Source organism: Chiloscyllium plagiosum, unplaced genomic scaffold (genome assembly GCF_037043375.1).
Source record: "Chiloscyllium plagiosum isolate Xiang-an unplaced genomic scaffold, Cpla_swu_hap1 HiC_scaffold_10, whole genome shotgun sequence".
In the NCBI taxonomy this organism is placed as follows: Eukaryota; Metazoa; Chordata; class Chondrichthyes; order Orectolobiformes; family Hemiscylliidae; genus Chiloscyllium; species Chiloscyllium plagiosum.
The window spans coordinates 65,754,400-65,826,488 of NW_028270148.1; positions in this window are offsets into that span (position 1 = coordinate 65,754,400).

A 72,089-nucleotide genomic window follows, 5' to 3' on the forward strand; every position below is an offset into this window, starting at 1 on the left:
GATTAAAATTCCTTTCTGACATTTGAGCTTTTATCTTGAATCAATCTATATGTCTCAATGTTTACTAACCTCTGTGTAAAATAGTAAAACGTATGAATAGTAATCAGTGATTTTTACTTTTAAGGATGGTATTTTTTCAAATTCTAATCTAATTGGCTGCCCAGTGTGCTTTATGGTGGAATATTTTTGGATGTCAGAAATCCCCTATAACGGACATTAAAAATTAGCAGCTATTTGTTGCTTTGAGAGACTTTCTTATGGGATGCTGTGTTCGCTTTTGCAACCACAGTGACAATACTTCAAAAGCGATTAGGCACATTAGAATGCCTTGAAAATACAATAGGCATCATCTATTTTTCTTTAGGACAATAAGCAATCTGAAATTCTTAATTATTTAATATTCTTTAACTCAGTAATTTATTTATTTTGTTTGAAGAGTGTCTATTTCTAAATGGCATAGTATATATTGTTTAGAAATATATGTTTCCAAGAATCAACAACAACTTATAGCTAAAGTAAAATGTTGAACTGAATATTCTCTTTCCCATCATGGGATTAGACTGTAAGAACAGCCGAAATAATAGCCGAAATAATAGCCAAAATAATAGCTGAAGTAAAAATAATAGAATAAATGTGTCTATTATTTAACACTTCACTAAGATACAAAATAAATCTCAGAATAGAATGTACCTATTGTGGCATGATGTAAGTGTATATACGTCATCATTCCCATTCGTGTAACTCAGACAAAAATGAAGAAATAAATAGAAGTCAATTTAGGGAAAGGATTGTGAGAGATTCCTTTTGGATGTCCCGAACTCTAACTGTGGTTTTTCCTTTTGAACAAACTTTTTTTAAAATCTATGGTATAACTAGTACCTCTCATTTAAAGTCCCACATTTCATCAGGTTTTCACCTTGTTATGCAGATAGATCGACAGTCCCTGTGCTCAGTAATGTTGAATTAGGTAGCAACTGTCAGTAAGAAAACCGAGAACATCACAGTAAGTGATGTAAGGTCATGTGACATTTAGAGTGTAGAAATTTTTAGTCCAAGAGAGTCATATAGGGATCTCTTCCTGCTCTGTATATAATGTCTATCATTCAATAAATATTTTTACTTACTAAGATCTGCTCGATATCTATTTAGCTTCACTTACAGTACAAGACTATCACTTAAGTGTGGTGGCAGCAGTAAAACAGAAAAAAAACTCTCCTTGGAGCAAATGGAATGGAACTTGGTGGCACCGAAAACTGACACAAATATTTGGGAGGAAAATGAGCAGCAGTGACAGTCAGGTTCTGATAGTACAGGAAAACAGCAGTAGAGTACAGTGAAAAGGGGAGAAAAAGCTGTATGGACAAAAAGAGTTAAAACAAAGTCTCATACACAGGTGAAAGCCAATGATTCATGGGGAAAGGAATCAGTAAATGTGAGAGAGACTGCAGTTGTAAGCCAAACCTCAAGGCAGGCATACTTTGCCTGTGAGCGAGATTGGCAAAGCAGAGTGGACAGATTCCAGTGATAGGCAAAAACTGATAGAAGGCAAGGTATACAGAACAAAGTTTTTGGACAAGTACATCCAGAAATCAGAAGAAAGACTAGATTCCTTTGTGAACAACTTACATCGCTTGTAGACAAATGTAATTACTCTTCAAGGGAATAGCTAATCTGAGACCAAATCATGGTGGTGGGTGCAGGAAAGAGGGACTAGTTGGGAATTAAGGTGTTGCGATGAGACCCTACCAGTCCACAGAGGATCTTAGTTTCTCAAAATCAGTGCACCTAGGTAGGCGGTGGCACATCTTAAAATAGGTGATTAATATAAAATCACCAGGAGCAGCATTCAACTGCAATCCAGATAGTGGCCCAGGTACGGGTTCCTGAGGATCCCAGTCCATAGAGAAAGTAAGGAGCAAACTAGGATGATGACCATGTCTGAGCCCAAATGAGAGACTCAAGATAAATTGCTTTTAGGCAACAAACAAAGATGATTGAGGTCTTGAGAAACCAATTAAATGTGAAATATAGTCTGGAAGACCACGTACCTACAGAATCCTTGAAAAAGCACTTGAAAGACACTGTATCCCTGAAAGCAACTCCAGTATGAACCCAGATAATCCTGACAAAATGCACAAAAGTATTTCTCCAGAATTTTTGCAGCACTCAAAAGTCCTTAAGAGAGAAGAATCACGACAACCGATGATAGGGAAAGAGTTTGAAGAGAGTACCCAGAATGCCAAGTTTCAGACATGCTCCATTTACTCCCAAAGGAATTTGAGGCTAATGCCTATTCACAGACGAGCAGAATAACCTGTCAGTACATCAGGGTACAGGTTGAGAGAAACTATCACACCACAGAAGGTGACAAATGTAACCCTAACATTCCTGGAATATCCTGCAGCAGTGGGCACTCCAAAAAGCAATTCTGCAGAGGAAATGCCACATAACACTCCACTAGCAGGCACTGGAAGAGGGGCTTCAATCAGTCAGCAAAGAACTGACACTATAGCCACTCCACACTAAAGTTGATGTGGAAGAAGATCAGGTCTGATCAGCTAGGCAACAACTAAAGCGGAACATGACAAATGGTTCATCTGACTGATATGACATTCCCCTATGGGGCACTTGCCCAGATGAAAAGGAATGACTTTTGATTGTCTTCACTCTTGAGAAGGAACAACAAACTGAGGACCAGTGCTACCCACTTTCCAGAAGGGCCAAGAACATGGTCAATGTTAAAGCCTTGCCATGAAGGACTTGGTACAGGTGGACCAATGAAATACATACTAGTAATGAATATAAATGTAAACATATTAATATCATGAAAATTGTAGAGAATTTAACTGAGAAAGTGCTAAATTTTAAAGATGAATATATTAAATCTCACTCCAAGGGAGTAAGATATAGTATAAGGTAACAGGCATCATAGAATAGCTGATAAAATCACAGGAAGTATTATCAGGTCATGTGACATTCAATGAATTGAAGGGGTTAACTTGAGATAGTCATTTCCTCTACTTGGTATATAATTTACATAATACAGTAAACAGTTTGGTTACCAAGACCTGCTCCATGTGGATCTCTAAGCACACTTACAAGGGTCAACACATAATGCTTCCTAAAAATGCTTTACCTTTTTATTGCTGGAGTGCCATTCAGTGGAATCCTGAGTGGGAAGAATATTTTGACTACTGTTTGGCCTGATGTCATGTTTCTTTGTTGCCCTCCATTTTGTTTGCCATTCATCTCTTTCCTGCAGGACGAATAGGATGCTCAATGTAATTTGACTTGTGTTTAGAGTCTTCTAGTCACTGGGTGCAAACTATTGATTGATTTAAAGAAAGATAGATCAAGTGTAGAAAATGATTTTGAAAATCAAAGGCCTTATATTTTGTTCTGTCCAGGAGTTAAAATCAATCATGTTTGATGCTTAATGTATTTCCCAAAACAACAAATTTATTGAATATATTCAGTGCAGATGATTTTCTTCTCATGTTTCTTTGGCACTTCAAAATTATTTTATAGACTGCAAAACATATGTAGGTGATGATCACATCCCTTTTACTTCGGATAACAGACCTAGTTCTAGATGTCACTAGAACTGTACTATCAGTTCTGTGGATAGAGACAGAGAGTGCACAGAACAAGGACGCAAACCAGTAACCAAAACCAAAGTTGTTATTTTTCTCCATCTCTGTTAGTCCCATAACAACTGACTTCATCATTTCACAAACTTGGCGTTGTTTTATGTTTAGAAAGTAACATACAGAAGCACTACACAAAATCTTAGGCTTTGAGCAATGTGAGCTATGGTGAGATGGGTGAAAGAAATGGGTGAAATGATCATCTTGATGTGGGAATTATCTCGTCACAATCTCCCTGCTTTGTTCAAGCATCAGAGAGAAACTTTTGGCATGGATCAGCAAGTTCACAATTGATGCACTTTCCTGCTTGTTAACTTGTTGACTTGTTAACAATTAACTCAGCACAGGTTGCAATCTTACCAAACTTGTAAACTCGTCATCAGGAAACCTCAAAATGGAAATCAAAATATGGTCCTGGCAGGTTCCACTCACCACTTGCTCCAAAAGACTTGGAGCAGCAGCAACTCGGGGACTCTCTATGGACTCTGCTGCACACACCACAGACATTGGCATCTGACATGTACCAGCTTCAAAGCACATACAAGGCACATCTCCAATCCACTGACAGGATATTTCTGCATTTCAATACTTCAGCTCAGGCTACACTGGTAACTGTCATTGTGGTGCTGCAGCATGGACATACTGTATGCTCAGGAATACACACTTGGCTCATAGATCAGGCTGTATCTCTGGGCTCTTCACTCACTGTCATAATGCATACTGACTCTGACTCTAACCTGGATGCTCATAATATCCTTGCATTGCATTACCTGACCTCTTTGCCCTTTCTGCCAGAGATACCAATATCATATTACTACTGTCTTGCCATGCCATTTAGCATAGACATAAAGGTTGGTATGGCCTGGAAGTGTGAGATCTTCTGCTGATTGTGAGGGAAGAAAAAGTTCTATCTGTGCACCAAACTATTCAGCAGAAGCTCCAGGATGTAGCTCACAAAGTGGAGTAAGAACTCCACTCCCTCCCACTTCTGGGACAAATGTCAGAGCCATATAGATAAATTCCAAAATTACAATGCTTGTCCAGTGTCAAACAATCTTTTAAATCTGGCACTGGTGCTAGGAATGCCCATCAATGTTAGGATCTTAGGGAGTGGCAAGTTGCTCTGGGACCAGTGTGTGGTACGATGTATTAGAAATAAGACATGATTCTTGCTATTAGGCTTAAATGACAATTAATGTGATGGGTTTGATAAGACAAGGTGAAAAATCTCTCCTGGTCTTGCAGCAAGCATCAGATTGACTTCAAGCAATCACACTTAGTCAAAAAATGGTTGCACTTCGCCACTGTCTTTAAAATAACTTTTACTTCCAACTTCTAGGGTTTTGAAGAAGTATTATTACCCAATATAACTTGTTCATGTTCAATGTGTATAACTTTGTCGCAAAGATGATAACTTCCATTTGGTTGTGTGGTATTACCAATAAGCTAAATGCATTGGATTGTAAACAAATTTAGCAGTTCATACGGCATGTGGCCCATCAGGAGCAGCAGTAAAATTATCTGCAAACACAATCTGAAAAACCTCATGCCTGAGCACATCCTCTACTCTTCAATTACCATCAAATTGGGAGACTGACTCTGGTTCTACGAAGAGTGCAGAAGCACAGGCCAGGAGCTAAAAATGAGATCTGGTGACTCAATTTGGTGAAGCTAAAACATAGGACCGTGTTCAACTCAAATGGCAAATATAGCATGCAATAGCCAAAATTAAGCAATCCCAAAATAAAAGATCAGATCAAAGCTCTGCAGTTCTAAATTTAGTTATAATGATGTTGGATAATTAAATAACTAACAGGAGGTGAAGGCTAAACAACTAGCCCCTTCCTAATTGATGGGAGATATCAGCACATCAGTGCAAAAAACAAGGCCATCTACATCCATCTTTGATTAGAAATGCCAAGTGCATAATCTATTTCAGCCTCATCCCAAGTCCCTCAGCATCACAGTTGCCAATCCTTAACCTATATTTAATAGTTATTAACTCAGTGTTGCAAGGAGTATAGGACCTGATAATATTCCAGCAATCATACTGAGGACTTGTATTCCAGAACTAATTCTCATAGCTAAGCTGTTCCAATACAATTACAACACTGGCAACTACCCAGCAATGTGGAAAATTGTCCAGGTATGATCTGACCACAAACAAAAGGACATACTCAGTCAAGCTAATTACTGCCACCTTCAGTCTTTTTTTGACCATCAACAAAGTGATGGAAGGGGTCATTAACAGTGCTATTGACAGTGCTACACTGGCACCACCCCCCACCTTTTCCTCCACTACATCGATGACTGTATCGGCGCTGCCTCATGCTCCCACGAGGAGGTTGAACAGTTCATCCTCTTTACCTTTCTTAACTGCACTGTGGTGTACCTATATCCCAAAGTCTACAGCAGTTCCAAAAGGCAGCTCATCACTATCTTCCATCGTCTCAAGGGCAGTTAGGGGTGCGCAGTATACGTTGGCCTAGCTAGCAATTCCCACATCCTATGAATAAATAAAAGATAGTATCGGCCTCACACCAATTACTATTTACTTTTTCTCAGTTTAGTCCAATCTTTCCTCTTAAGGGGTCACATTTTCATTTTTCATTTATTTTGGAGGTTGGGGCAGGTATGTTCCAGGGAGTAAATTTCAGAAGGATAAGGCTTGAATCAACAGTAACCATGAATTTCAAGAAAAAAAATTAAACATCACACAACACCAGGTTATATTCCAACAGGTTTATTTGGAAGCACTAGCTTTTGGAGTGCTGCTCCTTCATCAGGTAGCCATGGAGCAGGACCATAATACACAAAGTTTATTGCATAAGATTATAGTGTCATACAACTGAAATGATTTATTGAACAAACCTCGATTGCTGTTAAGTCTTTCAGCTTTTAGAATGGGTTGCAGGTCCACAGCTACCTAATGAAGGAGCAGCACTCCAAAAGCTAGTGCTTCCAAATAAACCTGTTGGAATATAACCTGGTGTTGTGTGAGTTTTAACTTTGTCCACCCCAGTCCAACACTGGCTCCTCCACATCTAGAAAAAAATGTCAAGGTAATAAATTGGTAATTTAAATAAGTTATTAATTACTAAAATTTGCCATTTATAAGTGACAAACAGAAGAGCTAAACAACAGAAAGGCATTTTTAGTTAAGAAGTAGAGCAACAGAAAAGACTAGGCCTCAAGCTTTGATCACTATTGAAAATATGAGGACCTGAGCTGAGCTAAAAAGTTGCCTTTAACAAACCTAGACCCTGGTGGACTCTACTGGCACATATTCTGTACTGGCCTCAGCAGAATTCAAACAGAAGTGGGATTTTGGAAACTGCTTGCTGTTCAGGCTCTACTTTACTCCTCACTGAGCCTGCTTTGTGGCTCAGGTGTTGGTGTCAGACTGGCACACTCAGTCTCAGATTCACAAACCTGACTTCCCTGGTCGACCTGTGGTCTCACTGAACTCATGTCTGCGTACCTTTTCACTGTCCTGTCCCCCTTAGTCCAGGAACTCCCCACCTACATTCGAGACACCACCCACACCATTCACCTTCTCCAAGACTTTCTTTTCCTGGCCCACATTGCCTTATCTTCACCATGGACTTCCAGTCCCTGTACACATCTATCCACCATAATAAAGGCCTCCAAACCCTCCGTTTCTTCGTCCCATACCATCTCAACCAATGCTCTTCCACTGACACCCTCATTCGTCTGGCTAAACTGGTCTTCACCCTCAACAACTTCTCCTTCCAATCCTCCCACTTCCTCCAAACCAAAGGGGCAGCCATGGGCAGCCACATTGGCCCCAGCTATGCCTGCCTCTTGGTTGGATACGTGGAATAGTCCATGTTCCACAACTACACTGGCACACCCCCACACCTTTTCCCCGGCTACAATGATGACTGTATTGGCATTACCTTGTGCTCCCACGAGGAGGTTCATCAACTTCACTAACATGTTTCAGACCAACCCCAAATTCACCTGGACAATCTTGGACACCTCCATCCCCTTTCTGGACCTCTCCATCACCGTCTTCAGTGACTGACTAAGCATGGACATGTACTACAAGCCCACCGATTCCCACAGTTCCCTAGACTACGTCTCCTTCCACCCGAACTCCTGTAAAAATGTCATCCCATATTCCCAATTCCTTGGCCTCAGCTATATCTGTTCCCAGGATGTCCAATTCCACTTTAGAAAATCCCAGGTGGCCGCCTTCTTCAAAGATCGCAATTTCCCTTCCCACATGGTCGATGATGCCCTCCAACGCATCTCCTTCGCTTCCATCATCTCCGCCCCTGAACCCCACCTCTCCAATCGGAACAAGGACAGAACCCCCTTGGTCATCACCTTCCATCCCACTAACCTCCGTATACATCACATCATCCTCCGCCACTTCCGCCACCTAAAAACAAACCCTACCACTGGGGACATAATTCCCTCCCCACCACTATTAGTGTTCCAGAGAGACCATTCCCTCTGCGACTCCCTTTTCAGATCCACATCACCCCCCTCCCCCACCAGCTCACACCCCTCTTCCTATACCTTACCCTGCCACCGCAGGAAGTGCAAAACCTGCGCTCACTCCTCCCTGCACACCTCCGTCCAAGGACTCAAAGGATCCTTCCACATCCAACAGAAATTTACCTGTACCTCCACCAATGTCATCTACTGTATCCGTTGCACCCGATGTGGTCTCCTCTATATCAGGAGACTGGATGCCAACTTGCGGTTCATTTCAGAGAACATCTCTGGGACACCCACACCAACCAACCCCACCGTCCCGTGGCTGAAAACTTTAACTCCCCCTCCCACTCCACCAAGGACATGCAGGTCCTAGGCATCCTCCATCGCCAAACGTTTACCACACGATGCCTGGAGGAAGAATGCCACATATTCTGCTTTGGGACCCTGCAACCACATGGTATCAATGTGGATTTCACTAGTTTCCTCATTTCCCCATCGCCCCACTTTATCCCAGTCTCAAGCCTCCAACTTGGCACTGCCCTCATGACCTGTCCATCACCTTTCCAATCTATGTGCTCCACCCCCCCAACCTATCACCTTCTCCCCCACCTTCATCTGCCTATCGCATTCTCAGTTACCTTCCCCCCAAACCTCACCCCCCTCCTATTTATCTCTCAGCCCCCTCATTCTCTCAAATACACTCTCACTGCATCTTCACTGTCAATGCATCCACCTCCCCCCACGCATTCACTTTCTCTCCTTATCTCAATCACCTTCACAAAAATGTTCATTCTTATTTTATTTTTAACAGACCAGAGGATTCTCATAGTAGTTTTGAGCAATCAAAACATTTGTATGTGCTTAACAATTTAGGGACAGTGTGATTTTAGAGATTTTGGCATTAAGGCTTTATAACCAAAATATTTACAAAACTGAAGAATAACTTCAATAATATAGCTCAGCACAAGAGCCTCCTTAAGCTGCTAGAATGCCCCATTTTATGTGCAGTTAAAATGAAATGTATATTGCCATATCAATCCATATCAAATGCAAAGACCACTTGGAATCACAAGCACAAACTTCTCTGCTACACTGGTAGAGATTGTTATTACCTTCGAGGATATATCCCAGTTGCTGTCTCCCCCAGTCCAAAATAAAAGTTTAGGTACTGATTATACTTTCACATATACTTATATGAACAATGGGCTGTGAGGAAGCAATGACTCATTCCTGGATGTGAACAGTCCTTTGCTGCATATGCAATTCACTTGTCATAAACATCATGAGTGTATTTTTTTATGCATTGCAACTCAAAAAGAACACATCTTACAGCAGTTTCAGGCAAGTGGAATGTAGAAAATAGTGTGCATACAGGGCAATTGAAATTTAGTTCACACCCCAGTGGATGATTAGAAGTATTTCTTTCTTTCTTTACATCTTATTTCGATTCATGCACATTCTTTGACAAAGAGAGTAAACAGATGACCTGCTCCTGGATCTCAGCCTATACTGCTGCATAACCTTCTGCTAAAGAATGTGTATGAACATCCTAGGGGATTCAACTAGATGCCCAATGTGATTAGGGACTTAAAATGTGACAGAGATGGGGTGGACCCAGGATGTGTCATATTAATATCCTAACTTGCTGTGCCAACAGAATATCAATAAGGCAAAGGATGTTTGAAGGATGAGTTACAAAATCAGTCTTCCATTTTCAGTTCAGTAAGAGTACCTATACACATTGACATTTTGTTTCTTAGTTCTTTTCAGTTTCATTACTTTTCGTTTTAAATGCGGTTGCTAAATGTTGAATTTATTATCCAACATTAAGATAATAATAACAAGTTTTCTCTGAAATTCTGCATATTATTTCACTGATTCATGATTGTTCTGTTTTATTTTCTGACAGAGTATGTCTGGTGTACACAACACTGTCTCACTGTGAAAAAACTAGTATGTAAATGCAAAAAATATGTAAGTGTTTGCATGACAGATTTTGAAGGAATATTGGTTGGGTTCGTGAAAAACTCCTGTCATATGCAGATGGAATGCAACATTGTAGGACAATTTATAATTTGAACTATTATAGTACGTTTGTAGGAACAATTCTTGGATTTCCAGTTGCATTGCTAAAACACTGGGAAAGCCATTGTTCATTCTTAATTTAAGTAAATTAGTGTTCTCTGAGATATTTTGTGGCATTATGCAAAAGCAATCTCTATTGTGTGGATAGTTAAAGGAAAAATAGAGATGTGAAGTGGAATAAAAAGGTGCCTACTGTCTCAAGGGATAGCTGAATGACTTCCACTTATATTAATGAGGCCTTGATCTGCATTGTTAGTTTTGCAAATAACTCTCTTTCCACTTCATATACATGCCATTATAGTGATAGGATCTTTGAAAAGTTGCAATAGAAACTGTAATTGATATAGTTGTTCTGGAAAGAATTGGTTGACCAACCTGATGGTCTTTTTTATTAATCCCTGACACACAACTTTTCACATATTTTCAAATTTCCCCCTGAAAGTAATGGTCTTTTTCAATTCATTGGAGTCCAGTTACTTAGATAATAGAGCAATGCAAATGAGCAACTGAATTTGTAAAATTATGTAGTGCAGGTAACTAAGAATGTGGCAAAACAGTGTTGTATGTAAAGTGATTATCAGTATAGGTGTAATGTAAGGATAAATGGTTATGTTGAATATGTACTTTATGCTTTGAAGGGCAGTTTTGGATTATGCCAAAATGTTGCATCAATGCCTTCTATATAAATAGAAAATATATTTAAGGTATTTCCTGATGTCATTCCACACATTTCAATGCCATCACAAATGCTGTGTTAAATGTCATTGTGATAACCATGCTCCTTCAAGGATGAAATGAGTAAATTGAGTTAACAATATTTTCTGAAGAAGAAATGCAATGCAAATAAAAAGTTCATGAACAAATAAAGACAAAAATCTGTAATGTATCACAAAGACATATTACACCTGATTAGGAATAATTCTGCTCAATAACCAATTCAGACTTACATTGAAATCGAACAATCTTCTGTAAGATTATACCCATTTAACAACACTCCCATATTAACATAATTTAGATCAAAGAGGATATAATTTTAAAACAGAAGGCTTAGTAAGACTCTTTAAGTCACTTATCAAAATTGTGCAAATAATTTATATGCTGTCAAAATAATAGAAGTAGTTTCCTCAACCTTAACCTTTGCATTTGAACAGCTATCTCATAAAGTTTTACATTATTACTGGTAATTTGTGTATTTTCCAAAAGATCAAGCACCACCAAACATTAAAAACTGCAAAAGCTTTCATTGCACTATGGAGCATAATTTTGGAATAGCCTTCATGAAACAATGGGAGAAATTGGTTATTTACATAGTATTATATATTATTGGAAAAATTGTTATATAACATTTCACTGTTGCAAATAATAATTTCTTTGGTACTAACTGTAATAATCATCAATTTGTTTCATTTCATGTAACCTCAGATATTTGAGAGGTTTTGTACTGGTGCTAAAAAAAAACCCCGCAGTTCTCATTATTTATGTTATTACGGTTCAGAAAAGACCTGCAAAGGATTGAAGTAACAACTTACTTCCATTAGCAGGCAACAACAGAGTTGAGCGTCAATTATCCAAACTAATTGGGACCAGAGGGTGTTCAGATAGTCAATTTGTTTGAATAGTCAAACACCAATTGGGAAAATATACACACAGCTTTTCCTATGGCTGGATAATGGTTTGTGCATGTACCTGTGCTGCACTGCAAATTTCAGGGGGTTCTGGGGAATAAACTACCTTAGGGTATGCAGGTAATCAGACAGGCTGGATAATCAATGCTCAGATAATTGATGTTCAAACTCGATACATATGTCATGAAAATAATTAAGATGCTGTGAAAGACTCTATTACCGGATTTGGGGCTGCTGCATTCAATCTTGCTGCCTAAGGGTTACATACTATACAGTATATGTTTTACTTTCATACGCTGCTTGCAGTCTGTCTTATTGTTCCATTATGTATATTCTTAACTGAAGTTATGCCAAACAATCAATAATGGACACACTTTTTTTTTCCCTTTTGGTGTGTTCATTATTTTCTGCTGCACTCATCTCAACAGAAAATACTTAACTATTAAGAGACCACTTGAACCTACCATTGAAGGAGAGCATGCACCAGATCAAAATATTAAGAAGAAATGTATGACAATGAAACTTAATGTTACCTACCATCCATCCAGACAATAATTCTGGTTATTGCAAAAGAAAATGAAGCTGACTGAACCCAAAAGCAATGACTGCATCAATCAATAGTTTGAAATATAAAATGTGTGAGCAATGGAGAGAATGAGTTATCAAGGAGGCAGCAAGTCAACACGTAACTATAGAAAGTGATCTTCAATAGTGATAGGTCTTCAATATTCTTTTTAAGCTCAAGATAATTTTTCTTTCTTTTTGGCAATAAAACAGAAGAGACTAAGATTCACTAGGAGCCACAACAGTTGACAAAGTAGTTGGCAGGTATTGCAAATGTCACCTGCTCTAGCCTGCAATGGGCCAGATGCATAGATGTTCATTGCCATGATCACCTTTATGACCATTATTAATGTGGCTCTTGGCTTACTCTGAGGTAGCAATTGTATCAGCAGGTGACAAAGTTCAATGAGTATCTCCATATTGAAGTATAGATGATACACATATTGGTCTGGACTTCACACTTGGATCAGGGTCAGGGAGCTCAATCCCTCTATAACTAGTCCACCCGGCCCCCTACCTCCCCCCCACACCTGCCCACACCTTCAACAAGCGTAGATGTTAGATCAAGCATGAGCGACCCTCCAGATAGTTGTCCTATTGGCAGTAAAATTGCAATTAAAAAATACTATGACTGGGTAGGCACCATAGTCACTGCCCAATTTTACCAACCCAATACTACCAATGCCAGAAGCTGCAATAAAACCGTGGCCAATGTTATTCACGTGGAATAGCCTGCTTGTAAACTTTAAGCTGACAGTAACCCTGCCTCTCCCTTCTCCAGCAGCCTAAACTGTTCTTCACAATCGCTGAAACTCTGTTCATTCTCTCAGCCATTCTGTGTTCCAAAGAAATTGTGTGTGTGCCTTAAGCCTTGTTGTCAGCAAAAAATCCTTCAGAGATCTTCACAACTTCACTTGTGGACTTTTGAAACTTAACACAACAATGGAAAGCATCATTTGTAAAATCTGAAATCAACTAGAAACTGAGCTGAAAACATAGAGCATCGAATAGAATAGTACAGCACAGCACAGGAATGGGTCCTTTGGCCCATGAAGTTGTGCTGAACATAATGCTGGATTTAACAAATCCCTGCTGCCTGTCCTTGGTCTATATCCCTTCAATCCTTGCATCTTCATGAGTTTATCTAAAAGTCTCTTAAATGCCCCTATCAGATCTGCCTCCATCACCACCCCTGGCAATGCATTCCAGACTCCTACCACTCTGTGTAAAAATCATGCTCCTCACATTTCATTTCAACTTTCCCCCTCTCATGTCCCCTGGTCTTAGAAGCCTCCTAGGAAATCGTTAATGATCATACTGTGCATAGGACAAAAGGTTTCTCTCTATGGCTGAATCTGTGTCCTAAAAGAAAGGATTAGTTAAAAAGCTGAGCTGTGAAATAGTCTTGCTAACATTAAACACTGCCGCATGCCAATGATATCATGATCTGACTACTTTGTTTACATCCAAAGACCATTCACTGTGTGCAAGTTACCACTCTCAACAATTTAGCATCCATCTCAATTTGACTAAAATTGCACATGTGCTATTTTTGCAATTTTAAGGGTAATTCTGTGTCGAACAATAGGAGTGCCAAATTCAATTTCTCACCCAGTTGGTCAAATTTACTAGCATCCCTTGTGAAGAGTTTGATGGCAGAGGGCATTAAGTTGGGCAATAGGATAGGGATCTAATCCATCCTTCATTGGTACTCAGTGTCTGAGAGATGCCATGCAGGAAGTCTGAGAATTGGAAGCTTTCAGAGATCCACCAGTCAGGGACATTCTCCACCTGATTGAAGTTCTTAATACAACATCAAGAAGGGGGTAGATAAGCTGACAGCCATCATCCTGCCGACCATCTTCCTGCCCCTGTGATCACCCACAAATAATTCCTCTCTTATCATAATACAGCTATGGCACCTTGGTGATCCTGGATCTTGGGCAGCTATGTAATCAGCAGCAACCACTAACTTCCCATAGCACTGCCAAGCGATGAAGAGTTGATGGGACTTCAGGCTCCTGGATCCAGGTGGAAGCGTGCCATTGTACAGTTGAGAAGTCGGTTGGCTCTTAATACCGCAGGCTTTCCCAAAGAGATGTGATATTGGGCAGTTGCCAGCTGGCAGAACTCTCATCACCTACATTATTCCAGTACGTTGAGACAAACATAGTGCTAATGCTAATGGACTAGTAATCCAGAAGCCTTGGCCATTGTCCCAGAGACACAAATTCAATATCTTTCAGCTAGCTTTGGGGAGGTTAAAATCAAGTAATTAATATTCATTTGGAATAAAATGCTAGTGACTTTAATAATAATTATTAGAATACCAGATTATCATGAAAATCTAATTTGCTTGTTGCTGCTGTTTCGGGAATGGAAGCTGTCATCCTGTTCTAGTTGACATGTGACACCAGACACTTCACAATGTGGTTAACTCTTACTTTCCTCTGAAATGACCTTCTCAAATTATTTAGTTCAAGCACATTTCTAGAAATAGCTTAAAAAATGTATGTGATGCTCACATCCCAAGAACAAATTAATAAAATACTAGAAATGCTGCATCACCTGTTGGGGTACTAAATTCAATAGGGGTTTACAGTGAAAGTGAGGCCAAATACAATGACAGGATGTTTGAAAGTACTAAGGTTTTCAGTAAACTTTTCAGATATATTGCTATTTTACAAACAAACTGCCATTTTGTTAACTGGATGAAAGGGCTTCCAAGGGATGAAATGAATGTAAAGCAGGTATCTTCATATTTTAACTACCCAGTTAGCCTGATCTCAGGCTAAGTACTTCCATGTACATTGGGCTTATTACAGAACTGGGCAAGCTGCAACCAGCAGAGAAACAAAGAGTAGAGTCCAGTCCAGACATTGGGAATCCTGTCTAAATTCCGTCAGCTGGTCAGGATACTCAGTAAAAGGAGTTCAGGTAGGCACAACCTGAATCCCTCGAGGACAGAAATCTGTGCAATATCCTGCAACAAGTCGGCCTGTGTCGGCATTTTGGTTAAAGGAGACGTTGGTTCATGGAGTTGGGAAGTAAAATGTCATACTGGCACAACATGGAGTGCTCTTCAAAGCATGAGAGAATATGTTTAGATCTCCAAAACAGTATCTTTTTTTTTTCCCTTTCTCTATATAATGACATAGAAAAAAAATATGGTAGGTATAAACCATGATGTATAAAGCTGTAATAGTATCTAAGGTAGAACAGACAACAGATAACTTAGTGACCTAAGCATGGGAAATAAACACACACTGTTTTGCCAGGACTACCCAGCTAATATGGTGAGAAGGATCTGCACTCATATTTCAGAAAAGAAATGTGTTGACTGCCATGTTGAATAAAATAGCTCCTCTGGTCACTAATGTACATCAGAGTCATTGAAAAGTCAAAATAGTTTCTCACACACTACGGTCTGCACATGTAACCATGCTTTCCCATTTGATTTTTAAATGTGTCAGTGCTAACACCATACTCAGATAACAGTATACACTGTGACATGCATGCTCTTCCTTAACCCATATTAAAAGATGGCAGGTCTTCGACTCAGGGACTAATTCCTTTGAGAAATTGCAAGCCAGCAAGTAAATACACCAACAGCCAATACACTGAGAGTAAATCTCCTCAACCTACAAACCGAACCTCCCAAACCTATAGGGCAAATTTCTCTGTCCTCTCAAAATAAATGCCAACATTGAATTTACCTACCTAATTATTGACTCAACCTGCAAGTTTACATTAAGACAATCCTGGACTAGAACTCCCAAGTCTCTTTGCACTTTAGACTTCTGAATTTTCTCCCATTTAGAAAATAACCCATGCTTCTATTCTTCTTACCCAATTGCATGACCTCACACTTTCTCATGCTGTACTCCAACTGCCACTTCTTTGCCTACTCTCCTAACCTGTTCAAATCCTTCTGCTGTCTCCCTACCTCCTCAATGCTACCTGTCCTACTACCTACCTTTGTATTGTGTGCAAACTTAGCCAGAATGCCCTTGGTTCCTTCATCTAGATCATAAAGCAAAAATTTGTGGTTCCAACATTGAGCCTTGCGGAACACCACTGGTCACCAGCTGCCATCTTGAGAAGGACCCTTTTATCCCTACTCTCTACCAGGTTTCTATCCATGCCAGCACCTTGCCTCTAACACGTTTATCTTACTCAGTAACCTCCTGTGTGGCTCCTTGTCAAAGGCCTTCTTGAAGTCCAGGTAGATAACATCCATCGGCTTTCCTTGGTCTAATCTGCTCATTACCTCCTCAAAGCATTCTAGTGGATTTGTCAGGCATAACTTTCCCTTGATGAAACCATGAGGGGTAAAATTTAAAAGGCACCTAAGGTGCATCTTTTCCACACAGATGGAGGTGCGTGTATGGAATGAGCTGGCAGAGGAAGTGGTGGAGGCTGATACAATTATAACATTTACAAGACATCTGGATGGGTATATGAGTAGGAAAGGTTTTGAGGGATATGGGCCAACTGCTGACAAATGGGACTAGATTAGGTTGGGATATCTAATTGGCACGGATGAGTTGGACTGATGGGTCTGTTTCCGTGCTGTACATCTCAATGACTCTATGACTGTATCTGTGTCAATACCAAAACACTCTCCTTGTCCCAAAAGAAGAAGAAGAAATTCCAAACAGATCAATATAGTTGTGCATAGGAATGTATTCTCAATTCAATAATTATGCAAACAGGTAAAACAGATTTTAAAAGATTAATAATTCAAACTTCAAAGTGTTATTTTGAATGTTTGGCAACTTGTTTGGTCTTCACACATCCACCTGGAAATGTATGAATAGTTTACTGTTGCTCTTTGATGACAACTTGGTCATTTAGCTGCTGGTTGTTGCCACTCAATATCACTGCATGAACATCATCATCAGGTTTCCCTTCCTCACTCCCTTCATGTATGATTGGCATGTCATGCATTGCTCTGAGCTGGCTTCTGTTCCTTCGTAATGTAGCACAAAGATCAATAATGACTTCACAGGATCCTTTGTTGAGTCCAAGTATTTGTATTTCTGTTCCTCACCCTCACAGTTGAAGTCGTTTCTCAACTTACTCACTGCTGATCTATCATTTACTTTCTAATCTGTCTTTGAAGAAGAATGTCATGTGTCTCAGGAATATTTAGACAACTTGTTGCTGGCCAAATTAATTCAGACTTGACCTCCAAGATTAGGTTATGTTGAGGATGGTAATCCCTTCTCCATTGTTTTTGGACAAAAATGCAACAATGAAATGCTAAAAGTCTTGTTTTGTTGCTTGATGCTTGATCTTTGATTTGATAATGCTGATCATGTGGTCTGCTGGATCATTTGAGCAAGAATAGCAGGGTGAAAGCGTGATATGGCTCACTTCCCAGTTAACACATACATTATAAAATGGTTTGGCAGTAGACTGTGGTGGATTTGTGTTGTATAATGAAACAGAATTAATTAACATCTTCAGAGTAAAGGCACTCCTAAGTAACAGTGACCACAATATGATTGTAATTTACATCCAGATTGAATGAGAGAAAATTAAGTTGAAGACTTATTTATTAAACTTAAATAAAGGGTAACCATGCAGGCATGAAATCTAAGATAGATGAAATGAACTGGCATCCGAGACTAGGAGACAGATTATTAGATGGTCAGTGGTGGACTTTTTTATTCATTCATGGGATTTGCATGTCATTAGCTAGGTCATCCTTTATTGCTTATCCGTTGAGGCCTTGAGATGGTTATGGTATACTGTCATTTTGAAATGTTGCCATCCATTTGATTCAGTTAAACCCAAAATGTTATTAGGGAGAAAGTTGAAGGATTTTAACCAAGTGACACTGAAGGAACTGCGATATATTTCCAAGTCAGGGTGGCGGGTTGCTTGGAGGAGAATGTACAGGTAATGATGTTTCCATGTATGTACTGCTCCGTCCTCCTAGATGGTAAAGATTGTAGGTTTGGAAAATGCTGCTTAAGGAGCCTTGGTAAATTTCTGCATCTTGTAGAAGGTATATACTACTGCTATCAAGGAACAGTCATGGAGAGAGTGAATGCTTGGGGAAATAATGCCAATCAAATGGGCTGTTTTATGAATGGCGTCAAATTTCATGAGTCTTGTTGGAGCAGCACTTATCCAGAAAGTCGAGAATATTCCATCAAATGCCTGAATTGTGCCTTGTAAATGTGGAAAGACTTTCAGGATTCAGAAGGTGAATTACTCATTGAAGGATTGGTAACGTGTGACCTACACTTGTAGCCACAGTATTTATATAGTTAGTCTAGTTCAGTTTCTGGTTAATGATAATTCTCAGGATAATGATAGTGGAGGATACAGTGATGTCAATCCCATGGAATGTCAAGTGGTGCTGGTTAGATTCTCTCTTGCTGGAGATGATCATTGTCTGGCATTTTGTGTGCAGTGTGATTATTGCTTATCAATTGTCACCCTAAATCTGGATATTGTCCTGACCTTGCTCCACTTGGAAATGGACTGCATCAGTATCTGAAGAATCATGAATAGTGCTAAACATTGTGCAATCATCAGTGAACATCCCCACTTCTGACCTTCTGATGAAGGGATGGTTATTGATGAAGCAACAGAATACGATTGGGCCTCGGACACTATCCTGAGGAACTCCTACAGAGATGTTCTGGAGCGGAGATAACTGACTTTCAATGACCATAACCATCTTCTTTGTGCCAGGTAGGACTCCTACTGGTGGAGAGTTAGCCCACACTTCCCATTGACTCCAGTTTTGCTCGGGATCCTTTATGCCACATTTGGTCAAGGCAGTCATTTCCATCAACACTTTTGAACTGAATTAAGAGCTGAGTTGCCCTTTATGTATGGAATAGCCTTGGACAATTTTCTCCATTGTTGAGTAGATGCTATTGTTCATCTATTTTGGAACAGTTTGACTAGGTGTCAGTCAGGTTCTGGAGCACAAGGTTTCAGTACTATTGCTGAAATGTTGCTGTGGTTCTGTTCGCCGAGCTGGAAGTTTTTGTTGCAAACGTTTCGTCCCCTGTCTAGGTGACATCCTCAGTGCTTGGGAGCCTCCTGTGAAGCGCTTCTGTGGTGTTTCCTCCGGCATTTATAGTGGCCTGTCCTTGCCGCTTCCGGTTGTCAGTTTCAGCTGTCCGCTGTAGTGGCCGGTATATTGGGTCCAGGTCTATGTTTGTGGATGAGTGCCAAGCTTCTAGGAATTCCCTGGCTGTTCTTTGTTTGGCTTGCCCTATAATGGTAGTGTTGTCCCAGTCAAATTCATGTTGCTTGTCGTCTGCGTGTGTGGCTACTAGGGATAGCTGGTCGTGTCGTTTCATGGCTAGTTGATATTCGTGGATGCGGATCGTTAGCTGTCTTCCTGTTTGATCCACGAACATCAACTAGCCACAAAACGACACGATCAGCTATCCCTAGTAGCCACACACGCAGACGACAAGCAACATGCATTTGATTTGGACAACACTACCATTATAGGGCAAGCCAAACAAAGAACAGCCAGGGAATTCCTAGAAGCTTGGCACTCATCCACAAACTCCATCAACAAACACATCGACCTGGACCCAATATACCGGCCACTACAGCGGACAGCTGAAACTGACAACCGGAAGCGGCAAGGACAGGCCACTATAAATGCCGGAGGAAACACCACAGAAGCGCTTCACAGGAGGCTCCCAAGCACTGAGGATGTCACCTAGACAGGGGACGAAACGTTTGCAACAAAAACTTCCAGCTCGGCGAACAGAACCACAGCAACGAGCACCCGAGCTACAAATCTTCTCACAAACTTTGCTGAAATGTTGTCTAGGCCCATAGCCTTTGCAGTGTCTAGTACCTCCAACTACTTCCTGATATTAAGTGAAGTGAACCAAATTGGCTGAAAAATGGCAACTGTATAACAGGAACCTCTGGAGGGGCTATGTTGGATCATCCATTTGGCATTCCTGGCTGAAGATGGTGACAAATGCTTCAGCTTTTTCTTTTACACTAATATGCTGGGCTCCCCCATTTTTGATGATGGGAATCATCAGGTCAGATGATTGATCCAAATATTGAGAAACACAGGGGAAAGGTAATTAAGAGAAAAAAAAATGTATAAGAGTATGAGAAGAAGCTAGTTAGGAATGTAAAAATGGATAGCAAGAGTTTAGAAGGAATTTACAAAGCAGGCTAAATTACATGAATGTTGGTCCTCTAGAGCGTGAGAATGGGCTTGTTAATCTTATAGAATAAGGAAATGGCAGTTCAAATGAATAAATATGTGTTTTTGCTTTCTCTATAGGGAATACAAAAAACATTCCAGTAATAGTTGTGGACCAAGTGGCAGAAGGGAGCGGAATTGAGTGAAATTACAAGCACCTTGGAAGTGGTACGAAGCAAACTGATGGAACTGCAAGCTGATACAGTCTCCAGGTTCTGATGGACTTCATCCTACACGCTTAAAGGTTGATCCAACATTCCTCACAGCCACTTTCCTGCATTTTCCCCATAACACTTGATTCTTCTACTGATCAAAAATCAATCTATCCGAGCTTTAAATATACAAAGTTAAAAATCATACAACACCCGGTTATAGCTGAACAGGTTGATCTGGAAGCACAAGCTTTCGGAGCGCTGCTCCTTCATCAGGTAGCTAGTGTAGTAGGATCCTACTCCATGAGCTCCCTGATGAAGAAGTAGCACTCCGAAAGCTTGACCTTCCAAATAAACCTGTTGGAGTATAAAGGACTCTAACTCACTGTCTCCTGTATCAAGGAGTTTCAAAAACTCATGACACTTTGAGAGAAGAAATTCCTCCTCACCACAGTCTTAAACTAGCCCCCTTTTATTCTGAGACTATGCCGTCTAATCCCAGACTCTCCCATGATGGGAAACATCTTTTCAGCATTTACCCTCTCAATTCCCCTAAGAATCCAATATGTTTCAATGAGATCACCTCTCATTCTTCTGAATTCCAATGAATACAGTCCCAACCTGTTTAACCTTTGCTTGTAAGACAATCCTTCCATACTGAAAATCATCGTACTGGGTCTTGACTGAACTTCCTCCAATTATAAAATATATTTTCTTAAATAAGGGGAGCAAAACTGCTCATAGTGTTCCAAATGTGGTCGCACTTTGTACAGTTGCAGTATGAATTTGTTACTGTTATACTCCAATCCCCTTGAAATAAGGGCCAACATCCCATGAGCCTTCTTATTACTTGCTGCACCTATGTGCTAGCTTTCTGTGTTTTGGCAACAGCATTGCCAACAAGTATTGCAGCTTTATGCAGTTTTTCTCCATTTAAATAATATTCTGTTCTTCTGTTGTCCCTTCCAAAATGAACAACTTGACGTTTTTCCACAATGTACTCTATTTGTCTACGTTTTGCCCACTTAACCTACTAATATCTCTCTATAAACTGTTTGTATCCCTCACACAATCTGCCTTTCCACATTTTTTTGTGTTGCCTGCAAATTTGGCTATAGCATTTTTTAAAATTAGATTACCTACAGTGTGGAAACAGGCCCTTTGGCCCAACACGTCCACACTGACCCTCTGAAGAGTAACCTACCCAGACCCGTTTCCCTCTGACTAATGCACCTAGCACTATGGGGCAATTTACCATGGCCAATTCACCTGACCTGCACATCTTTTGGACTGTGGGAGGAAACCGGAGCACCCGGATGAAACCCACACAGACACGGGGAGAATGTGTAAACTCCACACAGGCAGTCGCCCAAGGCTGGAATCGAACCTGGGTCCCTGGTGCTGTGAGGCAGCAGTTCCAACCACTGAGCCACTGTGCCGCCCCACTTCCAAGTCATTAACATATGTTGCAAACAGTTTTGGTCCCAGCACTGAAATCTGTGAAATCTCACTGGTATCCGCTCATCAACCTCAAAAAATAGACCTGACATCCACTCGCTCATGGGTGAGGTCAACACCAGGGGGTACTGTTTTAAAATTAGGAGCCACTCTTTTAGGACTACAATGAAGCTAATTGAAGGTGGTAGAAATGATGACAAATGCAATGAGCCCCTCAGATAGTTCTTAGGGAAAATCATGCTCATACCCTTGTAGCAAAATCTTCCAAAAAGCTTGTCAATAGTTTTCTGAGGTCACTGTCTGTATGACATAAGAGGGAGTGTCTTAATTCTGAAGACAATTCTTACCTTGAGCTAATATTTTCCAGATCTTTTCTGGATGTTTCTGATCATCCATGGAAAAACTGGATGCATTAATTTTCCAAAGCCTCTCCTTGCCAATGGCAAATAAGATTTTCAGAATTCACTTCTTGGGATGATATTTTTCTTGATGTCTAAGTAAAACTGCATACATTTCTTGAATAGCTGTAACTCAGTCAAGGTAATAGTGGCTGTCTACTCCATAATTTTTTTTATTTCTCAATGAAAGTCTTTACTATTCATTAGAAGTAGAGAGTAGTTTCTGTTTGCTTCCTTTACCAGATTTCCTGTTGTCACCTTTTAAGTTTGCCTTCTCTGCTTCTGTTTTATTTTATTTTTCTTTCTGTTGCTCCTTTACTGAATTGATTCCTTTTAGAAAGTTTGGTTAGTAGATCCAGCCTTTGAGATCGAAATTGCATGCATGTAATAGTGTGCTTCAGCCACTAGATGGGGTTCATGGCAAATAAAGAGGGCTAACGTCATGGGGGCTTCCATTGTTTTGGCACTTTTTGAAAAAAGAAAATGACAAAGCCAACAAGCTCTACACAAACATAGACCTTGTTAGTCTGCAAAATTGGATTGGATTATAAGCTGCATTTTCATTCAAAAAAGCTGTATATGTATGTTATTAGTAGTGTTTGATTGGCTTTTAAAATTAACATACCAGAATAAGGCTATCCTTTCATTTCTTTTTGAAGAGAGACATTCTAACTCAACAGAACTCATATTATTAAAAAAAAAGTAGATCTTCTTGTTTAATTTATAGATCTTTACACACAAAACATGGTGTTTGATAATTGTTTGAATGTTTTGATGTCCTAGGCTGATGTCTAAATGATCTTCAATGAGTTTTCCAAATATCTACCCCCAAGATCTTGGAATCTGTTATAAACAGTCACCACTCTTAAGTATGATCAACAATCATGACATGCGCTTTGCCTCCAGCAGGGTATTTGTACCTGATATGTTAGCTTACTTAACATAAGAACTAGGTGCAGTCGATATGGTATTGAAAGATACAACAGCTGTTTATTGCAGCCGCTGATATATAGAAATATTACAGTCACAGTGACATAGGTGCTTGAGCTAATATTAACCTATTCTGTTGCAAATAGTAGGGTGGCTTCACCAAAATGTCATGTTTCAAGTGTCCCCAGTTTCAGGTGGGGTCCAGGACAGCTATACCTTCAGGTCACATGTTATGACACCACGATTATATCATGATCACATCTCTTCAAGATATACTGCATATTTACTGTGAGTCACACTAATTGCCATTCTCCTGTACTACACATTCATTACAACACTCCATTTGCAACATTTCCATTGCAGAACTCATGCTATCACAACCATTGAAGTGCTCAACGTCGACAGAACTCACTTGTTGATCTCTCATGTCTGACACATCAGTATATCTGGGGAGAGGTTACATTGAGCAAAGTTTGAAGTGGATATCTCTTGACTCCTATGAGTCAACAATTGAAATAGTAAGATTCATATACCGGCTTGTCAAAATAATGAACGTAACACAGCTCTCGGGGAAACTGGCACACTCATGCAGGATCGTCTTCCTATGATTTCACTTGTATTGCAGTGTTGGAAAATCATCCCTCTCTGACTATATAATCTATTGTTTGATTTAGCAGTTCTTGTACCCAGGTGATTGTATACTGAACTCGTTAGAATCCAGTCAAAATGATAAAACCCAGTGCCACCTCTTTGGATTATTGTAATTACAAGAGGAATTTATATCGTTAATCATCTTGCATACATTTCAACAATGAACATCATTAAGCCTCTGATGGAGATATGTACCTGATAGTCCCCTGTAAGAAGCTAGAGGGGAAAATGTTGTGGCTGCTGGCTACTTTCACAAATGCCTGTTGGATGGCTTCCAGGTCCAGCAGGGAATACGCCTTCTTGTAGGTGCTAGCAGTTGTCTGCCTCCACCAGATGTAGTGACTTTAAGCTGCAGAAACTGTTAATTAAATTGGTTGAGAAAACAAGGATCTTGAACCCTGCATCATGTGTACTGCCTCTTGCATCTCTGGTGTTTACATTGTGCATCTCCTTCCTGTTGTTAACATTACAGTCCTATCTACAGTGCTGCCAGTGCAATGGATGACAATAGCTTTCCTTGTTTAATCTGCAGTTCTACAAATCCAAATTATCTTCCATACTGATCTCATCACTTTGCAAAACCTCCAAAGTTTGGAGAAGATGTAACTGTACAACCATGCTGCTTATCAGAAGGAAATTACACACCAGCTGCTTGAGGTGAGCTTTTATTCAGATGGGACAATAACAAGTTGAAATACTAATTGGAATTGCAGCTCAAACTCACATTTGTTTCCCTAGTGTTTTTGTTTCTGGCTCCAGAAATCTGTGCTGCACAAAGGTTAAATTGGAGGCAAATAATGAACATTTCCATTAATGTCTCTGAAGAACATTAATTACCCTTTTAGGTATTCAGACATAGGCTAAATCTCTGATTTTGACATGTGCAGTTCTCATTTGTATCCAATCCTATTTTCATTAAACCCAGAACTGGTAAATCGGAACCTTTGCAAAATTGATAGATTTAATGCCTGACCCATTCCCAAACCACCCACATGCCAAAAGTGACAACCATAGCAGTGAATGGTTTTGCATCCTGAGGAAGAAACAGTTTTAAAGGTGATCTTCAGAATCAACGAGGAGCAAGTGAGGACTGCAGATGCTGGAGTTAAGAGTTGAAAGTGTGGTGCTGGAAAAGCACTGCAGGTCAGGCAGCATCCAAGGAGCAGGAGAATTGACATAATTCATCAGGAATTATGCCTGAAACACCGATTCTCCTGCTCCTCGATGCCGCCTGACCCGCTGTGCTCTTCCAGCATGGCACTCTCGATATCTAGAATCAGTCAATAAATTATTCTTATTTCAATGCAACTTTTCCTGGGGAAATCCAAATTGCATTGTTAACATATTTTTCTCTAATTTTGGATTATGTCACAAATATTTGCAATGCATTTGTCCAATCTGTATAATGGCACAGAATATAGTTTCGGGCATGAGCCCTTCTTCAGGATTCTCCTGGTCCTTGGATTCTGCCTGACCTGCTGTGCTTTTCCAGCAACACATTTTCAGCTCTGATCTCCAGCATCTGCAGTCCTCACTTTCTCCTACAGAATATAGTTTCACTTTCACTGAGCATTACAGGAAACCACTGCTTCCAAATGATTTTAAACGCTTCAGATTATATCAAAGAACTAAGAACAAAGAAAATTTACAATGTAGGAACAGACCCTTCGGCCCTCCAAGCCTGTGCCGATCCAAATCCACTGTCTAAACCTATCATGCAATACTTAGCATCTGTATCCCTCTGGTCCCCACCAGATGCATCTTAAATGAATCTACTGTCCCTGCCTCTACTACCTCTGCTGGCAACACTTTCCAGGCACCTACCATCCTTGTGTAAAGTACTTGCCACTTATATGCCCCTTAAACATTTCACCTCTCAGCTTGAACGTGTGACCTCTCGTTATTGAATCTCTCACCCTGGAAAAAAGCTTATCTCTATCTACCCTGTCTATAACTTTCATGATTTTGTAGACCCCAATCAGGTCCCTCCTCAATCTCCTATTTTCTAATGAAAACAATCCCAACCTACTCAACCTCTCTTCATAGCTAGTATCTTCCATACCAGGCAACATCCTTGTAAACCTTCTCTGCACCCTCTCCTAAGCATCCACATCCTTTTGGTAATGTGGCGACCAGAATTGTACACAGTATTCTAAATGCAGCTGAACCAAATTCTTGTACAATTTAACATGATCTGCCAGCTCTGATAGTCAATACCCTGTCCGATGAAGGCAAGCATACTATATGCCTTCTTGACCTCTCTATCTGCCTGTGCAGCCACCTTCAGGGTACAATGGACCTGAACTCCCAGATCTCTCTGCTCATAAACTTTTCCCATGGCTCGTCTGTTTACAGTATAGTTCGCTCTAGAATTAGACTTCCCAAAATGCATCACCTCACATTTGCCTGGATTGAACTTCATCTGCCACTTCTTTGCCCAACTCTCCAGTCTATCTAATATTCCCCTGTATACTTTGACAGTCCCCTATGCTTTCTGCTACTCCACCAATCTTTGTGTAACCTGTAAACTTACTGATCATACCAACAGTGCACTCTTCCAGAACTTTATGTATATTACAAACAACAGTGGCCCCAGCACTGATCCCTATGGAACACCACTGGTCCAATTCTCCATTTCGAGAATCTTGGTTCAACTACTACCCTCTGCCTCCTGTTGCTCAACTAGTTCATTATCCACCCAGCTAGAACACCCTGCACACCTGTGACTTCACTTTCTCCATTAGTTTACCATGGGGAGCCTTATCAAATGCTTTACTAAAATCCATGTATATCAACTACAGCCCTTCTTTCATCTATCAACTTGGTCACGTCAAAGAACTGTATTAAGTTGGTAAGGCACGATCTCCCCCGCACAAAACTATGTTATCTATCACTGATAAGCCCATTCTTTTCCAAATATAAAGAGATTTTATCCCTCAGTACCTTCTCCAGCAATTTTCCCACCACTAACGTCAGGCTCACTGGTCTGTAATTCCCTGGAATATCCCTCACACCCTTCTTGTACAGGGGGACATAATGAGCAAAACTCCAGTCCTCTGGCACCTCGCCTGTGTTTAAGGATGCTACAAAGATATCTGTCAGAACTCCAGCTATTTCCTCTCTCTCCTTCGTCAGCAACCTGGGATAGATCCCATCCAGTCCTGGGGATTTGTCCACCTTAATAACCTTTAGCCCAACATACCTTCCCTCCTTATGTCAACATGATCCAGAGTAAACAAACTTCTATCTCTAATCTCAGCATTCAACACCTCCCATTCCTCAGTGAACACTGATACAAAGTAATCATTGAGAATCTCACCCATTTTCTCAGGTTCGACACACAACCTTGCTTCCTTATCCTTTAGTGGACCATCCCTTTCTCTGGTTACGCTCTTGCTTCTTATATAAGAATGAAAAGCCTTGGGATTCTCCCTAATTCTGCTTACCAAAGCTATTTCATGACCCCTTTTAGCCCAAATGATTCCTCATTTAAGAATAGTCCTTTCTCCCGATATTCCTCCAAGACATGTTCTGTTCTTAGCTGCCTGGACCTTATGTACACTTCCCTTTTCCTCTTCGCCAGTCGCACAATTTCTCCTGTCATCCACGGTTCATAAATCTTGCCTTTCCTATCCTTTATTTTCAAAGGGACATGCCTATCCTGTACTATAATCAACCTATCTTTGAAAGCCTCCCACATATCAAATATGGACTTTCCTTCAAATAGCTGTGTCCAATCCACAATCCAATATCATCTTCATGAATCCTGCAACAACTCTGTTTTTTCAACTTCAGCCGTTGAGTTCACTTGACAAACTTTGGGAGTGAAAAGCCTTCTTTACCAGGCCTGCTTTCCAAGACAAGACAATCCCACAACTTACTTTTCCTTTTCTCCCTGGCTTGTGATGCTGTCCCATTCGCTTCAATTGTTTTTTTCCCTGGAGGGTATTTGGGTGTGTGACTGGGATGGGGACAGTGACCTGACATTAGATATTTGGGTTCAGTGTGTTCTCCTTATTTAAACCCATGAGAAAGGTACTGCTGCTTATTCAAGCTTTCTGCACAATCAGGGGTTAAGAATCACATAACTTGCTTTTCAAAACCATATTGATAATGGCACAGTGGTTAGCACTGCTGCCTCACAGCGCCAGAGACCCGGGTTCAATTCCCGCCTCAGACGACTGACTGTGTGGAGTTTGCACGTTCTCCCCGTGTCTGCGTGGAATTCCTGCGGGTGCTCCGGTTTCCTCCCACAGTCCAAAAAAGATGTGCAGGTCAGGTGAATTGGCCATGCTAAATTGCCCGTAGTATTAGGTAAGGGGTAAATGTAGGGGTATGGGTGAGTTGCGCTTCGGCGGGGCGGTGTGGACTTGTTGGGCCAAAGGGCCTGTTTCCACACTGTAGGTAACCTAATCTAATCTAAAAGTGAAAGGAAAAGGTTTTAGTTGTTTCTCATCCCTGTCTTTAATATTCTAAAGCAATAATCAGAATGTTTATTTTAATTCATTCACAAGATAAGACTATTTTCCCTCCACTCATGGATATGGGTGTTGTGGCATTCATTGCAACATTCAAGCTGTCATTGTGCAATGGAGATGAACTGCTCTCTTAAACCACTGCTATCCATGTGGTGTAAGTACACCCACAGTGCTATTAGATAGGGAGTTCCAAGACATTGGCCCAGTGACAGTGAAGACCAAGTGATATAATTCCAAGTCAGAATGGTCTGCAATTTGAAGGCAACTTGGAGTTTGTTAAAAAAAAAGGAGTTAAAATCTATGTATTACACTCGGAATGCAAATGTGCACTGATCAATAATAAAGCTGCGTCCATGCAATAATGGACAGCTGCATCAATGACCTTACGTACACTGGGTGATGCTATTGAAGACAGGTAAGATGCCTGTTTAAACCAGCAATATTGTTCATAACTGAAAATATATTTTTAACAGAACTGAGATAGGCTTTTCAAAGAGACGTCACCTTTTAACACGCAGTAATGCACTTGTCGAAAGAGAAAAGTAGTTAGAAATATCACTGGCTATAAAAGCAGTTAACTGAATAGGACTCCACAGCAAAATGAGCTTGGGAAAGTTATTAAGACAAAACTAACTTAAACACTATTTCTGTAATGCATCATGTATCCTTCTCTCACACCTTTTCACAACAGCTAAGACAGTCACCAAAAATACCCAATAATTAAATATGACACTAAAATATGTAGGATATCAAATATAAACCATAAAAACCATATAGGAAAGCAACATGAATCTATATAATTAAAAATGTTGTCTTCATTGTGTCTGTTGTGCAGAGGAAAGTGCGCTTGACACATATCAAAATCTGAATTGTCCACTCTACAGTTCTGATTGCCTCAAATAACTACGATGTTAATAATTAATTTAATAAGAAGTTGACAGTGAAAACTACTAATCTTAAACCGGCAGACAGAGTTAGAAACACTAATCATAAGTGAGCAGCCATCTAAATTTAACTAATTAAATTTCTTAATTATGTTTCAAAGCTAGAAACTGGAATAAGTGATTGCAGCAAAATGAACCAACCATGTCACTCAAAATTATTCTTTCACACAGTCACAGGTGATCATTTTGTCCTGGGTCTTTCTGTATAAATTACTAAAGATTAAGGCTGAGAAATTGAGGACTGCAGCTGATTTGGATGGTTAGAGCTCCAAAATGGACTATGAGCATTCACTTCTGCTCTGAGTTATCTCAGATACTATATTGGTCAGGATATTAATGTATTAGTGGGAGGTGTTTCTCCAAAATTTGGAGACGCTGTCAACCTAACATTACTATTTTAGTGTTCCATGCTCCAATTATTGCCCTCCCATAAACATACACATTTGAACATACGTTCAACAGCAGGAAAAAACTCCGCCAACATTGTTCATTGGGATTGTCAACTGGTTGCTGATTGATTTATACTGGTTGTTGCTATCATTGTACAATTTTTTTGCAAATTTATTCTAGAATTTCATGAAGCTGTTAACGTCTGCAGAGTATGGAATGGCACATGTTGAAGGACTTTGTCCTGATTTCAAGCCTCTTCCCAAACCAATTGCTTGCAGGTATGAGTTGTGACTCCATTTGAAATACAACATGACTGGGAGAATCACATCAGGGTGAGCTGCCAGCAAAGATAGCAGGACAGGACAATGAGAAAGCTGTCAGCAGGAGTATATATGTACAGGTTTGTACCTCATTGACCAATACTTTGCGAGAGAAACATCTACACTTTCAGTCAAGATGTCTTAATTGAAATCTACCGCCTACCTCTGGGTGGCATGGTGGCTCAGTGGTGAGCACAGCTGCCTCACAGCACCAGAGACTTGGGTTCAATCCCATCTTTGGGACTGTGAGGAATTTGGACATTCTCCCTGTGTCTGTGTGGGTTTGCTCCGGTGCTCTTTTCAAGGTTCAGTGAAGTGCAGGTTAGGGGGATTGGCTTTGATAAATTGCCTTGTAATGTACATGCATGTGCAGGCTAAGTGGGTTAGACATGGGGAATGTGAGGTTATGGAAATAAGGTGGGGGCTGGGTCTCGGTGTGCTGTTGTTCAGAGGGTTGGAGCAGACTCAGTTGGCCAAAAGGCCTCTTTCTTCACTGTAGGAGTTTCAAGCTGCAGCCATAATTGCACAGGATTGCCCTGTCATAAACCCTGACATTTTCTTTCTCTCTTGCCAGAGAATAGCAGGCAGAGTCAGCATCATAAGGAATGTGAGGTATTTCATTGTACAGGTGGCCATTCACTGCACATATATTAGTTTGAGGGCAATTACTAAGACTAATAAGGCAGTATGTTGGGAGCGTAACAGTGGTGCTGTGCAAAAATACTCAGCAATTTATGTAAGTTAATGCTTAATATCCTGGCAAGAGTCATTGGGTTTTGTTTATCAGGCTTCCCAAGGTAGTTTCTCCACCTGCTACTGGTGCATTAATACCAGAAACATTGGGATGGAGTGCTTAATTGAACATTAATTGCTTGAATTGAGAGCAGGATGCCTCCACTCAGAGGCAGAGGCAGGAAGGCAGTGAGGTCCTAACCTGCCACCCTCCTACTTGACTAAAAACTCCCTGCCAATAAATTCATCATGGGGTCAGCCATTACGTTCCACCCAATAATTCTGCATACTCTTAGTATCCTGTACCACATGGGCAGGTATAGTATAAAGGGTGTTTTATGACCTGTTTCAGATTGGTTTCATTTGACCCTGAACCTCAGTACATCTGTCATCTCCTTTGGTCACATACCAGACCAGAGCTATAAGCCATAACTGCACAGGATATCCTGGTCAGCCAGCAGTTATTCTGATACATGACCTTGAATCACCAGGAATGGTATGGTGCTGGTGATTTGCAGATTTGCAGCTGGCTTAGTTTCTCAAGAACCTCTGATGGAATGGCTGTCAATGTACTGGAAAGGAATAGGTTTTGCGATGTCTCCTTCAGTAAATCATCCCACCTATCCTGGGAGGTTCTTCGGAGGGTTGGTGTGGACTCAATGGGCCAAATGGCCTGCTTTTACACTGTAGAGATTCAATGATTCTATGATCTTCGTTCCCACATGACTTAAATGGCTGCATTCTCACCCATAATATTATCAAGTAGAGAAATAAAAATCAGCTTGATAAATTTATTTGAATTATTCAAGAAGCTTAAGCAGGAAGGATAGAGGGGATGCATTGTAATATGTTTGGGCTTTCAGAAAAAGTCTGAAAAGGAATCATACAGAACACAATAATAAGTTAATATGTTAAGAGCCTAGATGTTGGAGGTAGTATATTAGCATGGATAGCATATTGGCTAACAAATAGAAAACAGAGAATTGAGATAATGGTGTGGGGTGGGCGGGGTAGCATTTTCAGGATTGCAACCTATAATGAGTGGAAAGTCACAGGAGTTAGTGCTGGGGCCACAAGCATACATAATATATGTTAATGACTTGGATGAGGAAATTGAATGTACTATTTGTGGGTAACACAACAAGAAGTGAGAAAGCAAGTGCTGAAAATGACACAAAGAGGCTGCAGAGAGATATAGACATGCTAAGGGAGTAGACTTACAGAACTCTGCAGATGGAATGTAACATGTACAAATGTGAGGTTATTCAGTTAGGCTAGAAATATAGAGGAGCTGACTATTATATAAATGAAAAAGACTGCAATACAGAGGAATTTGGATGTCCTTGTGCATAAATCACCAATGCTAGCATGGATGTTCAGTGGTTAATCTGGAAGGCAAAGGGAAGGTTGGCCTTTGTTTCAAAGGGAATAGAGTACAGTAGTAGGGAGATTTTGCTGAAACTCTGTAAGGCACTAGTCAAATAACGATGTTGTGAGCATTTTGGCCCTTATCTGAGGAAAGATATGTTGGTACTGAAGGCAGCCAGAGAAGGTTCACTAGGCTGCTCCTGGATATGGAGGGGTTGTTTTCGGAGGAGAAGTTGAGTAGACTGGTCTGTACCTATTGGAATTTAGAAGAATCAGAGGTGATCTTATTGAGGTATGTAAGATTCTTCGGGGATTTGACAAGGTAGATGTGCAAAAGTTACTTCCCTCTGTGAGACAGTCTAAGACCAATTGAAATGTGGGTGGCACGGTGGCACAGTGGTTAGCACTGCTGCCTCACAGCGCCTGAGACCCAGGTTCAATTCCCGCCTCAGGCGACTGACTGTGTGGAGTTTGCACGTTCTCCCCGTGTCTGCGTGGGTTTCCTCCGGGTGCTCCGGTTTCCTCCCACAGTCCAAAGATGTGCAGGTTAGGTGAATTGGCCATGCTAAATTGCCCGCAGCCTTAGGTAAGGGGTAAATGTAGGGGCATGGGTGGGTTGCGCTTCGGCGGGTCGGTGTGGACTTGTTGGGCCGAAGGGCCTGTTTCCACACTGTAATGTAATCTAATCTAAAAACCAGAAGGCCTAATCTCAGAATAAGGAGTCATTCATTTAAGACAGAAATGAAAAGGAATTATTTTTGCATTGAGAGATGTGAATCTGTGGAATTCTTTACAGTGGAGGAGCGGTTAGGTCATTAAGTATATTTAAGAGCTGATAAGGCAGAATTTAATCACTGTGGGGGAAAGACAGAAACATGATGTTAGGGACTATCAGATGATTTATGATCTCATTGAATGGTGGAACAGACTCTTTGGGCTGAATGGCCAACTTGTGCTCCTGTGTCTTACAAGCTTATGGTCTTATTTGTCAAAACTTTCTCAGTTTAAGTCACAGGACTTTGGTGACAGCTACGGCAATGCAGTTATGTTTACTATAGGTATATACTGCAGGGCATGAGTTATAACTGGGGGGAAAGGCAATTATGATGCAATTAGGCAAGATTTAGGATGCATAGGATGGGGCAGGAAATTCCAGGGGATGGGCACAATTGAAATGTAGAGTTTATTCAAGGAACAGCTACTGTGCGTCCTTGATAACTATGTACCTGTCAGGCAGGGAGGAAGTTGTTGAGCGAGGGAGCCGTGGTTTACTAAAGAAGTTGTATCTCCTGTCAAGAGGAGAAATCTCAGGTGTTCATGTACATAGACCCCTGAAAGTTGCCACCCAGCTTCATAGGGTTGTGAAGAGGGCATACAGTGTGTTAGCTTTTATTGGTAGAGGGATTGAGTTTTGCAACTATGAGGTCATGTTGCAACTGTACAAAACTCTGGTGCACTTGGATCATTATGTGCAGTTCTGGTCATCGCATTATAGGAAGAATGTGGAAGCTTTGGAAAGGGTTCAGAGGATATTTTCTAGGATGTTGCCTAGTATGGAGGGAATAACTTATGAGGCTGTTTTTGTTAGAGAGAAGAAGGTTGGGAGGTGACTTATGTGGGATAGATAAGATAATCAGTGGATTAGATAGGGTGGACAGTGAGAACATTTTTCCTCTGATGGTGATGGCTAGCATGAGGGGACAGAGCTTTAAATTTAGGGGTGATAGATATAGGACAGATGTCAGAGGTAATTTCTTTACTCAGAGAGTAGTAGGGACAAGGAATGCCCTGCCTGCAACAGTAGTAAACTCGCCAACTTTAAGGGAATTTAAATGGTCATTGGATAGATATATGGATGAAAATGGAATAGTGTAGGTTAGATTGGCTTCAGATTGGTTCCACAGGGTGGCGCAACATCGAAGGCTGAAGGGCCTGTACTGTACTGTTATATTCTGTGTTCTATGACTTGAGCTCAAAAATCAAAGCTGACAGACTTGCTTTACCTAAAGAAGGTTGCATTGTCAAAGGTGCCATCTTTCAGGCAACACATTAACTGAGGCCCTGACTACCCTCTAGGGTGGATGTGGAAGATTCTATAGCACAGTTTAGAAGTGTTGGTGTTTGAGTTATTCCTGGTGTACTGGTTTATATTTATCCCTCAATCAACATCACAAAAATAGATTATGTGCTCTTTACCACTTTGTAGGTTGTGAGAGATTGATGTACAGATATTCACTGCCAGGTTTTCTATTTTACAACTGTGAGCACACATCCAAACTACTTCATGGGTTGTAAGGTGCTTTAAGACATTTGGTGCTCATGAAATGTGTAATACAGATGCAAGACTTCACTTTTCTTTATAATGCTGGAAGAGAAAGACTCACCTTTGAAAGATCTTTAAACTTGCCCAGAGTTCATAGAACAAAAACTAACATCCCATTCCCTGAACAGAGAATTGCTTCCAGAATAGTTACCTCACCTGTGCATTATATCACTTTTGTGATTGTGTTGCTTCCTGTGGTCATGTTAAAGGCACTGATTGAAAGATATTGATGGGCTAGTTTGACCATAAGACACACAGACAGAAAGACACAGACAAACAGCCAGCCAGACAGACACACATACACGCACGCGCACACACACGCTTCTACAGGTGGTGATCAAACAAAACAAAGTATTTGATTGATTAGAATCTTGGCAGTAGTTTTCTTAAGTTACTTTGAAACTACAGCCAGATTATCCTATTTTACCCATTTACTATTATTCAACTCAATTAATACTATATTTAAAGGAAACATAGACTTCAAGGGTCTTAATTTGGCTTTTGTTTATTTAACTTTGCAACAGACAAACAACATAACTGGATAACAACAGAACAATACTACCCTTTTATAGACAGAATGAGAGAGAAACTGAAATATTAATTCCACTCCCCTATTGTCCAGAATCAGTGGAAAGAAAGAGCTTACCCTGAATGCAGTTTATTCAGTTACATTTGAATCCTTGCATGCTGACTTCAATTTGAAAAGCCAGGAGCGAGCTTTTGTGGGTTTAAATAAAAAGGATTATTTATTCATTCATGCATCCTGTGAATCTACCAGCATATCACTCCTTCAGCATGCACCTACACTGAAGCACAGGTACAGGCAAAGTTGGTCATGCACATTTGCAAGGCACATTGTTTGTGGTCAATTTTGGTCACATGATAAAAGCTTCTTTTGTGCACTCAGTAGATTGAAGTCTGAAGTCATTGCGACACAATGAGGAATAGATACGAGTATTCACAGTTTCTTATAACACAGAACAGTACAGCACAGGCACAAGCCCTTCAGCCTACCATGCCTGTGTCAACAATGATGCCATTCCAAATTAATCCTATTTACCTGCACATAGTCTGTATCCCTCTATTGTCTGCCTGTTTTCCCACCAGCTGGTACGTATGCGTGCTTTAGAAAACTGTGCCACATGCGTGTGAAGACCTGGCCAGTATAAGTATTTATTCATACTTATCATGAATGAATTTATCTACAGATCCTTTTGTGGAGTTTTGAAAGTCCATTGATATTGAATTGTGGATAAATCCATGAACGAATAAAGGCACAGTTATGTAACGGAGCCAGACAGCTGAACCAAATCAGCCTTTCTACTTCTGTATTTCCAAACAGTAAAATGAAAACCTTGAAATATCGTCAGAATTAATCCCAATGATTCCTAACCAGAAATCTGAATAACCAAAACAGAAATCGTTGATGAAACTTAGCAGGTCTAGCAACATCTCTGTAAAGAAAGAAGAGTCAACGTTTTGAATCCAGTAACCCTTCTTCAGATAGGCATCTGAAGAATTCATTTGACTTGAAGTGTTAACTCTGATTTCTCAGATGATGCTAGATTGCTAAGTTTCTCTAGTAATTTTTGATTTTGTTTCAGATCTTCAGCATCCAGAGTTCCTTGCTTTATTTTTCAATAACTCAGTTCGCAATTTCTTAACAAGGCAATAATTTTAGTAAAACAACATTGAACAACAATGCAATGTAATTGGTCTATGCCATGAACCCAAAATCTTTATTTTCAGCCCCATTCAGACAAGAGACAAATAGACAAAAAAAGCACAGTTAATGGAAAAATAAAAGAAAATAACAATATTAGCTAGATTACTTAAGTGGTTTTCAAAATGCATTGTTCCACAGGCATAGATAATGTTTCCCTTGATTGATTTTTCTGAAGATGGTGATCAGTGTCATCTTTGCAGTTCATTCAAATAAAGGCTGTAATATTTGTAACTTAGTTTTCTATTCTCTGAACTTCCAAGAGCTACTAAGAGAGAGTAGGGAGTAAGTTTTCAAATCTTCATGTGTAGGATCAACTTTTTCCCCAAAAATACAGTTCCAAACCCAACTCAATCTCTGGCCAGGTTGATCATCTCCTCCACAAGGTCCCAGTTACCATTCAACCTCTGACATCTGCTTGAGTATTAGGTGTTTTTCAGATATGCTGGAACAAATCCAATGGTACTGACCTCCTTAGTAACCAACTCTTGCTTTCTATGTAAACATAATTCTCTTTCCTGGTGATGCAGCATCTGCAGAACCATTTTATATCAGAAACCAGCCTGCAATTAACTTCTAGGCCTGTTTTCCTTTTAAAACAAGCTGTTACCCACAGAACAAAAGTCATCTTTAGCTCACAGTTCCCAGTTCACAGCTCCAAACCAAAACTGCTGACAGATCAAAAATACCACAAGGGCTCTAACAATGTGAATTCCATCAATGAGTTTCATCTTGATATGTCTATTCAGGGGATCACACCACCCATCGCCATTCATATCAGAACTTCCCAAAAACTTGAGGTAGTCTGCACAGGAATTGTAAGAATTGCGTGATTCTAAGAATTCAGCAGCCTTTCAGTATCCATGTGAAAAGAAAGTTAGTTGTGGCAGATTTCAAACTAGTTATCATTTCTATTTTAAATTTCTATACAGGGCAGGTTTTAGTGGGCATGATCTGCTTCATTGAAAACACCACATGCCTCTGTATTTTCCTGCACTACATTATCCAATCCAGTAGTTAGAACCAGTAATGAAGCTGTGGACAATGTGATTGAATGCACTGTGAATGTAGTTTACTCAGTTACATTTGAACCCAAGTATAATGACCTGAATTATCTTTTATTTTCGTTCTGTAAATCTGTGTCAGTTCTGGGAGCTTTGTCTACTTCTTCTAAAGTGTAGAATTAAAATAATAGCGTTTGTTTCTATCTAATCACATTAGTTGTTGGAGTGAATTTGGAAGACCCACTGCAGGAGACATCCCACGGTCTGCAGTACTCACTTTACCGACATTTCAAACCTTAAAAAAAAGGTGTGCAGCAGGAATGGCACTATAAGGATTGCTGATCACCATGTTGACATCCTCTTCTTGTCTGTAGACACACAGGAAATCAAAAACACTTCCAGGACCACACTTTTGCTGCCGAGATAGCAGAGAGAAAATAAAAGCTTGATACTAAGATGTTTTATAATCAGTGAGAGGAGTCTGTGTGGAGCTAAACCCAGCATAGCAGGAGAAAGAACATCCATTGTCTACATTCTAAGCCAAAGATGCTTTGCTAGCTCATTCAGATTAAAGATTTATAAATTTGAAGTGTTTATATTATTTTAAAAGTTCAAAGATTGAGGCTTGTGACACTGTTTTGAGGGTCAAAATCCGGAATTCCCTTCCGAACAGGATTATGTGCATGTTCCTCTACTGCATGGAATGCAATGATTCAAGAAAGTGGCTCAAGGGAAATTAGGAATAGGCAACAAATTCCAGCTTTACCGTGAAGTCTATGTCTTGTGAAAGATTAAAATAACACAATCATTGGTGGGGCAGGTTTGCAGCAGTGGGTTAAATCATCTGGATCATCTGAACTTCATTATATATTCCAGTGTGCACATGAATATATAATAATTTGTAAACATAGGACCCAAACAGAAATGTACATGCCTGCATAGGACTGAACATTCTCTTTATTGTGGACTGAAAAAGATGAATTGACAGGCTTTTGCAAAGAAAGAATCCACAGATATTTTAAAATGACAAATTAAAGCCAATTGCAAAAGTCGTGCCCCTCTTTCCAGCAGATCTATTTTTTGACATTGGTGTAAAAGGTCTGGAGCAGGATTTATACAGTAAGGACACTTAAAGTTAGCAGGACCTTTGAAATCCTTGACTGTTCAAACATCCTTAACTTGCAGTGTGATAGTCATGACTTAGTTGAGCTAATATAATGCTTGAAGGACAGATAAGGTCTGTAGAACTGTCATGATCTGAAGTTTTTTAATGCCCAGCTCTTTAAACAGTAAAAAGACTGCACCTGTCAGTGAGATAATTAAAAGTTCTTTTCTCATCTCATCCTGATCCAAAGATTTGTTCATAGTGGATAGACCTTTCCTTCCAACTAGTCCATAATCCAAAACTAAACTAGTCCCACCTGCCTGTACTTGGCCCATATCTCTCCAGACATTACTTATGTACTTATCTAAAAGTCTTTTAAATGTTGTAACTGTACCCTCATCTACCTCTTCCTCTAGAAATTCATTCCTCACGCAAACCACAATCTGTGTAAAAAAATGCCCCCATGTCGATTTTAAATCTTTCTCCTCTCACTTTAGAAATATGATCCCTAGTCTTGAAATCCCCCACCTAGGGAAAAGGCACCTGCCCTTCACCTTTTCTATACATATCATGATTTTCTCAACCTCAATGAGATCATCCATCAATTCCTATGCTCCAATGGAAAATGTCCTAGCCTTTCCAGCCTCTCCTTATAACTACAATCCTCCAATCTCTGCAACATCCTGGTAAACCTTTTCTGAACCCTCTCTAGCTTAATATTCTTCCTATAACAAGACGACTGTAGCTGTACACAATATTCAGAAGAGACCTCACCAACGTCCTATACAACCTCAGCATGACATCCCAATTCCTATACTCAAAGGTCTTGGTGACTATGGAGCTATTGAGGTGGTACGAAGGACATGAGGGGTTCTCAGAGTGGATAGAGGGCATAGGTTGGCTGTGAGGTGGGACGGAGATTACAAGGGCACATTCATGTATTTGTGGGAGAGTGAGAGATGTAAGGGGTAAAGGGGTTAACAAATTGTAAAACAGCTGGAATGAAATCCTAGTGAACTGAAGTAGACCTTCTAACCAGCCCAGCTTGGGCACATAGCTGTCCCCATGAAGACCTAAACTTTGCTCCCAGGATAGGGAGGCCTGATTCCTTCATGTACCTGTCCCCAGAGTAAACAATATTCATACTGGGATACTTTTTAACAAGGCACGTCCAGCATTTTAGGACATTTTCTAAAGTGATGTCACTGCATTGCCAGTCATAGTTCAAACTGAATGTCCTACTTGGATTTTTCGATGCAGTGCTCATTGGCATAGGTTGGGAAAGAATCAAAAATTGGACTAGCAGCTACAATATTCAGCCCATGTGGCATTTTACAAATTCCTTCTTTGGAAATGGAACGAGTCTGCTTGAAGTTTGGGATATAGACCGACTTTAACCTCACACATTTAATGCATTGTCTGAGATGAGATGTCACCTTTCTTTAAAACCTTAATTTATCTCAGGAATGTGACTTGAGTGAAGTTCTGGGATTTGCATGTTAATCAATCAAAACCTGCATCCCCATTCTAAGTGTTCAAAGGCTTAACAGCAATCTAGGTTGGTTCAATACATCCCATCAGTTGTACGACACTTTGATCTTTTACTATAAATTTTGTGTCCTATGATCCTGCCCCACCAGCCACCTGATGAATAAGCAGCACTGCAAAAGCTTGTACTTCCAAAATAAACCCGTTGAAATATAACCTGGTGTTGCGTGATTTTTAACGTTGTCTACCCCAATCCACCGGTACCTTCACATCAAAACTACAATAATGGCATTATCTGTTGTTTCTAAACTGGAATTAAAACCGGTAATAGAATTGTTTCCATTTCAAGCTTAGCAAGACCAATAGTATTGGTTTCACTGGTGTTGTGTTTCACTTATTTCTATGTAAACTCTAGTTGGCATTTATCCTAACTTAGAATGGTAGCCAAAATAGTGAAAGTTCAGCATGTATTTTATAATTTGCACAATTGACAGCAGTTTTTAGTGTCTTCATCTGTGTTTGTTAACGGATACAAAGATGGCTGAAACAAACGCTTACTGTACAGACCTCTGATAGGCTGTTGTATCTATCAATTCAGGAATCTCCAGAGCAATATATAAGTTGATTTCAATGCATGGTACATATAATGTTTGTGATTATTAGGGAGATAATTATTGAATTATGGTTTGTTGTGGTTGGAAAGCAAATCTGCCATTCATAACACATCCTGTTGTTCTTAGAGTGACTTTATTCTTAAATGTTTATGATTCACAGTACTGTATTTTCAAGGCTGTCATGAAGAATTCTATAAGGTTAGAATTGTTACACTGATATGTTCAAAACATAACAAATACTCTGCTACTTCTTGAAGATTGTGAACTTGAAGATTTAGCTGAAAATGACAAGAAATTACAACCAAAAAGTCACCATTATCAATAAGTCATTGGCACAATTTTGAGTGTGGACACTGTCACAGTTGGGCCAGCACTAGGGTAATGATGATTGACCATTATACTTGTGTTGTGTGGTACAGAAGCTGTCTTGCAACTAATCAGAAAAGTATAATTCTTCACTGGATTAAATGGCAGTTCAGCATTACCAAACAACTAAAGGCAAGATGTTTGTCTGAGGCCCTTGTTTTCTTCTGTTCGTTTGTAAGTGGCTCGTTATTTTCTTGTTGGTGAAGGACAACATGTGCCTATCCTTTTGTTGAGAAATGTTAAAGTGTTAAAGTTACAATGACCTTCTGTGTCATGTTGTCCTTACAGGCTTTTTCTGCTGCTTGTGAAATGCTCAGCATGAGCACATGCTTTGTGGTTTGGCTTAAACTAGTTTTTAGATATAGATTTTTAAAGAAAGGTATTTGCACTGGTAAACTGAAAAAAAAATGGCTGCCCATTGGCAACCGAACGACTGTAGAGGGATGTTATATAGAAATGACCCTTCATCAGAATACAGAGTTCTTAGGACTAGTTAGTCTTAGGTGTTGATCAAACTGTGTTGCAAATTTCAGAATGTTTTAATTTTATCTAAGTTATAAAACAGGTTAAAGGAAATCCTTTTAAAAGCTCCAGAAGATATATTGCATTGTGTTCTTTAATTGACCTTTTTTAACATTTTAAATCATCCTTTGCACTTTATTCTGTAATATTTTAGTTGGATTTTTTTGTTCATGCTGTGTACATGTAATTTAGGCAGAAGCAAACTCTAATTATAGATTCACAGACTAATATAACATGATAGGAATCCATTCTGCCCATTATGCATGTGCTAACCCTTTGGGAGAGCTACCCAAGTCTATCAAATTTCCACTCTTCTGCCCTTTTCTCAGGGTCCTGTTTTTATTTCTTCTTCAATTATTCATTCAATCCCCCCTTGAAGGCTAGAATTGAATCAGAATGGAACAATTAAAGAAACTGACACCTTTTTAGGTCATATATTCAGCTCATGATGTTAAAACTTTTTTCCTCATGAGACCTCTAAATTTACAGCCAATCACATTAGATATGTATCTTCTGGCTATTGAGGACTTTGTCACCATTGGAATAAAAAGTGACTCTTTATTTACTCTATCAAAACCATTCATGATTTAGAGCATATCCCCTCTTATCCTTCCCTGGTCTAAGGGACCAATTCAGCTTCTCCAGTCTATCCACACAACTGGTCTTTCTTGAAAGGTACTATTCCAGTGCATGAATTGTATACCTCTGCTTAGGCTATTAAAATATTCCTAAAGTGTAGTGTCCAGAAATTAACAAACTCCCCTTCACCTTCAAACAGTTTATTTTTAACTCTTCCTTTCCATTCCTTAAGTTATCTTTCTCCTTTTCTGGGGATAAGCTTTCTACACTTATTCACTTATTTTCATAGTGACCTTGACTATATTTGCTCACATCCCAGCTCTTGTAATAAATCCATTCCATTCTCCATTTCTCTCTATTTTCTCTGTACTGACAATGAAACATTCCACACCAGCACTTCAGATATGTGTTCCAAATTTCTCACCAAGGACCATCAGCCTCCCCAATTCCACTGTGGTTAACAGGGTCTGGCAAACCATTTCCTGTAGTCTGTCTCTCATCCCTTCACCCCACCACCTAGAACTACAGTCAGAATCTCCTTGACCTCACCTTTCACTCCACCTGTCTCCACATTCAACAGATCAACCTTTATTTTTTGCATTACTGCAATATGATCCTACAACCAAACACATCTGGGGTGGCCTGGTGGTTCAGTGGTTAGCACTGCTGCCTCACAGTGCCAGGAGCCCTGGTTCAATTCCAGCCTTGGGTGACTGCGTGTTTGGAATTTGCATGTTATCCCTGTGTCTGTGTGCGTTTCTTCCGGATGGTCTGGCTTCCTCCCACAATCCAAAGATGTGCAGGTTAGGTGAATTGGCCATGTTAATTTGCCCATAGTGTTCAGGGATGTGTAGGTTAGGTACATTCGTAAGGGGTAAATATAGAGTAATAGTGTCTGGCTCTTCAGAGGATCGGTGTGGACATGTTGGACCGAATGGTCTGTTTCCACACTGTATGGATTCTATGAACATCTTCCTCTCTCGTCAGCTTTCTGAAGGGAAGCTTCAAAACATCCTGGCTCAGTCTTTACTCTTCCATTTCCACAGAACCTTTCCATATAACATCTGCCCTTTAGCTTTCTTGATTTTTACTGTCCAAAGCCTAACCAGGTGAAACAGCAACTGACTTATATTTTGTTCAATCAGCATATGATGCTCACCACTAAGAAGGTGATCTCCTCTGTAATGGCACTCAGCTCCATTCAGTATAGTTCCTTTCAGTCCACAATTTTGGCACTTGCTTCCAACTGTGTGTCAATTTAATTCTTTTCTCTAACCTCACACTAACCTTTCTAATTCAGCCTCCTGCAATGTTTCATTGATGCTCCATGCAAACTTGAGGAACAGAATCTCATCTTTCACTGAGGCACTATGAAGCATTGGCAGATCAACTTCCAGATCATAACCCCTGCCTTTCCTTTGAGCAGCAATGTTTCTGGTGGTTCCTCCATTCACTTTCACACCTCCTTGGAACATGTGTTTTGCTTCTTTACTTAGAATCATAGAATCCCTCCTGTGTGAAAACAGGCTATTCAGTCCACCAACTCCATACCAACTCTCTGAAGAGCATCCTATCCCATACCACTCCCTCTGCCCTAAGTGGAGCATCTGGTCAACAGCCAGTACCTTGTAAAATAGCTTCTTATGTGACCTAAAGAACTTCAGGATGGCTTGTGATATCATATCCTACCAGCTGCTCTCAGAACTGATTAATTAGGAAATAACTGTAATATTACTGAATCTCAGTGATGGAGCCAGTAAGTGGCAACATACAGGTTTACAGACAACAGGTCTAGAAGCACCTGCAGAGAGAAAATAGAGTGAACATTTTGAGTTCAGTAACCCTTCTTCAGAACCGTTCGATAGAACCCACAGATCTTCGTTTTATTAAGGTTTACCACCATGGTGCCTTTCAGAGGGACATGTAATCTCTCTGAATCCCATGGATTTCAGATTGTCCTGCAGCATAGTGTACAGGTCAATGATGGAGGGTTCCCAAATCATCACTGGCATTGACACTCATATATTTTAAGGTATTTCATGTGAGAGAAGTAAATTCTGGGATAAGGCATTGATCTTTCTCTAACTCATTTCCTTTTCTTTATCCTGCTACAGGTTGATCCTGTTGCTGAAGTTCTTCCAGCATGTTTGCCTCTAGTATCAGCTCCACTCTCCATTTGCATTGCTCCTCTCCTGCTTATAGCTCCAGGAATTCTAAGTGAGTGTGATCCATGTCTTACCTCAATGCCCCTTCAATAGTCAATGCTCTGAGTGTCCTCCACTGTGTTCATGGCCTATGAATAGGCTTGGCTTCTGTGTATGATGCACATTTTCTAACATTAAAATCTCAACATCCTCCCAATGCCCCTCTAACCCCTTAAAATATCTTCAAACCTTTCTGCAGTTTGCTTGAACCCTGTCAATGCTCCACAATGCTTTGTAATTTCCTCTCTACTGCTAGATAATATTCACAGAATTATGGAAGCAACTCCAAATGGCTCCCCTTCTCCTCATTAGACTGTCCTGCTCTCCACCAGATTTAAATAGGCAAAAACCTAATATCTCGTGATTCGTGGTGTACCACATGTTGAATTTGTATGATAACATTTAGGTTCGAAGAGTTATATGTAAATGTATGATAACAAGATGCTAAGCAACCTCAATTATTTTCCTGCCACAATTGTGCAACATCACCGCCATGCTTCCTCCATATTAATGGGTTAATTTGAACCATTGATCCTGATGACAGTATTGGACATAGGACCTCTCATGTGACCAACATTCCCCACCCCCTCAACTCCTCATTCCCTGCTCCCTCAGGTGGCACCAAATTCTAGCCAACTACCTAAGCACAAAAGATATCCATTCTGTCATTGTCTAAGTGACACATCTTCGATGCTAAAAAAATCAACCTGCTCAGACATGTTATGACATATATGCAGATTTGATGAGACTCAAAATAGACTTGCTAGACTTGAGGTAGTATTAGGGAACACACGTATTACATTTTTGGATCATTAATTGAAAAGAAATTGATGCAGAGAGAGGAAGAGATTGGAGTGCAGTGGTAGTGTCCTTACTTTTAAGTCAGAATGTCTGAGTCACAGTCACACTAACACTGAAGATAATTTACTTCATGACCCGACAGGGTTGAAAAAAATTATAAAACCAGAAAATGTGGTGAAACTCAGCTGGTCTGACAGCATCTGTGGGAAGGAAGCAGAGTTGATGTTTAGGGTCTGGTGACGCTTCATCAGATTAAATGATAAATCAGTATTTGATGGAGGTATGACAATGGATGTTGTTTACATGGATGCAAAGAATATTTTGGGGAGAAAAGTACCACTTAAAAGACTGATTAACAAAATTGAGGCTCGCATAATTGACTTGAGGACAAAAATCAGTGAGTCATTGTAAATTGTTATTTTTCTGGACTGATGGAGTGATAAAGGTCAGTGATAAGACTATGTCTTTTTAGATGCATATGAGTAAATGAGTGGCTGGGAAGTTTTAAATGCAGAGAAGAACTGCAATACATTTTTGTAATCTCAAACTTGAAAATGTCAGAGCCCATGAGAATGGCACCAAACAGTTGGAATGGGACATAGGTAAGCTAGCAGAATGTGCAAACAAGTGGCAGTTGCAAATTAAAACAATGAACTGTGAGCTGGTGCATTCTTTAGATTGTACATGTTTAACACAATATAAACTAAATGGCATAGTACTAAAAGATGTACTGGGACAGAAGGGCCTGGTGATTCATGAGCATAGATCTTTGAAAGAGGCATGTCATTGTGAAGGAGTGATTAGGAAGGCCTATGGGACTGTGCTTCATAAAAGGAAGTGTTAAGTACAAAAGTATCCAAGTACCAGAATGGTTCCTGGGATGAGGGATTTTAACAACAATGCTAGCTTGAAGAAGTTAAAGATTTTCTCCTCGGAGCAAAGGAGACTGAATGAAAATATTACAAACCTGTTATGAAAGGTTTGAAAAAGTGCATACAGAAAAGCTGCTCTCATAAGTTAATGATGCAGATTTAATGTTTTGAGCAAAATATGCAGGAGAGCAGATGTCTTAGACAACTTTTTTATGCAGTGAATATTAATGACCTGGAACTCATTTCTTGCAGAAGGGGTGCAAGAAGAGACAATGACTGATTTCAAAAGAAAATTGGATGAATACTTGAGGAAAATAAACTTAGAGGGCTATGGGAATAGACCAGAGGAATAGGATAGATGGGTTTACTTTACAGAGAGCTAGTTTTAATAGCTGAATGGCCTCTTTTTAAGCCATTATGACATTATAAGTCTGGCCGAGTGGGTTAATAAAGGAGAATAACATGGCAGCAGCAGTTGATCAGGTAATCTTGATCAGGTAATCTTGAACTTTGTGACAAAGAAGTCCATGAGTTTCTTGTATTTGCTGTTGGCAGTGAAGTGGACAAGGCTGATGAGAGAAGTTGAAGAAAATAGTTTGCAGGATTCAAAGGAAACTGGGAGTTATTGTTGCATTCCAGGATGATCTTAGAATAGTGAACAGTTTTAGCAAGCAAGAGTAGGACCTGGTCATGCCTTATGGCAGATCTGGCAACAGATGAATGAATGATGATCTATTGTCACTTGCACTCTACAATGAACAAAACAGTAAAATATAATGAAAAGCTACAACTGTTGATGCCATTTGAATACTTTAAGAATAAAAAGATAAAGCTGAAAGAGCCCATCTTCATTCCACTGCCTCCACCCTGAGTCCTGAACCTTGAGCTAGCTGTCCACTGTCACCTCTCCACTGTCTGCAAGTAACCCACAAGGCCAATCTTCGGTGCCATCTCTTCAGCACTGGGACCACCTCACCAATGGACAGCTGATGGCAGGTCCTGTGCTGAACGCATGCTCATTCTGCAACTAGAAGCCTGCAGTTCCTCTGCTGTTATTGCCTTGCCGATAACCAGGAGACCCTGACTCTGGGCCGACTACAACCAGGAGCTGCTGCCACCACCATGCTGATACGACCTTTCAAGTCTGCATCCATCCTACTTACGGAAAGAGAGATGAAGCCTTTATCTAGAGAATGGTCAGAGTGAGAAAGTGAAGTGGTTTTACTGGGGAGTAAGCCACTAAAACTGTGGGTACAGCCGAGTAAATGAGTAACAATAAAACTCCCCTGTTCTTCTGCAGAACAGTGTGATGGGGTAAATCACATCCACCTCAAAATGTAGCTGTATTTCTGCTTCACATCTCATCCTAAAATTAGTTCTGCCAGTCGTGTCTCAGTCCAACATTATCTAGAATTCTTGATCTTGTTGTACTGCAGATGAAAGTAAGAGAAAATTACATTTGATTTAATAACCACTTTATTATAGCTAGCTTGCCCATGATGTTTGCAAGAGAAAGCAAGATCATGTGATATTTATGCACTACTTGTGAAAATATATAATGTCTTATTAGGAAATCCCATAATTAAACTTTAACCCCTTATACTAACACAGGAGAATCTGCTGTTTTTGATCAGGCAAACACATGGCAAGGTTTGAACGTAATGGTGCTTCATATTTGTAAGTCTTATATCAAGTAAACTTACAACAATTTAACAGGCATTGGTTCCATTCATGAATTTTAAGTGTTATTAGCTGCTGTACCTAGTGTACATCTAGGTATGCAGGTCCACTGATCCCTGAAAGTGATAATGCAAGTGGTTAAGGAGGTCAAGAAGGCATATGGCATGCTTGCCTTTATTCGTAGGGGTTTTGAGTACAGATAATTTTTGAATAATGCACGTTCTGGCAGTGCGATTTGGCTATAATGATGCTGAAGACTTAGGAAACAATGTTTCAGAGAATGCTTACTTCAATTCGCATTAGCGTGATTCTAGCCTGGATCAGTTTGTATGCTTCGATCTGTGCATGAGCTGACACCTATGCCAAAATCTCCACAGCATTCTGTGCATGCATGATGTCAGCGCTAGCCTTCATGCCATTTTATGGATGTGCCAATGTTAGCTGCAAACAGAGCAGCTTTCTGTGGGAGGTATTGTACAGAGAGGAGCTTTCTTACACTTTTTAAATGTGCTGTGTTAAATTTATTTTTGTTTAATTCATAAACTTTCATTCAGCCATACTTTGTGTGAGGCTTTTGGGTGATTTTTGAGTGATAGTGATTAATATTTTTTGTTGGTCTGACTCTAACCCCACTTTTCCCATAGGCCTCATTATTTATATAAGGCGATTTTTTATTAAGCGAGGTTTCACTGGAACCCAACCACAGCATTATAAAAGAACTATGTGTATAAAATTTGGTTAGTCATATTGCAGCTGTATAGAACTTCTGTTAAGCCACATTTAGAATATTGCATTCAGTTCTGATTGCCACACAACCAAAAGGATCTGGAGGTTTTGGAGAGAGTACAGAAAAGGTTTGCCAGGATGTTGCCTGGTTTGGAGAGGGTTAGTTATGAGGAGAGATTGGACAAACTTGGGTTTGCTTTCACTTGAAATTCAGAACCTGAGCTGTGACCTGATAGAGGTTTACAAAATTATGAGAGGCAGGGATAGAGCGGATAGTTGGAGTCTTTTTTCTAGGGTAGAAATGTCAATTATTAGGGGGCATAGGTTTAAGCTAGATAAATGTAAAGTGCTGCATTTTGGGAAAGCAAATCTTAGCAGGACTTATACACTTAATGGTAAGGTCCTAAGGATTGTTGCTGAACAAAGAGACCTTGGAGTGCAGGTTCATAACTCCTTGAAAGTGGAGTCGCAGGTAGATAGGATAGTGAAGAAGGTGTTTGATATGCTTTCCTTTATTGGTCAGAGTATTAAGTACAGAAGTTGGGAGGTCATGTTATGGCTGTACAGGACATTGGTTAGACCACTTTTGGAATATTGTGTGCAATTCTGGTCTCCTTTCTATCGAAAGGATGTTGTGAAACTTGAAAGGGTTCAGAAAAGATTTGCAAGGTTATTGCCAGGGTTGGAGGATTAAAGCTATAGGGAGAGGTTGAATAGGCTGGGGCTGTTTTCCCTAGAGCGTGGGAGGCTGAGGGGTGACCTTATAGAGGTTTATAAAATCATGAGGAGCATGGATAGGATAAATAAAGTCTTTTCCCTGGGTGGGGGAGTCCAGATCTAGAAGGTATAGGTTTAGGGTGAGAGGGGAAAGATATAAAAGAGATTTTAGGGGCAACTTTTTCACACAGAGGGTGGTATGTTTAAGGAATAGGCTGCCAGAGGAAATGGTGGAGGCTGGTACAATTGCAACATTTAAAAGGCATCTGGATGGGTATATGAATAGGAAGGGTTTGGAGGGATATGGGCCGGGTGCTGGCAGGTGGGACTAGATTGGGTTGGGATATCTGGTTAGCATGGACGGGTTGGATTGAAAGGTCTGTTTCCATGCTGTACATCACTATGACTCTACGAACGGACGAAAGTTTAAAGGAAATGTGAGTTGCAAGTGTTTTTACACAGAGCGTGGTAAGTGCATCGCCAGAAAAGGTGGTAGAAGCAGATACAATAGCAACATTTAAAAGGCATCTTGATGGAAGCATGAATAGGCAGGGAATAGAGGGATCTGGACTGTGGAGAGGCAAAGGGTTTTTAGTTTACATAGGTGTCATATGTTTGGCGGAGGCTTGGTGGGCCAAAGGGCCTACTGCTTTGCTGTACTGTCCTTTGTTCTTTGGAAGCAAAATGCAAATGTTAAGTGCCACGATCTAGCAGATGGGTAGATTAGTAAAGAAATCTTTGTTTTAGAAGTGATTTAATTTATTTGTAAGATTTAATGAAATGACTCCTGTGTGATACTGATTTGATTGAACCTGGCAAGAACAAAACTGCTTGATTTAGCTGCAGCTCCATCATTAGGCAGGCCACATAGCAAAGAAAAAGATTTGACACAGATTGTCAGCACTGAGCCCTTTGGCTCCTATTTCTGATGTTATTCTACAGATACCCAGTAAATTTCTTTTCAATACATGAATTAGGTCATCTCTTCAAGAAAATGTAGTTTTCTATGAAATTTTACATTTTAAACAATTCGCTTTAATTGAATGACTCCCTACGGAACTTCTATGGGAACTGTATTGTGGAAGAAAATGAAAAAGGAAAGTAAACAACTGTGAGAAAAATAATGCAAAGTATTGAAATAAATTGATGGTGTGGGATTCCACATCAAAAGACTCAAAAATATTCTCCTCCTTCTTCCACTTAATGGAACTCCAAAATAAGGAAAGAATATGGAAAAAAAAGTAACGTCGCTTAGCTGCTGTTTACTTCGGTCATGCTGTAGATTACGGGGTCTAGCATTTAAACTTTAGGTATTCTCTGAATCTGAGCTTTTCTGATAGATACTTTAGAAATTGTTTGATGGATACCCATCAATGTCTACGGCAAATGCTCCAAGCTATTGAATGATGCTACAAACTAAAAGAACGTTTTAAGGTTTGAAAGAATTGCTAGTCTTCTTTTGATCTATCTTTCATGAATCAACCAAATTTAGAGCAGGATTCACTCTAGGGGCAGCATGTTCATTGATCTTCACTCTACCTAAAATTGCCTCTATTCACACACACATTTCAAGAGGTGATGAATAGACAGAGGGAATTGAATATAACTAGTTTATTTCAGTAAAAAGGAATCCAATTTCATTAGATTCAGAATGAAAGGGGTTAACCTTTAATGAATTCTTCAATTAACACCCAACTTCCTGATGTTCAGATTGGCAAGTGTGGGAGCTGTTATGTTGTTTTCTAAATGATATCCTCAAAAAGGTCTTGATCTTCATTTATCCAGCTGATTAAATTCCTGCTCAGAGACATATTACATTGTGTGAAAAGTGCAGTCAAGCAGTCTTCTTGAAGATTCACTCATTTATAAGACAGTTACTTTCTCATTACAGAATTATTTCAGTTTCGATCTGTGCTTCATGCATTCACTGTTTTACTTAAGTTATTAAGCACACTAATAAGGTGTATTGCAGGGTAAGGAAACAGTGTGATTTTTTTTTGTTGATCAGTCTAAGGATTTAGCCTAAAGACTGCGATCAGACTTTTTGTTTTATATTACAAGTTAACTTCTCACGTATTTTAGTCCATGTTGAATTGACTGAACTGGATGACTTAGTAGGCCCATTCAGGGGGCAGTTTAGAATCAACCACATTGCTATAAGTCTGGAGTCCCTTGTAGGGCAGACCAGGTAAAGGAATGCAGTTTTCCCTGCTTTACTGAACCAGATGGGTTTTGACAACCATCAACGGTAGTTTCATTGCACCATGAATGATATTACATCAATTCATGTAACATGTAATTAGTATTTTTTATCAGTGCTATTTTAACATCAGGCACGCAGCTGGGTGAAATGATCATTCAAACTGAATTTAATGAAAAGACGGTTAAGACTGAAATTGCACATACGTATGTGATAAATGGCATTGTGAAAAAGAGGGGCATTTTCTACACCATTACCTAAAATTTTAGGCACATTTATTTCCTCAAGGTCTTGAACTTAAGACAATTGCAAAGATATGAAGATAGAAGATGACTGAAAAAGAGTATGAAAATAGATTATAAGATAAAATGATAGATAACCAATGCTAGACATTCAAGATATATTTCATAACTTCCAGTAAAGTTTTATTCTATGAGGAAAGAAGGATTCCACAACATTGATGGACTGTGAATGCAAATGTCTATTGCTTCCTTGTGTAGTATATTGGTCAAATGAGGACATGGGCATGGCATTCCAATTGATAGCAAGCCCTGTATAATCTTTGCACAGCAGCAGTGTATCATGTCAATCTAGATCTGTCACAGTTGAGAAAATCAGTATTCATTGAGCTTATGAACTCTGTGACTTATGCTATTGACTTCTGTTTTAATATCACATACACCTGAATAGATGGTGTTGTCATGGGAACCTGCTCGGCCCAGCTCTTGCAAACATCTTTCTTGGGTACCATGACAAACCTGTTTTCAAGAACATGACACTTAACCTCCTTCAGCTTGCATTTTTCTGATATGTAGTTGATACATTTGTTGTATTTGAAGCTGCAGCTGTATGTGAGAATTTCCTGAGACATGTTAATTGGCTATATCCTGTACTCAGATTCATCTTTAAAATGAACCAGTCAAATAAGCTCCCTTTCCTTGATGTGCCGGTTGAAAATCTGCCAAAGGTTCTCCATACTGTCTACTGCAATTCTACCTTCACTGGGCAAGATATATATTAGGATTCATGTAGATCCACTCACCTTAACATTTACCTATTGGCAATACCGTAAATAGGATTTGAGCCATTTGTTCACTGTGCAAGGTTGATGCTGAACTCGGATGCAATATACATTCCTGCAAAATCATGCCTACCCTGAACAAATCATTCTTTCCTATCTACCTTGCAAACTCATGAACAGGCCTAAGGCTGCCATTTACAGTTCTGAAAAGTGGCCAGTCAGATCCAGATACTCCAGAAGGATAAGCTATCTGAATCATTAGGACAACAGGTAAAGCTAGCTGTTTCATGCTACTATGATACTACAATTTTCATGAACAGGATACTACCATCAAGCCAAACTGATGTCTGCTTATCACACAAATGACTGATATGCAATATGAATTTCACTGCTGGTGTAATGCTAGGTATGTAGAGCGCACAACCCAAAGTCTGACTGATGATGTTAGACAGCATGTTTCTTGAACTATTTGCAACAGGTAAGGCACTGAACCCAACAAATTTGTACTTACAAAACTCTAAACACAGTATCCAGCATTAGATATGATTCTGCAGTTGGGCAACATTTACTAAATAATTCTATTTATGTTAAGAATTACACTGCTCACCAATTTAAGATTTCAGTCTGGCACCATGCCGCTCAGTGGTTAGCACTGATGCCTCACAGTACCAGGGTCCCAGATTCAATTCCAGCCTCGGGCGACTGTCTATATGGAGTTTTCACATTCTCCCCGTGTCTGCGTGGGTTTCCCCTGGGTGCTCAGGTTTCCTCCCACAGTCCAAAGACGTGCAGGTCAGGTGAATTGGTCATGCTAAATTGCCCATAGTGTTAGGTGCATTAGTCAGAGGGAAATGGTTCTGGGTGGGTTACTCTTTGGAGGGTCGGTGTGGACTGGTTGGGCTGAAGGGCCTGTTTCCACACTGTAGGGAATCTAATATAATCTAATCTAATCTACAGTATGGTGCATTTGCACATACAGGAAGCTATGCATAGTAATACATAGGAACCTGGCTTTTACAGACAGAAATAACATGTGCACACACTGCAATTTTCAAATGAACAAAATAATCAATTGCCATTTCTTGGTTCATGCATCAGAACAATGCTGTGTTTAATAGTAGTTAACTTTTGGTTTAAATTTTAAAATATCTTGACAGCTATCATCAGTTAGTAATCATTTAACTGATCCATTCTTTGCAGCAATACTTCTGTCAATCAGAGGCCATTTGACAACCAATCAGCTTTCTTTTCTAATGCCGGGTGATGTATGTGTTTTCCTTCACACTGGTATTTTTGTGAAGTGTCCTCTTGAGTGCAAGACAAAAAAATTCAACCAATTGTAACTTTTTTTCGAGTACTTAAAGGATGTTAAGAAGTAGTGTGGATAAAAAGGAACCAGTAAATACGGTCAACTTTAATTTCCAAAAGGTGCAACATAAAGATTAGTGAGAAGACAATATTTTGAAGCAATATATTTGTACTGATAGAGTATTGGCAAACCAGCATAAAACTGAGCATCAAGACAAATTGATCATTTTCAGGTTCACAAACTATAACAAGTGGATTATTGCCACAAGGATCAGAGCTGGGGCCTCAACTCTTGACAATGGTTTCCCTCACAAAGAAAAAGCAGTTTCAGATTAAGGGTCTACTATTAAAGATGGAAATGGAAAGTAGTTTTCCCACTCAAAACATTTTGATCTTTGGAATTTTATGGGTGGAGAGCAGTGTCATTGAAGTCTGAGTTATATAGATTCTTTGATCTACAAGGGAGTCAAAGATAATGGATGGTGCAGACAGGGAAGTGGTATTGAGAACACAGTCCAATCAGCCATGGTCTTATTGAATGTTGGGCCAGGCTCTCAAGGGATAGAATGGCTTGATCTAGCTCTTATTTCTTATGTTCTTTTGTCCTTATGAATGTAAACAGCTTTGAATCTTGGTTTTCTGTTAAATCATAAGATGAAAATAAGTCAGTAAAGCCATTCGGTTCACTTTAACTGATGATCTAAGCAAAATAGCGTACAGCCTCCAGCTTGATAGATTGTAATGTTTTAAATGCCTCTCAGCTTTCTCCTCAAATGAAGAGAAAAAGAAAATGAATTGAAGAACTCAGCACACACATGACAGTTATTTATTATCATCATACATTTGTGTAAAAAAAACTTTTCAAAGAATGGGAAAATGAAAGATACAGTAAATGAAAAAGTGTTCTGAAGAGCATGAAATACAGATTGAAGCAAATACATAGACATTGCTTCTATCACATGATTCAGACATAAGATAATTTCCAAGCTCCATTATCATAGTGTTTGAGGAATTGCCATCAGGTGGAATGGTAATAATTCTTCTGTAGGATTGCTAGGTGGGAGTTTCTGTGATGTGGGTGAAGGTACAATGGATCAAGGGACAAATCAAGCCACAGAAGAAAAGTTGAAGATAATGTCTATTTTTTTTGTAGAATCCCTACAGTGTAGAAACAGGACATTTGGCCCAACAATTCCATACTGACCCTCTCAAGAGTAACCCATCCAGAACAACTCCCCTCCCCTATTACTCTCAATTTACCCCTGAATTACGCACCTCAGCTACACATCCCTGAACACTATGGACAATTCAGCATAGCCAATTCACCTAAACTGCACATCTTTGGACTGTGGGAGGAAACCACAGCATCCAGAGGAAACCCATGCAGGCGCAGGAAGAATGTACAATCTCCACACAGAGAGATGCCCAAGGCTGGAATCGAACCTTGGTACCTGGTGCTGTGAGGCAGCAGTGCTAACCACAGAACCACCGTGCCACTCCACAGAATCTTGCACAGATTACCTTTGGGTTCATAAGGAAATACATTAACAAAGAACACTGACCCTTCCACCCTCATTGGTTATTGTGTTTTGTCAGTGAATATTTGAGCTGATGAACTTTGCTATATTTAAATCCCAGTTTGTATGGGATTGTTGTTGTCAAGTAGTGTTACAGCAGAGGTGTGACAAAATAGCCTTTCCATTACTTATTCACAGGAGGGGCAAAACTGTATTAAGTTCTAATTCCAATTATTAGCCAGAGACCCCGAATGGAATTGTAGACAAGAAGGTGTTGAGGGGGAACAGACTGAGTTAAGCTGTTCTAACGTCTACTTGATGTCAGGCACTGACATGGTTCACATCTGCATATTGGCACGATTGTAATAAAGCAAAGGGTGTTTGCCACTTGAGAATGTACCTGAACAACGAATGAATGCCTTCAGAGGTAGAAAGAATTGAAGAAAACTGATGAGAAAGAACAAAATCAGAAAATAATAAATTATGAAATAAAAGCACCCATCTTTTGCAATACAAAATCAAAGAAATTGAGCAGTAGAATAATAGAATGTTGCGAGGTCCAGAGAGGAAAACATTGGTTATGAATCAAAGTATAAATTGCAATTTAGAGCTGGATGCATGAGTTATTCTTAACTGAGTAATGCAATCATAAACTATGTTTAGAAGGTTTAATGCTTTCTGCCAGTGGGTGTAATGGGGTTTTATATTTGAATCAAATTAAACTGCTGAACCAACCTTGAGCTATCCAATGTGAACTTACACTTTGATATAAAAATGAACAGAAGTGCTTGATCATACATACTTTTCTTTTCTAGATAAAGCTTACTGGAATGAAATTCAATAATGAGAAAGGTGATAATGATTCATACAATGCCCAAGGAATTCCTCAGAGCTTGCCTTGGTCTGCTGATGTTCCTTCATTGAAAGTGACATGGAAAGTATGAGTACACAGATCAACATCACACATCTGGCAGAGAAACACCACAAGTGGGCCACTTCAAAGAATTGTCCAGTCAACATTGTCTAGTTAGACTAATTAGAAATTGAGTCTGACTGCTTTAAATATAAAGTGCCACTTTTTTGTGAATTCTAATTACATTTAAAAGAAAATCTACTTTCACTGTATAGTGATTGTAATGAGGTCAGCCAACTCATAGAATATGAGTTCCATGATTGGAGCTGTTAACTGGACCGATTTAGGGAGCCCTGGCTGACAGATATAAACAGGAGTCAGACATTCTGTTCACTCTCAGAACTGGCTCTGAGGGGGCTGGAATAGTGGTCAACTATGATGCACGTATAAATAAACGTGACTTGGTGATGGGAGTGGGATTAATGATGTAATCATGCAAAAGTGCCTACTAGCTGAAGTCCAACTGGACTTCAAGCTGTACCTTGCCCCTAACACTATGGGCTCTTATCTTATTTAGCAGCCTCCAATGCAGCACCTTGTCAAAGACCTTTGAAGATACAAATAGATCACATCCACTGGCGAACAGTAACATTCCCTAAGATAGCACCGTAAGATTATATGGCACTAAGGAGAGTTAATCTTTGTAGTTTGATTCTTATAGCTGCAGTTATAATGACAGTTCTTTCTTGCTTCCCTTCCACTAAATGTACTGTGAAGAGCAGTTTTTGGCTGGCATGTTTGACCTGGTCAATGCTTTAAATATAGCACTGGTGCCAGGAATCCTGAAAACTCCTAATAGTGACAATGTGCCGAACAGATGATGACATAAGCAAGGTATCAGAGAGAAGTGTGAACACACACGGAGACCCTATAGAGCAGAGAAGTTGGGAAGACGTAGTCTCACATTTGTGCAATACGTAAAGTCTGCTTGCAGCTATGTGAGGCCATTTACTGAATTCAGAATGAAATATACATTTTTATTTGAAATACCCTTGTTAAGTAATATTTGAATTATGTTAATGACGGTTGGTTTGATTGAGCGAAAACTTTAAAGAGTGAAATCTTCTCCACTGGTTTTCTTCCCTGTGGGTTTTTTTTCTTTTAAACATTATCCAAAACAACACAGGTCAGAAAAACTGCCTAATGCTGTCTGATTCATTATCTAACATTCAGGACGAGATAAGTAAAAATTTCCTCTAACTAAATATCAGAATGACTAAAACCATTGTCTTGGTGAAGTGCTGCAAACTCAGGTCGCCAACTCCACCTGGCTCCCTGAAAATTGTCTGAGGCTAAAATCATACTTTTCGCAAGTTTGGTACTATATTTGACCTCTAAATGAGTTTCTGTTCATAAATTTGCTCACTTACTAAGACCATTTATTATCACCTTTCTGAAATAAATTAAAATGATCCCTGCCTTGTTCCTTCCATTGATGAAGCTATTATTTGTGACTTTGTTAACTCTAAACTTAACCATTCCAGTCAATTTTTGGCGTACCTTCCATAATTTACCCTTCAATTTGAAGAAGAGACAGGTGGTATCCATGGTGTCCTGGCTACTATTTACCCCTCAAGCAACATCACCACAACGGATTATCTGGTCGAAATCACACAGTGTAGAAATGGACTGTGAGACTGCGAGAACTAAATAAATTCAACAAAAGTTCAACAAAACTTGGTCTGACAAAACAATAGGTCTTTATTAACAAGGAAACTGCATGCAGAGTGGCTGAACTTGGAAAAAGAGAGAGAGCTGACCACAGCTGTGAGTTTCTTTCACAAGTCCATGCTTACAGAGATGAAAGCAGGAATCTTTATACTTAAAGTTTATCAATAACTATCACTAGAGGCTAGTCATCCATTAAACTGACACATTGAGTTATGATCTGTATTATTACTTCTGAGGTTTATCGTATTGACTTCCCAAAACCTTGTGCCACATATGCAAGCTCATAGCCTCGTCCTTTTTGGGGGCTCAGACGATTTTGTGGGATGTCCTTATTTAGGCTTTAATTAATATCCCAGAATGTGTGTGGAGCCAGCTGATCAAACTCTGCCGAGGTCTACCAAGGTTAAAGAATTTAAGTGGACTTAGCCTACGTCAAATCCTGCTGAGGTTACCAATGCTTTGACTTTTGTTAACTTGTGTCATGTTACAACCAAGGGTTGGCCAGTTTTCCCATCATGCAACTATCTGTTTCATACAATTCTGCAATAGCTATTTTCGGGAGTTTGTTGTACACAAATTGGTTGCCATGTTTCCTTCAGTGTACTTCCTTGTCTATGAAAGTCTTGGAGAAATCCAATGAAATCTGCTGTGTCAGTGCCAGTCTTTCTTTATTTCATAAACTTGAGGTCATCAAATTGGCCATGTCCTAAATCACACCAAAACCAAGACATTGATCAGCCCTGTGCCAAATGGACGTACACTCGTTCTCAGTTAAGTAACACTGTCAATTTAATATGTTTAAGCTTACTTTCAGTTCCATCCACGGTCTTGGTCCTCCTGATTTATGTGATCTCCATTAGCCTTACAGTGGAATGAAATTTCGCCCCTTCCAGTTTTGACTTCTTGAATGTTCCCAATTTTAATCACTGACAACTGGATATACTTTAAACTGACTTTGCTGAACCTCTCCACCACTCTTCCTTTCTTGTGGTCTTAAAGCCACTCCTTAAAATATGTCTCCAACTAAGCTTTTGTTTCATGGGCCCTAATGTTTCCTTATAAAGCTCAATATCAACTTAAATTCAATGAAGCACTTGGGACACTTTATGTAGCACCTTTAACATGATAAATACTAGCTGTTGTTACTGCTGAGGCCTAAAACATATTTCTGCTGTCATTCTTGAAAGGCAAGGATTGCTTAGAAAGAATGGAATTTGGTTAAAGAACATTTTAAAATGTGTATGTAACAGCCAGGTAGGTAATCTGAAAAGAAGCAAGACATTTACTTTGTTTTTGAGATCATCGGTAAAGGTAACTATGGAGATGCAGTGAAACTAAATTCTGTGGCACGAAGCCATTGGATGCATCATTGCACACTCAATTCTCCACACAGTCAGTTGCCACTTTAGTAAGCAAATGGAAGGCACATCTATTAGCCAAATTAATTGGGGAAAAGAAACACACACAGGGTGAGAACATTTTCAAGAATGCTTTTATTGATGGCAGCAAGCTTACACCAACACCACATCATTGAGACACAGACCCATAGAATCTTACAGCGTAGAAATAGGTCCTTCGGCCCACATGCCAATGCCAATCAACAAACACCAAATTACACAAATTCTATTTATATGCACTTGGTCCATAGCCCATTATCCCTGGCATTTAAAGATTTTTCTTAAATATGATAAGAGTACATGCCTTCACCACATTCTCAGCCAGCACATTCCATATTTTGACAACCCTCCACATGAAAACATTTTGAGAAGAGAGTGGCCATGCCATCACCAATAGGTCTTCCTGTTTTCTGCCACTGCAGATCTTATTAGTAGTGTGAACAGCTCACTAAACGTGCTATCCACGATACCCTCAGCTTTATGGATGCTTCATAGTGAGTTCATCTGCTGCTCCAGGCACAGGTCGATCAGGAGGTGTAGCTGAATACGCTTCCTGTATACATGGACACTGGACACATGGTTATCATGGACACTGGAAAGGTCCCTAATTTCCCACAGATTGCCAAAGGACCACTCCATGTGGCCCAAGTTCCCCTGACATGACGAACCTTACCAACTCCAAACAATATTATAGGAACAAGTTGCCCAATCTTAGCCACTGTTCACTAAATCAGATTTCTTACTCTCTCTCTCTCTCTCTATTCCTTACAAACAACAAACTACAAAAATCAGGACTTTTCACAGTTTCCCGACTGGTACAATTTTCTCAGCTGTTAGAATCTGGTTCCCTAGCAGCAAATGTACTTGCCACACATCACTTTCTGAAACCTAATGTTAGCTCTGGCCCTGGATTCACTGAAGACTCTCTCCATTTCTCTCCCTCTCCCACTCCGATCAATCCACTCCTCTCTGAGTGCTGCTCTGCCTGAGCTTTGCTATGACTTCAAAAGGAAGGCATCTCAGCCCATTGAGTCTCTGCCAGCTCTTTTTATTGGTCTGATTTCCCAGCATTTTTCCTCCATAATTCTGTGATTATTTATTCAAGGATAATTTAAAGCTGTGTCCATCACCACCTAGGCAGTACATTCCAAATCTAGCCACCCATTGTGTCAAGAAGATTTTATTTCTACTGCTTCTGATTCCTTTATCCAATCACATTACATCCGTGCCCTCTGAATTTACCCTTGACCCACTGGAAAAACTTCTCTTTGTTCACCTTTCACCTTTTGGGCTTCTGTGATCTAAGCCAGACTATTATAAGGTTAGATCCACAACCTGCTGAGTGAACGGCAATAGACTTTACTGGATGTAACAATATACAGAAGATGGTGAGAGAGGACATCTTACCTGGAGCCGAAAAGGCCCAACCTCCGGTTTCATCAGATCTGGCATTACTTTTTTACACATGTAACGCAGATCAAATGTGTAATTTCCTTCACTTTAATTCCCATCCCCATTAAAGTTCTGCTGCTGAATTCTCTTTTTTGTCACCCTTCACTCTTAATATCTTCAAATCACTCTTCAAATCACTTTTCCACTTAAACCTCTTCCACACTCAAACAAGCCTCTTGTGCCTTGACGGATTGATCTTAAACACCATTCTCAGATTTCTCAGTTTGTGTTAAGGATGTATATGTGCTCTTCTGCCCTTTCCCTGGGACAATAACACAGATTTAAAGCATCCTATGGTTTGTCTAAGTATTTGTTTTGGAGTTTCTTAGGCTTCTCTCCCTGGGCTATAATGACTTTTCTCACCTCATCTTCTGCTGCCAATGTTTGAAATTATGGAACTGGGCTCCACAGTGCCATTCTTGTTGAGTCCTCCACTCACATTAATGAAAATGCTTGCCATTGCCAGGAACTTGCAGTATAGATGCTGTGTGCCGTATTTAAACTTCAGCCGTGCACCAATTCCAATGCTGTCAGTCAGGAATGACACTCCAAGTCAGCTGCCACACCACGTTTTGAATGGAGATTGCTGAAAAAGGGAAATTGGCTTCAGTTTCATTGGCAGGGCCCTGGAGGTCCTGGTAGGCAGAATGCTAGCTAGGAGGGTAGCTATTTTACCTGAAGATTGCCAATGGAGGTCAGGTCACCAAAACGGGCCAGCCTACTCAGTGATGGCCACTCACGTCAGTGCCATTCCCACAGTCAGAACGAATGCCTAGCAGTGCTGCTAGGAGGTCAATGGCCTTATACACTCCACAAGAATAAGTGCCACCATCTTCTCTCTGCTATGTTCTAACTCTGTGACTGTATACACTTCACACTAGTGCTAATGGTCTACCACTCACATGCAGCACCTTCACTCAATGGCTCTCACCAAATTCATCTTCCAAAACGATTAACCCTTCCCCACCTCTGAACTTCCTACATGTTCACTGGGAACACCTTCCCTGCTTGAATGCTGTTCCTAAAAGTTTTTTTCCCAGTACTCACTGAGACTTCCAACTTTGCCTCATTGTAGGAGAAATGTTCTCACAATCAGTCAGAAAGGGCAAAGACAGAGGGTGAGTTTGTTGAAATTAATCTCTTCACATCCTATGAGGGAAACTAATTGGTTTACCAGGAGAGCGCTCTGACCACTCATAGGTAGGAATTCCAAGACCTCCATGTTCACTCAACCAAGTAAGCTTCATTGCACTGTTCTCCCATTATCACCATTGTTAACATATTCTTAATATTATTATAACCTTATCCGTTTGTTTTAACTTTTCATACTATAACTAACTTCTAACATTCATTTTGAGAGAAACAAGTTTTGTCAGGAAAGACGGGGAGGTTAATGATTCAGTTAGCACTCCCATCTTTCCCATCTTCAACTTCCTCACCCCTGCCCCATCCCTCCCCTCTCCCATACCTCCCGCTCCCCTTCCCCCACACCTGCTGGAGAATTGACCTTGGAGACAGCTTGAAACAGCACAGATTGGGATTGGCCACTGACTGGTTAGTCACACCCATGTTGCAGAAAGCCATTGAAAGCTAAGCGGAAGTCTTACCCTGTGAGCTGACAACAAGTGGGGGGAAAAACAGTAAGGAAAGTTACAATTTGGATGAAAAAAAGAGGGGCTGGAGTTGTAAATTCAAAACCTGCAGTGCTGTGTGAGGAATCGATGTGGAGAATTTGAGCAGTGTGGTGAGGAGAGGAGACACCCTGTGAGTGCCCGCTTGGTAGGGTCCATGAGGATATTGCTTGAAGCAACAAGCAGATAACTATGACTGGAGCAGTAAAGGTCAGACTGTAAGGCTTTTTTCAGTGAGGAGCTATATCATGACTGTCTGACTGGTCAGGTACCACAAGGAGAGTGCTCAAAAGGAGGAACCAACCCAACTCAGTAATGCTTTCAAAGATCTCAGCTCTTCCCTCATCAAACTGCCATTGAGCTGCTCAGAGAAGCACATGTGGTGGTCGAAACTCCTCATCTGAAATTCAAATACTCTGACCCTAGCCATGTGGCTTGCCATATTTTTTCTTTCTATCTTTAACCTATTATCACCCTCCATTACTGACCTTTTGTTTTGTCTGTCTGTTTTAAATACCAGCTTGGGGGAAAGAGGGACTTTTGGTCTAACAGTCCAGGTAGTTAGTATGAAGCTTTAAGAGTTTGTATCATTGCCATTCCTAGAATTTCTTGAGTATTTTTCCTCAGGAATAAATAGTTTATCCTGTTTTACATAACACAAATAGGGGTCAGAAATCTTCGTGATAAGCATAGCTCAGGCAGAGTAAATTGGAGTCCGGAGAAGGACTCCTGAGCTTGTTTACTTGACCTTTTCCTTTTTTTCTCTCTTGCTCTTTTTGTGTTTCTTTTCTTTTTCTTTTCATCTCCCATCCTCTGGTGGCATCGGTGATGTCAGGGATGAGAGCCAGCACAGGTTCCTGGACTCAGTGTGGACTCACATCCCAGTACTCCCAGCCTCAAAGTGAAGCCCAGTGTGATCTAGTTTGGAAGACTGTTATTCTGAACTCATTTCTCTATTTTTCTAAAGTATTGCTGGATTTTTTATTTCTTCATTTTTCTATTTTTTCCTAAGAATTTACACTAAAGAATCTGTGCCTTGTTAAAGAATGCAGCTGCTTTATTGTACGATGCCCTCAAAGGTAATGTGCATAAAGTCTGAAGCACCCTGCACCTGGGGGATGCTAGAAATACTGAAAAAATCCCATTGCTTGGACTGTAGGACTGACCTCAACATGGGGGAGAGATGAAGAGATGTGATCCTGCACAACTGTATTTGGAACATCAGTGATACACTTGTGGGTTAAGGATTTGGAAATTTTACATAGGTCCTGCAATGGATGCTTGGAATGGGCTAGTCATATAAAAATTACATGCTGCTGTCACTGCGATGATAAGTGGGATGGAATAGCCACACACTCTCTCAGAGCATAAGCTCTGTTCCAGTAGATGGCCTAGTTCTATTATAGTGCCCTGGGACATCTTAGTCTGCACCAGTATTGAGCTTCGGTCGTTTGGAGGAAATGCAATTGACGATGGCACACTTTTAAATCTTACCTGCATCCTGGGCTGAGCCTTCTGTTCCAGCTTCCTCATGTAGAGACTACTCAGGATCTGCAGGAGGGTTGATGTTGTCCCTGCATTTGGTGATGACTTTAAATCAACTCAAGTCATCTGCACAGTCTTTGTACATCTGCGAGTGTTAGTAGCATCTGCTGTTGTTAGAGCAATTCAGGATGGGTGCAATGAACCAGTGTGGGCAATGTCACAAACAAAATACTCTTCTTAGTAATATGATTCCTGAGCAGTTGTATCAAACATAAATGAAACTTTGATAGAGAGCATGATACAGTAGGATTGAAGACCTTGTAGAAGGAGGGTGTGAAATGTTTGAAATGGAACTGTGAGATATTAAAACATGTGTACATGTATGCTCACAAATCTTCTCACACAAGACATTAGACTATTATAACGATGGTAGGAGTACTATTACTTTGCACCCCATCCCTATATCTGCCATGAAAATCAACATTGCATATAAGGACAGTATCTACTGCTCTCACTTACACTTCTGTTTGAGAGGAGAATATCTCTGTATTCTTCCATAGCTGTGAAATCTTCACAATGTGTTTGCGAAGTGAAGAACATGGTTGACACTTTTAAGATCATCCGCAATCACTTCTGCTCCACAAAGCTTAATTGAATTAATTTGCCATGATCTATAGAATTGCTGTTATTGCACGTAACCAAGATTTGGAACATATGTTTTTGATCAATGTGTGAGCAAAGGAACTTAATGCCAAATATGTTTCATCATTGATTCAATGGATGCCTGATTGATCCAAATACCCCTTAAAGAGTTTCACATTACCCACAAGTACACCCACACTTGCAGACAAAGCAAAACAAATCTGCCTGCTGTGATGTGCTGGTAGGAATCTTCCATCCATTGTGCACAGCTGACATTTGATGGAAGATGAAACATTCTCCAAGTCACACACCTGATGGTGAATATCAGGCTCTGCCAAAAAAATCAAGATTCCATCCCACACTCTTCATTGTACCCTTTTGGAGAGCTGTCCCTATCAATCCTATTAACTTCAAGGCTCCCCACATTTGTGTCCAATTATTTTACATAATGATCACTGTCCTCTAGATCCCCTACCACTAGCTCAATCCCAGCTATGTCCACTGTCACAGTCACCCCATTAAAGTCAGGGTGGTGCTGGTTTACAAATATACCCTCCTGCAGCACCCTGTGTCCTCCCAAGATATAACCCCTCCGTGCCCCAGTACAATGTCTCCAATTCCCACACTTGAGTTTTCCACTTATCTCAATGCAGCCTGAACTGGCCACTGCTAAGCCTTTTGACTTCTATTGTGCAAACCAGGACCTACCTTACTTTGCAACACTCCCCCTCCCACCACACCCAGACTAACTTTTGAGGGTAGCCAAGCTGTCTATCTGATGTCTCTACAACTCCCTGACTTACTTATCTCCAATTCTCAGACTAGTTGGACTGACCATGATCCAGTCACCAAACGGGAGGGACACTGATTCCCCTTACAGTTAATGTTCTCTGTGTATAATTGCAAAGATTTGTTGCATACAATGTTTTGCTACTTGTGCAGTTGTGGCACTATCCACTCTGATTGAAGGTTTGATGCTCTTGAATTTGTTTTAGAAGCTTTGAGACTTCTTCCTTGTAGGATTGAGGAGGCTTTTCTAACTTTATAATTCTTGCTACCTCAAATTCGATGGTCACTTTACTAGCTGTAGAAATGTTAACATATTTGGATACTTTCATATGTGATTGAGGTAATGCAAGGTCAACTTGTTGCTTCCCAGCGATGATCTTGCCTTCTCTTTAAATGTGACTGCAATTCTGTTGTTGCAGCTCCTTGACAGGTTCTTGCAATACATTTTACTTTAAAAAAATGGATTGATTCTTCTCTTAGGAAATGGTTGTATTTTTAGGAACTTGCATGTCTGAGCTGAAACCTTTCTGAATTTTCAGATTCAAGTAAATAGATGATTTGTATCCTGGATTTCTTCAGTGTACTTGCATGCACAAATTAGCCAGGGATGGAAACATTGAGCAAGAAGTGAAGATTTGGCTTTGGGTGAAATTTGTGTCAATAAATAAGCACCATTTTGAAAATTGCTTTCTTCCCTCATTTTAAGGTCAAATTCAGGTTCTGGCTGCAAGGCAAAATGAAGTCTCAGGTCACCTTTTCTAGGGATCTTGTTCTATGTGGAAACGCAGCCAGTCAGTTGTAAACTTTCACTGGGATTGAAGGCTCTGTCTACCAAAAGCTACAGGCCAGTTAGAGGATGGAATCTCTATTCAACAGCAATACCACTCAAAGGCTGATGTTGCTGCTGTGGTGCCAGCCCAAAGCCTCAGACCATTGCTAGGAGTGATTGCATGAGGTGGACTCACACGATGATCATCATGGAAGAAGGGCAGTGGCAAAAGCAAAGGGAGTCATAGAGATGTATAGCACAGAAACAGACCCTTCGGTCCAACTAGTCCATAATGCACAGATATCCCAACCTAATCGAGTCCCACTTGCCAGCACCTGGCTCATATCCCTCCAAACCCTTCCTATTCATATACCCATCCAAGTGCCTTTTAAATGTTGCAATTGTACCAGCCTCCAAATCTTCCTCTGGTAGCTCATTCCATACATGCACCACCCTCTGCGTGAAAACATCTTTCCTTAGGTTTCTTTTATATCTTTCCCCCTCACTCTAAACCTATGCCCTCTAGTTTTGGACTCCCCCACCCCAGGGAAAAGACCTTGTCTATTTATCCTATCCATGTCCTTTATGATTTTATAAACTTCTATAAGGTCACCCCTCAGCCTCCGATGTTCCCTCATTACTGATGATAGTCGCTTGAACAGGTACCAAGTGCCCTTGGAAGGAAACCATACTCCCATGAGAGCCTGCAAGATTTCTGTGATGATACTGTGGCTTTAAGAGGTATGCTTGATCTTTTATAGCGAGATTGTGGATAGGTGATGCACAGTCAAACAGAAGATAAACAACTCATGAAACCTTGGGTTCTTTTAAGTTGGAACAATAGAAGCAGCCTGAAGGGGTGTGGTCAAGCTCCCACAGAACCAGAATTTTTAGATTTAGCATTCAGCTGAAGTTTGTTGGGTTGTGAATAGCTGCCACATCTCTCTTTGCTACAGCTGAAAGCTGGAGGTCTCTCTCTCTCTCCCTCTCTCTCTCTCTCAGAATTGCCTTTTGATGTTATTTTGTCCTGAATTGGAGAAGATCGAAGACAGAGGGTGGTGGTGGAGGGTTGTTTTTCAGACTGGAGGCCTGTGACCAGTGGAGTGTCACAAGGATTGGTGCTAGGTCCACTACTTTTCATCATTTATACAAATCATTTGGATGTGAGCATAAGAGATATAGTTAGTAAGTTTGCTGATGGCACCAAAATTAGAGGTGTAGTGGAGACCAAAGAAGTTTACCTCAGATTACAATGGGACCTTGATCAGATGGGCAAATGAGCTGAGAAGTGGCAGATGGAGTTTAATTTAGATAAATGTGAAGTGCTGCATTTTGGGAAAGCAAATCTTAGCAGGACTTACACACTTAATAGTAAGGTCCCAGGGAGTGTTGCTGAACAAAGGGACCTTGGAGTGCAGGTTCATAGCTCCTTGAAAGTGGAGTCGCAGGTAGATAGGATAGTGAAGAAGGCATTTGGTATGCTTTCCTCTATCGGTCAGAATATTGAGTACAGGAGTTGGGAAGTCATGTTGCAGCTGTACAGGACATTGGTTAGGCCACTGTTGGAATATTGCGTGCAATTCTGGTCTCCTTCCTATCAGAAAGATGTTGTGAAACTTAACAGGGTTCAGAAAAGGTTTATAAGGATGTTACCAGGGTTGGAGGATTTGAGCTATAGGGAGAGGTTGAATAAGCTAGGGCTGTTTTCCCTGGAGCTTCAGATGCTGGGGGGGGGTTACCTTATAGAGATTTATAAAATCATGAGGGACATGGATAGGATCAATAGAAAAAGTCTTTTCCCTGGGATCAGGGAGTTCAAAACTAGAGGGCATAGGTTTAGGGTGAGAAGGGAAAGATATAAAAGAGACCTAAGGGGCAACTGTTTCACTCAAAGGGTGGTGCGTGTATGGAAGGAGCTGCCAGAGGATGTGTTGGAGGCTGGTACAATTGTAACATTTAAAAGGCACTGGATGGGTATATGAATAAGAAGGGTTTGGAGGGATATTGGCCAGATGCTGGCAGGTGGGATTAGATTGGGTTGGGACGTCTGGTTGGCACGGATGAGTTGGACTGGAGGGTGTGTTTGCACAGGCTGTAGATTTGCTCGCTGAGCTGTAGGTTTGATATCCAGACGTTTCATTACCTGGCTAGGTAACATCATCAGTGGCGACCTCCAAGTGAAGCAAAGCTTTTGTCTCCTGCTTTCTGTTTATATGTTTGTCCTGGATGGGGTTCCTGGGGTTTGTGGTGATGTCATTTCCTGTTCATTTTCTGAGCGGTTGATAGATGGTATCTAGATCTATGTGTTTGTTTATGGCGTTGTGGTTGGAGTGCCAGGCCTCTCGGAATTCTCTGGCATGTCTTTGCTTAGCCTGTCCCAGGATAGATGTGTTGTCCAAGTCGAAATGCTGTTTTTTTTCATCCGTGTGTAGGGCTACGAGAGAGAGGGTCGTGTCTTTTTGTGGCTAGCTGGTGTTTGTGTATCCTGGTGGCTAACTTCCTTCCTGTTTGTTCTACGTAAGGTGTGTGGCAGTCCTTGCATGGGATTTTGTAGACGACGTTGGTTTTGTCCATGGGTTGTACTGGGTCTTTTAAGTTTGTTAGTTTTTGTTTGAGAGTGTTGATGGGTTTGTGTGCTACTAGGATTCCGAGGGGTCTTAGTAGTCTGGCTGTAATTTCTGAGACTTCTTTGATGTATGGTAAGGTGGTTAGGGTTTCTGGCTGTGTTTGGTCTGCTTGTCGTGGTTTGTTCCTGAGGAATCTGCGGACTGTATTTTTTGAGTATCCATTCTTCTTGAATACGTTATATAGGTGGCTCTCCTCTGTTTTCTGCAGCTAGTGGACCTATGCCTCACCACCCACTTCATCTTCAACAACATAATGTACAAACAAACCAACGGCACACCCATGGGATCTCCGCTATCAGGATTCATAGCAGAAGCGGTAATGCAAAGACTAGCACGAACAGCCCTACCAACCATCAAACCAAAAATCTGGGTCCGCTACGTAGATGACACCTTTGTCATCACGAAGCGAAACAAGATAGAAGAGACATTTAACATCATCAACAACACCCTCATAGGCATGAAGTTCACCAAGGAGGAAGAAACCGACAACAAACTCGCATTCCTGGACGTCACAGTCGAAAGAAAGGACAACAGAGAACTACAAACCTGCGTATACAGAAAACCGACAAACACTGACCAAATACTTAACTACACCAGCAACCATCCCAACACACACAAAGAAAGCTGTATCAGAACACTATTCCAATGAGCCACATCACACTGCAGCACAGACAAACTTCAGAAAACAGAGGAGAACCACCTCAACGAGCAAACCTACACCCTAAACCTCAATCTGAGCTACAAACCTTCACAAACCTTGCAAAAAAGGTCTGTTTGTTTGCTGTACATCTCCAAGACTCTATGACTCTATAACTGTATGTGGGAAAATTTACTTTCAGAATTTGCCTTTTGCCAAGAGTGTGTTTATGGGATGTTACTAAATTTGAGTAGTCAATTAGTAATAGTCACTGTATATAATATTCTGATAAGCTTTCCAATAAAGTTGTTATTCTAATTCCTTCTTTCTTTTGTTGTGTTTTAGCAGTAATGGATGAATAAGGTATGGTTAGCTTTAAATCAGGTAGTTTGACAAATTGAATTGCATCTGGAAAGCAACACCTTACATTTACCTTTAAAATAAGGAGAAATTAGGGTCTAGACTACTTTCTGAAATTTTGAAGGGGTTTGGTTTGGTCCACAACACTTCCCCACATGGAGAGTTCCCATCTGTCGCTTGATTAATTGGAAGAATGCTGAAATGTGGCCTTTAATTGGACACCAATTTCTCATTTTCCAGGTCTCACTTGGCAGTGGTCAGGAAGGCTGGCCAGAGCTGTTGCCATTAGAGACTATGGAGTAAAAACTTGACACACTCTGCAGTTGCCATTGTCCCAGCTGATTAAATGCCTTTTGCCACCAAACTCATCACAGGGAAGGAGATTCCACTTTATTCTCCCACATTCTCACTACACCACACATTCCTTGATCTGTCTTCTCTTCTGAACCATATTACTTTGCCTTGATGAGTAAGTTGCTCCTATAATTCTGTTACGTTTTGTGGAAAATATCCTGCCTGGCTCTTCTCTTCAGATTCCTAACCTTTCATTTTTAGCTGGCGTCCCCTGGTGTTTGATGTATTTACCATCATGAACAATTTGTCTGGATCAGCATTGTCAATTCCCTTCATAATCTTGAATCCTTCAAATAGGTCACCTTGAAGTGTCCTCTTTTTAAGAGAGAAACCTAACTTTCTTTGTTCCTTCATAACTTGTTCTTCTGACATTTGAAATCGTTCTGGCTTTCAAGGACAATAAAATGCATATTGAGAACATTCTGTAATGACTAGAAATAACTTGTTACGTTTTTGCACCCCTTAGGGGTTAGAAGATTCGATAAATTAGTCTCTGGGCTCGCTGAATCTTAGTGTACAGCTCTCACAGTGTGGCCTAAGACAAAACCTAACCTTATTTATTGTGAGCATAAAGCAACATAAGCATGCCTACAATACACTATAATTGTCTCAAAATTACCAAAATGAATTCTGTTTTCTAAAATAAACCATTGCACACTTCTATAGATTCTGCATACTTGAAAATTATTTCATCAACTGGAAATTTGTTCTATTTTTATCGGTTAAATAAAGTGATGGTGCTGAGAGGTAATGTAGGAGTAACAGGGGGTGTTGGTGGGGGGAAAGGTCCGGAACATCTCCTATCAGCCACTGTAAGTTGGCAGAAATTCCAGAGGCATTTTTCAAGCCTTTCCAGGACTTTCGCACAAACCTTACAGCAAATAAGCAAGAGAACTCCAATGTAATTCCACCCCCTGAGCTAGGTTCAATTTCTCAACTACCAGTAAGTTCTTCCCAAGGAATTATCCATTTCTGCTGAAAGGAAAGACATCAGGTACACACCCAAACAAGTGCAAGAATTTCATATTTCTAATGATCACAATAGTTGATATTTTAAGATCAAAGGGTGTAGTTTGTTGAACAAGGCAACTCTGGGGTTTCATAAACATATGACTTTGAAGGTGCCGATTTATATTAATATTATAGTTTACAAGGCATATGGCATCTGATGTTTCATAAAGAGAGATGCTGAGTTCAAACATGGGATGGTATGCTGGACCTTTTTAAAGCTCTGGTTAGGCCACAGTTAGAATATTGATTCAAACTCTAGCCAACATGCTTCAAGAAGGCTGGGAAAGTTTTTCCGATAGTACAGATGAGATTAACCAGAGTAGTTCCTGAGGTGAGGTAGTTTAACTCCAAACTCAGTGTGTCGAACTTGAGTTGTTCTCCAGGGAACAAAGGCAATTGAAAGGAGATTTGACAATGGGTCATAAGATTTCAACAGGTTTTGATAAGATATACAGAGAAAAGCTACATCTGGTAGCTAATATTCAAGGATTAGAGTCCCATCAAGATGTAGCATGGTGGCTCAGCGGATAACACAGCTGCCTCACAGTGCCAGGAACACAGGTTCAATTCCACACATGGGCAATTGTTGTGAAGTTTACACATTGTCTCTGTGTCTGGGTGCTCTAGTTTCGTCCTCCTGTCAAAGATACACAGGATCGGCTATGCTAAATTGCCCATAGTGTGCAGGTTAGGTGAATTAGCCATGGAAATGATTGGTTACAGGGATAGGGTAGGTTTTAGTGAGATGCTCTTTGGAGGGTCAGTGTGGACTTGTTGGGCCAAATGGCAAGCTTCCACACTATTGGGATCCCATGATTTTAAGATATTAGACAATAGATATAATAGAGGCTGGGAAGAAGAACACATTCATGCAGCAAGAGTTAATGACCTGAAACTCACAGGAAAAATGTATTTAATAATTTCAAAAGAAAGCTAGATAGGAACAAGAGGGAAGTAAACCTGCCGGACTACAGGAATTGAATAGGGAAGTGATTGGATTGCTGTAAAGAGAGCTGGCATGGATATGATAGGACAAAGGGCCTCTTTCTCCATTGTAATGAGGATATGACTCTCGGACTGTGTGCTTTTTATTCCAATTAAATAGCCTTATGTGTGATTATTTTAGCTTTTAAAGATATTACTCTGCTCAGTGAGCC